At 41.3% G+C, this 72,089-nt stretch overlaps 1 protein-coding gene across 1 annotated transcript; it reads right to left on the bottom strand.

Annotated features, from left to right (window-relative positions):
* Nucleotides 1–28,683: 28,683 nt before the first annotated feature.
* On the bottom strand, nucleotides 28,684–61,073 carry SEMA6D (semaphorin 6D). The gene is made up of 19 exons (XM_057724524.1): nucleotides 61,029–61,073; nucleotides 41,534–41,696; nucleotides 41,028–41,139; nucleotides 40,411–40,471; nucleotides 40,237–40,299; nucleotides 40,027–40,128; nucleotides 39,702–39,792; nucleotides 39,141–39,260; nucleotides 38,368–38,456; nucleotides 37,432–37,649; nucleotides 37,201–37,332; nucleotides 36,732–36,887; nucleotides 36,469–36,642; nucleotides 35,529–35,669; nucleotides 35,356–35,433; nucleotides 34,841–34,941; nucleotides 34,427–34,483; nucleotides 32,797–32,952; nucleotides 28,684–31,056 (listed from the first exon to the last, which is right to left on the bottom strand). Exons 2-19 carry the CDS (start codon nucleotides 41,640–41,642, stop codon nucleotides 29,768–29,770), a joined length of 3,249 nt encoding a protein of 1,082 aa, XP_057580507.1. The 5' UTR covers nucleotides 41,643–41,696; nucleotides 61,029–61,073; the 3' UTR covers nucleotides 28,684–29,767.
* Nucleotides 61,074–72,089: the final 11,016 nt, after the last annotated feature.

Here is a 72,089-nt window from a genome sequence, read left to right as displayed (position 1 = left end):
TCCCCAACCAGGGATCGAACCTGCACCCCCTGCATTGGAAGGTGAAGTCTTAACCACTGGACTGCCAGGGAAGTCCCCAGATTGAGTTTTAATACCCAAATCTTAATGGCTCCAAGCCCCTTACATACCACATGCCACCCCATCCCCAGGGTAATTGGTCTTGTTATGACTCATCACTACTGCTTTCTAAACTTCTGCTCCGTTATTTCACGGACACTCTGCAATCCTGCCTTGATGTTTCTGGGGAAAGACCATTCTCATTCTAGAATACAGCTACTGTCTCTGTTGCTGTTGCCTGAATCCTGCAGGAATTGAAAATCAACTGTTCTCCATGTCAGGGAAAGTGGAACGCTACCTCCTGACTGGGTGCCAGAGATCCTTATCACCACTCCTGCAAAGTCAGAAGCTGAGGGTGGGGCTGGGAAAGTTGAGGGTGGAAGACAGAGTTTCCTGCAGAAATTCAGCTTGAGACTCAAAATAACCACAGCAATTAGTGATCCAGCTCTTTCCTCCTCCTGGGGTGGTTGGTATGAGCCTAGATCAATAGCCCCCAGGCTAGCAGTTCCTCAGAGACACAGCTCTGAAGGTGGAAATCTGCTGTCATCCCTACAGTAGTAAGTACTGCCTTCACCTGACTGAGGTTGAAGTGGGTGCCAGACATGCTCAGGGCAACACTTTTGAAGTCAAGCGTCAAAAATGACCTCATTTTCAGTTTGAGAGGGGGTAAGGTTCCCAGAGCAAGATTACATGAGCAACCCTCAAGTACTTAGAGGTAGATTCTTTCAGTGCATAAACACACTCACACACACACACACATACTTCTATGACAAAATTGAGATGGGGGCAAATTCTTTGACAGACTTCCCAAGGAAAGGTGGGACCTACTTGTCCTCCTTCCACCCCTCCCCATGACTCTGGCTGACCTGTGTTTGACTAGAAGAATGAGTAGCATGGAAGTGAATCTATGCTGATCTGGCCCTGGCTTTTAAGAGGCTGGCAGCCTCTGCCTTGACCTCTTGGAGCCTGGCTCCACCGCATAAGAAATCTGAGTACCTTGCCTGAGAAACTATGTGCAGAGGCCCTAAGACTCCATAGAAAAGGCAAGGGTCCTGCTGAGTCCAGCCTTTCAGCCATGACTGCCAGGGCCCTAGATGTGCAGCGGAAGCCTCTGGCCCCTCCAGGTGAAGCCAGTCACCAGCTGAATGCCATGAGGCCACCCCAGTCAACTAGACATGCGGCAGAGGAATCAACCAATTCCTGACCTGCATAAAACAGTCATTGTTTTTAAGGTGGGGAATATTCCGTTACACAGCAATTAGATTCCTGCATCCCTAGATAAGGACAAATTCTCAAGGATCCTCCTAGCCATGTTCAGAACTCCATTCCCTTTTAAGACCTCAGCCCTGTCCCTTGTCTGTGCCTCCTCACTAGACTCCTTTCCACTGGCCGCAGACCTCCTGGGGCCCTCAGATACAGAGTCATCATGGCACCAACCAAGGCCATTAGACGAGTTTCACCTTTTCTCCTACTAGTCACAACTGCTACATGCAAAGAGAGACCCTCAAAGTATTGGCGATCCATCCTCTGTCCAGCCAGGATACCCTCTTACACTTATTATACTAGTTGCCATGATTGCTATTTTAAATTTTATTTTGTTTTGTTTTTTTAATGGAGGTAAACATGAAACTGGAGAAAAAAAGTAAATATTTTCAAAATTTCTCTTCTTAGTAGTTGAGTGGAAAGAAAATACTCAAGGATGTACGAATAATTTGGGTGCTTGAATCTTTCCTTATTTTTACTTTGTAATCATTATGTTTTCTCTTCCCCAAACCTCAAGTCCTGAGGCCTGTGCTGCATTTCAGGATATAAATCCAAACGTTCCCAATTATTATTCTCTGTTAGAGCGATTTTCTCCTCATTTTCTCTTTCTCTTCCCCTGCTAAAATTAGCATTCGTAGCTGGAATCTGTAGCTCACTCAGTATGTTGCTCTGGCTCTGAGTCAGATGCCAAGAACACCTTTGCAATCTGGTTCCCAGGGTGTCGGCAATGATGTGCTGTGCCAGGGCATCAATGTGATGTTCAGCGATGCGTAGTTCTTTCTATTCTAAGGGGCTACATTTGACTGTTTATAAAGCAGCAAGACACAGCCTAATCTTTACCTGCTGACAAAATGAATGTGGGGGAGATGCTCCTAGATGCATGGCACCAATGCTCACGATCAGCGATGAGCTGAGTGTGGATGCGGCTGACAGCAGCGGTAACTGACTGCATCCTGGATCTCCACATGGCCTTTTCATTCAATTTGGGCACAAAGAGACCTTTCCTTAGCTGGCGAAAAGCAAGGAGGGTTCAGGAATTTGATGTGTCAAAGTTACCATGTCCCATTTAACAGGGGATCTTTATTTTCTGATCGTCTGACATCAAGTTGTGGAGTATTTGTGAAAAGTACAAAAAGAAATCAAGTCTGAGGAAGCACTGAATGGGTTAGTTAGGACTTGTTGTTTCAAGTTACAGAAAAGCTAGGGTGACCGTATGATTTATTATCCAAACTAGGACACTTTGAGAGTGAAAGGAGGCACTGATAATAATTAGTCCAGGACAACAGGTATAAATTTGGGCCACCTTTCCACCCTTAAAACACACCAACTTGAGTTGTCTTGAGCAATAAAAGGGATTCACTGGTCACATAAGAACTCCAGAGGTCGGGTGGGCTTTGAAGCAGACCAATCCATTTCTTCTAATGTCTCCACTCTGCCTTGTGGGTGGTAACTTTATCTTAAGGCTGGTTCTTCCATGGGCATAGGTGCTAGGAGCAATTGGAGCTCCATGCTACTGCTTTCACATCTGGCAACAAGGAGAGTACTCCTGTTCCAGGCTGACAAGCAAGGATTTCGAGGTTCAGACACTTAGGTCACGTGCCCACCACTTATAAATGACATGGCCCAGGAAATGGAATGCCTTGATTGGTTTCCACCAGCAGAGGCCCACCATTGGAGCTGTGAGTGGGTCAGTTTCTCACATGTACTAAGGCCTTTTGGGGATGAGTGGTTTTTTTGTTTTTCATTAAAATCTGGGTGGTATTAAGAAAGGAGAGGTGGATGCATACTGGGATATGGCAGTAAACGTCAGCTCTATTGGAAATAAACCTGACATTTAATAAAGTGACTTCTTTTAGGCTGTGGGTAGTTAAGAGGGAGACTTCATAGGTGTAAACCCAGATTTTATGACTTACTAGCCATATAAGTAACTTGGACAAGTTGTTTAACTTAAACCTCATTTCCCCAATTTGGAAAAAGACATTATAATAGTATCTGACTTTTATGGTTGTTATGGGATTAAATGAGATAATATAAACAAAGTGCTATGACATTGTCTGGCACATAGTAAGTGCTTAATAAAGATTAGCTTCCATTGTAATGGTCATTTAAGTGACTCTTAAGAGGGATGTTCATGGGAACTTGTAAAGAAATGCTAAGGTATCAACAAGAAAGAAGTCCATTTACTTGGCCCAGGAAGAAATAATGAAAGCAGAAATAGGAGCTGGAGGAAGTAGCAGAGTGAGGGCTGCAATGTGGGAGAGGGGAAGCATGACACCAAATAAGCAGAAGTATAAAGTCGGGTTTTAGAAAATTTTAACTGGTTCCCATCCTAGGTGAGTCCGTCATCCTTAGACATTACAACAGACTCTTATAAAAAGACTTTTCTAATGTTTCATGGTCAAGAAATTCTCCCTTATATTTAAGATAAATCCCTCCAGTTGTCACATAAGCCCGTTTTATGTCATCACACAGGATAAAACATGGGTAAAGATTTAACAGACATGGAGAGCTAGGATGGAGCATTAGAGATGTTGTAGAGAATAGTGACAAGGCTTAGTGACATCCATTTTTCAGTGACACGGAGAAAAGGGTAGTGTCAGATGCAGGCCTGTGATAGTGAGCATGAAAGACGAGGGAGACAAAGGCATCTGTGACAAAGAAGGAGCGGGGAGAGGTTGGTCTGCTAGGTAAGGGCTTGGATCTATAAATATAAGGTTGTGGTATTACCAGGGCTTTGATAGTAAAATCAAAATGGTGCCAGAATAGTAAAGAAGGCATTTTCTTTTCTTCTCTGTTCCTTGCTAGGTAAATAGGTAGTTAGAAAGAGAGGAGAGGGGAAAATATTGTCAACAATGAGAACTTTTAGCAATCTGTACTCATCCTGGCAAGGTTTATGAATTAGAAATCATCAAAAATGGATATTATCAAGTCCTACTTTTTGGTGTGGGAGGAGTGCGGTTGGGGGTTGATGGCTTTTCTTTGCTTCTCAGGGACTTTGATAACAAAAGTGGTACTTTTTTGTACCAGTTGACAATCAAGTGAGACTTCTGCCTTATAAATTCCATCTGAATTGTTGACCACAACGACATATGTGCAGTCATTTTAGATTTTGTTTCCCTGTGAGTTTCCTGGGATGTGAGTCTTTTGTATTTAAAAAAAGTTATATTTCTTTATGAATGGTCTCAATGAAAGACAAACTAGGTTATCCAAATTTTGGTTATTAAAGTAATTGCATTAAATGTAATTTCTCACAAAAATTAAATATATTTTCATTATAAAAAGTTACCTGAGGTTTTATAAGTACTTAGTTTAACTTGCTATGCACATAGCATTTGGTCATCATTTTGCCTGAAAAATAATAAAGAATAAGGACCTGCCCCTGAAGTTTGTACTTTAACTTGGAAGTAGAATTATAGTCATATAATTGGTAGAAAATTGGAATTCCGAGGATTATGTCCCATGAAAAGGAGGGAATATGAAAATAATTTGTTTTTTCTTCTGTCTTTGCTCTCCCAGCATGCTTTGCTTTTGTCATAAACTGTGGATTTTTCGTATATACCCATCTTATCTCCATTATCAAACTAATGGCAAACAATGTGCTTTTTTTACAAACTGTAGTTGCTCAAAAAAAAAATGATTGCAAATGAATGAATGAATGAATTTATCATACTTGAAAAAATCAATTCAGAATCCTTAAGTTTTTAATGAGAAGCACTGAAATATTATGTGTATTGATGCAAACTTATGGACACAGTGAAGTTGCATTTTATACTTTAAAATAGATCTGGTCCAAATTTATTAATAGCTTTAAGAATTTAATTCTTACTAAGCCACCTGACCTACTACTGTCCACTAGTCTCAATTATTTAACAACTTAAACTGACACTTAATAAGTATGTAAATGGAAAGCACCCTAATGTAATGCAGGTATCTTCCTAAGTGCCAATTATATGCCTCAACATTCCCTTCAATTTGAATGTGTTAGTAAGAATCTAATTACACTGGTTTATAGCTGATGGAATTACAGAAGAAGATTTCTCTCCTACATACTTATTAGACCTCAATACGTGTTCCTTTGCAATCTGTTGCTATTCAATTACCAAGTAATAACTGTCTTAATGAATCGAATTGAAAATGCTTATTTCAGACTCCTAACACACACAAAGAAGGAGGCCTCACTTGGAATGCTTCCCCTGGATGGGGTCTGACTTGTTTATCCAGAAAGAAGTGACTTCATTGGGAAGAGGTTCACAGGGCCAAAGCCTTTGCATAGTTTCAAGGGCATTCACTTCGCCATCATTCATATATCATGAAACTTGAGCCCCTCCTCAAAACCTCCCTACTTGGCAGTTGAAAAAAGATGGCAGAGGATTAAGACATGGAGATCACCTTCCTCCCCACAAATATATCAAGAATACATCTACGTGTGGAAAAGCTCCTAGGGGACACCTTCCGAATGCTGGCACGGGACCTCGGACTTCCAGAAAGGCAAGAAAATTCCCACATAACTGGGTAGCACAAAAGAAAAAAGGGAAAAAAAAGAGATAAAGGAATCCCGAGGAGATGTGCCCCTCTGGAAGGGAACTGTGAAGGGGGAAATCTTCCACACCCTGGGAAGTCCCCTCGCTGGTGGGGACAGACAGGGGGAGCTTCGGAGCCCCCAGAGGAGAGAGCAACAGCAGGTGCGCGGAGGGCAGAGCGGAAAGATTCCCACACCGAGGATTCAGGCGGCACTCCGGACACACTTGTCTGCTCACCTGCAGCGGTGGGAGGGGCTGGGCGCTGAGGCTTGGGCTTCAGAGAACAGATACCAGGGAGAGAACGGGGGCTGGCTACGAGTAAACAGCCTGGGGGAAAGTGCACCACAGCTAGCTGGGCGGGAGTTTGGGGGAAAGCCTGGGCCTGAGGGAGAGGCGGGAGACCTTTGTTTTGGGGTGCTCCAGATGAGCTTCCTACTCTGCGAACTCACAGGCTACAGAGCGGGGTCTATGCGAGCACCACCCGTGACCTGTGGCTGCTAGATTGAAACACAGAGACTGTCGCCACCACCAAGCCCGCCGCTGTGCCTGCCGACGTCGCTGCCAAGGGTCCGGTGTGTAGGACAGGTCATTGGCTGCATCCACCCAGTGGGCAGGTGCAGCCCACCAGAGCCGGGGGTCCTGCGTTCTGGACCAGCTTCGCTGGGAGAGTGCACAGCACACCTCAGGCTCATGCCGGCCTCTGCTGCTGCAAGCACTCCTGCAAATTTCAGTTAGACTGCCCTAGCCCTCCCACCCCCAGACCTGAATTTGCAAGTGAGCCCCAATCACCCTCTTTCACCCCCTCTTGCCTGCCTGGGGAACCGACTCCTGAGAGCAGCCCACTTGCAAAGAAGTGACCAAAACCAAAACTGATCCCTGAAGACTGTAGGACCAAAGAAGGGAAACGGAAACAGCCACAGGAGGAGCAGATTTAATACCCACAATAGACTTGATAGATTCTGCATCTGTGAATCACCTGAATAGGTGAGTGTTTCTACAATAGAGGCTGTAGACTTAGGGGGTAACTGTGGACTGTGGGGGCAAATACATGCAGGACTAATACCAGATTACAGTCTGAGCTCTCCACAGTCCTCCCCACAGCAGAGGCAGAGACCTACCTAAAAGTACTGGAGGACTTCCTGTGCAAGTGTGCACATCTCCTTGTGTGATTTTGACTGTTTAGAGTTGTTTTTACCGCTTGTCTTGGGGATTTGTCTGTCCTTTCCCTTTCTTCCTTTTTTTCTTCTTTTTTTTCTTTTCTCTCCTTCTACCTCCTTTTTCTCCATGCTGTGCAGCTTCAAGGGGCTTGGTGCCCCGACCAGGGATCAGACCTGGACCTCTGAGGCAGCAGAGCTGAGTCCAGGACATTGGACCACCAGAGAACTCTCAGCCCCATGGAATATTAATCAGCAAGTGCTCTCCCAAAGGTCACATCCTCAACTCTAAGATCCAAATCAAACCAAAGGCCACCAAGCTCCAGTGCTGGATACCTCAAGCAAAACAACTAGCAAGACAGGAACATAACCCCACACATTAGTAGACAGACAGCTTGCAGTCATACTAAGCCCACAGATACACCCAAACACACCAACAGACATGGCCCTGCACATCAGAAGGATAAGATCCAGCTCCACACACAAGCATACAGGTACTCGTCTGCCCGCCCCCCCCCCCCCCCCCCGCCCAAAGAAGCCTACACAACCCACTGGACCAACCTCCCCACTGGGGACAGACAACAGAGTTAAAAAGAATTACAACCCTGCAGCCTAAGGAAAGAGGACACCAACACAGTATGTTAAACAAAATGAGAAAACAGAAAAAGATGCAGCTGATGAGGGAATAAGGTGAAACCCAACAAGACCAGGCAAGTGAAGATGAGATAGCCAGTATACCTGAAAAAGAATTCAGAATAATGATGGTAAAGATGATACAAGATTTCAGAAATAGTATTGAGGCACAGATGGAGCAAATGAAAGAAATGTTTAACGAGGAGTTGGAAAACTAAAGACAAACAAACAGTGATGAACAACACAATAACTGAATTTAAAAATGCTCTAGAAGGAATGCAGAGCAAGAATAACTGAGACAGAAGAACGAATAAGTTACCTGGAACATAAAATGGTAGAAATAACTCACACGGAGCAAACTAAAGAAAAAAGAATGAAAAGAATTGAGAACAGTCTCAGAGACCTTTGGGACAATATTAAACATACCAACATTCGAATTATAGGGGTCCCAGCAGAAGAAGAGAAAAAGAAAGGTTCTGAGAAAATATTTGAGGAGATTATAGTGGAAAAATTCCCCAACATGAGAAAGGAAATAGTAAATCAAGCCCAAGAAGTGCAGAGAGTCCCATACAGGATAAACCTAAGGAGAAACACACCAAGTCACATATTAATCAAACTAACAAAAATTAAACACACAAAAAAGATATTAAAAGCAGCAAGAGAAAAGCAACAAATAACATACAAGGGAAAACCCATAATGATAACAGCTGATCTCTCTGCAGAAACTCTGCAGGCCAGAAGGGAATGGCAGGATATACTGAAAATCTTGAAAGAGAAAAACCTACAGCCAAGAATACTCTACCCAGCAAGAATCTCATTCAGATTTGACAGAGAAGTCAAAAGCTTTACAGACAAGCAAAAGTTAAGAGAATTCAGTACCACCAAACCAGCCTTACAACAATTGTTAAAGGAACTTCTCTAGGCAGGAAACACAAGAGAAGGAAAAGACCTACAAAAAACAAACCCAAAACAATTAACAAAATGGTAATAGGAACATACATGTCAATAATTACTTTAAATGTAAATGGATTAAATGCTCCAACCAAAAGACACAGACTGGCTGAATGGTTACAAAAACAAGACCCTTCTATATGCTGCCTACAAGAAACCCACTTCAGACCTAGGGACACATACAGACTGAAAGTAAAGGGATGGAAAAAGATATTCCATGCAAATGGAAATCAAAAGAAAGCTGGAGTAGCAATACTCATATCAGACAAATTAGACTTTAAAGTAAAGACTATTACAGGAGACAAGGAAGGACACTACATAATGATCAAGGGAACCTTCCAAGAAGAACATAAAACAATTGTAAATATCTATGCACCCAACATAGGAGCACCTCAATACATAAGGCAGAAGCTAAGAGTCATAAAAGGGGAAATTGACAATAACAAAATAATAAACTTTAACACTCCACTTACACCAATGGACAGATCATCCAAACAGAAAATAAATAAGGAAACACAAGCTTTAAATGACATATTAGACCATCTCGACTTAATTGATATTTATAGGATATTCCATCCAAAAACTATAGAATACTTTTTCTTCTCAAGTGCACATGGAACATTCTCCAGGATAGATCACATCTTGGGTCACAAATCAAGCCTTGGTAAATTCAAGAAAATTGAAATTGTATCAAGCATTTTCTCCCACCACAACGCCATGAGACTAGATATCAATTACATGAAAAAAACTGTAAAAAATTTACCTAGGAGTAAACCTGCCTAAAGAGGCAAAAGACCCATATGCATAAAATTATAAGACACTGATGAAAGAAATCAGAGACAATACAAACAGATGGAGGGACATACCATATTCTTGGATTGGAAGAATCAACATTGTGAAAATGACTATACTACCCAAAGCAATTTACAGATGCAACACAATCCCTATCAAATTACCAAAGGCATTTTTCACAGAACTAGAACAAGAAATTTTATGATTTTTATGGAAAGCCAAAAGATCCCAAATAGCCAAAGCAATCTTGAGAAGGAAAGATGGAGCTGGAGGAATCAGGCTCCCTGACTTCAAACTATACTACAAGGCCACAGTGATCAAGACATTATGGTACTGGCACAAAAACAGAAATATAGGTCAATGGAACAGAATAGAGAGCCCAGAGATAAATCCACACACAAATGGGCACCTTATCTTTGACAAAGGAGGCAAGAATATATAATGGAAAAAAGACAACCTCTTTAATAAGTGGTGCTGAGAAAATTGGACAGCTACATGTAAAAGAATGAAACTAGAACAATTTCTAACACCACACACAAAAATAAACTCAAAATGGATTAAAGAGCTCCAGGCCAGACACTATAAAACTCTTAGAGAAAAACATAGGCAGAACACTCTATGACATACATCAAAGCAAGATCATTTTTGACCCTCCTTCTAGAATAATGGAAATAAAATCAAGAATGAACAAATGGGACCTAATGAGACAAAAGCTTTTGCACAGCAAAAGAAACCATAAACAAGACAAGAAGACAACCCACAGAATGTGAGAAAATATTTGCCAATGAAGCAACTGACAAAAGATTAATCTCCAAAATATACAAGCAGCTCGTGCAGCTTAATACCAAAAAAGCAAATAACCCAATCCACAAATGGGCTGAAAACCTAAATAGACATTTCTCCAAAGAAGACATACAGATGGCCAACAAACACATGAAACGATGCTCAACATCACTAATCATTAGAGAAATGCAAGTCAAAGCCGCAATGAGGTTTCATCTCACACCATTCAGAATGGCCATCATCACAAAATCTAGAAACACTAAATGCTGGGGAGGGTGCAAAGAAGAGGGAACCCTCCTGCACTGTTGCTGGGAATGTAATTTGGTACGGCTACTATGGAAAACAGTATGGAATTTCCTTAAAAAACTAAAAATAGAACTACCATATGAGCCAGCAATCCCACTACTGGGCATATACCCTGAGAAAACCATAATCCAAAAAGAAATATGTACCACAATGTTCATTGCAGCACTATTTACAATAGCCAGGACATGGAAGCAACCTAAATGCCCATCAACAGATGAATGGATAAAGAAGTTGTGGCATATACAATGGAATATTACTCAGCTATAGAAAGGAGTGAAATTGAGTTATTTGTAGTGAGGTGAAGGGACCTAGAGTCTGTCATACAGAGCGAAGTAAGCCAGAAAGAGAAAAACAAATACAGTATACTAACTCATATATATGGAATTTAAAAAAATGGTACTGATGAACCCAGTGACAGGGCAGGAATAAAGATGCAGATGTAGAGAATGGACTTGAGGACATGGGGTGGGGGGTGAAGGGGAAGCTGGGACGAAGTGAGAGAGTAGCATTGACATATAAACACTATCAGATGTAAAATAGAAAGCTGGTGGGAAGCTGCTGCATAACACAGGGAGATCAACTCAAGGATAGGTGATGACTTATAGGGGTGGGATAGGGAGGGTGGGAGGGAGTCAAGGGATAGAGGGGATATGGGGATATATGTATAAATATAGCTGATTCACTTTGTTGTATAGCAAAAACTGGCACAACAGTGTGAAGCAATCAAAATCCAATAAAAAGCTAAAAAAAAACCTTGCTACTCAAGCCCATGCCTATATGAATCTTCACACAATCTTCAGCTTGCATTTTCTGCTTACAATGAGAAATGTTGGTTTAGCATTTCTCAGGGAAGACAGAATTATTTTATTATTTCATTATTATAAAAATGTAAATATCAATAGCTAATATGCATAGGGTACTTCCTAGTACCAGAGCTGCCTAAAGACTTTACATATAGAGACTCTAACCTCCACAAATTCCCTAAGAGGGACATATACTGTTATTGTACATACTTAACAAATGAGGAAACCAAGAGAAGGGCAAATTCGCACAGCTTATAGGCAGAGATTGCAGAGCAACCTTGGGTCAACGGGCTCCACTGCATAAACTCACAAAAGTAAGACTTGAATGTTAGAGCTTAGTTGATGCAACTTCTTGTTACCCAGGAAATTAAGGGTTCAGGCTTACACATTAGAGAAGGGTCTAGATCCTGACCTCCAGTCCTATGCACTCCAACCTAAACTATGCTGCATTGTTTGAAAACAACAAAATAGTTACAAAACCAGAACAACAACAAAACCTGAGTTAGATGTTCTTTGTAACACTCCCTCCAGCCTCCCTTCACCTTTTTGTAATTTTTGTTTAGATCAGCAACTGGGTGTTAAAACTCATTTATCTCAAGGCGATGATAGAATTTGTTTGGAAGAACGTATTAGAGCACAGCCCAAAACATACCATTGTGTTTATTTTTCTTAAAGAAGAAATTTAAATTGTATTAGCCCAAGCAGGAATGTAAGGTTGATTCAGGGAATTGCAGATCACTGATAATTCACAATTTCTATGCAGATTCTGTGAGACTGCCCCACTGAAAACCACCCTTGGAGAACTGGCTTGGTTACAGAGCTGCTGACACACATATGCTACATCCAGAGACTCACTGAAAGTCAAGTTAACCTCAGCAGGATGTGGTCTTTTTCAGGTTGTGTCCTCATAGTCATGGTGATGGGTAGTTATTACATCAGGGTCCAGCTCTGGGACATGGATTTTCTTCTCCAAAACTGATAGTGTTTTCAGGAGATACCACAGTGATTGTAAGGATTTCTACTGTGACAATGTTTCTATGGAATTTACAAGGATTTTAGATACACACACACACACACACACACACACACACACACACACAAGCACAAACTGTCTGACAAGAATAACAACAACACTTTATATAAATTATCTAGGTTTGCTGAAGCATCACTTTACACACAGGTGTGGTTTTTCTTCTTCACCTGCGGTCCACCTCAGTGGTGATTGATGTCATTGCTCTAGTTATCAACAGCCAGAAACCGGACTGCTCCGGCCTGTTCCTGACCCACTTGGTCATCCGTGCAGTTCTCTTCTCATTTAATCTGTGATGTTTTCCTCCAGACATCTATGCTTGTCCATGCTGATTCCAGGGGCTTGCTTTAAGGCTCCTTTTGCATTCACTCAGGAACTGTTTGTAAGGAGCAAGGGTCCTCATATCTACTCAGTGAACATAACACCAAAATTATGGAGACTTCTAACAGAGCAATAGCTTCTTTTCTATGGAGAGAAAACAACAGGAAAAGAATAAGATATTTACCCTCTCGAGGAAGCCCTGAGTTCCCCTAGTCAGCCAACGGAATCACTTTTGAGCTCCATCAATGTGCCAAACACTGTAATAGGCTCCCTGACTCAAGACCTTATAGCCTAGAGAACCACAGCCTATAGTGTTCGGGAAGCTCCTAGGAATGTCCTTACAAAGATGTCCATGGGAAATTAGTAGTGGGGAACAGGGAACACACAATGGAGAAATGAGGGTTTTATTTAATCCTGTCCTACCTGAACAGAAAAAATCTGGAACAAGTCTTCATATAGACCTCCAGCAGGCAAAGACCAGTTCCGTGTGTTTTATGAAACAAATTTAAAGAATTGCCAGGAATTTAAGTCCAAAATTGATTTTTTTAAGGTAAATAGCTACTTATAGGTATAGAAGGATCAAATGAATTTGAAATCTTTTCATTTGAAATTTTAAAATATTTTAAATGTGAAATTGTGTAGGTGCATACTATAGTTACAAGCAGTGAATTTAGTAGAGTATGTGGAATTTTTTTTTTTTACACAAGGGAATATGTTGTATAGTATTTATAGAACATACACTACAATCTGTATTCTTATACAATTTTTTCAAGATAGTGGGCTGTTTGGTTTTGAACCTTTACAAGAGTTGTTTATTAAATGTGACTATTTTTACTTTGTTGTTGCTTTAGAGTACACGGTGTCAACAATCTTTGAACTATTCACACTATTTTGAGAGTTGCCAGAGGACACCAATCTTAAATGCCATCTAGGGAGTGATTCACCAGGTTTGCATGTGCTGCTGGGCTGCTCCTTTATTAGTGGCTCCAAGCAGCTCTTAGTGAAGCTTCCTCTCTGAAGAATTTCACTGTGTCTCTTCCCATTCTCTCTCTCTCTCTCTGCCTTACTCTCTGTGTCTCTCTGTGTGTGTCTCTCTCTATCTCTGCCTTCCTCTCTGTGTCTCTCTGTGTCTCTCACTCTGTCTCTCCTTTTGCTTCTTCTTGGCTCTTTAATTTCTTCATAAAAACATCAAAATCAATTTTGAGACTCCCTACTTTTGGTCCAAAGAGTTGATATGGATAGCATTTAATGATCTAAACTCTAGATTTGAAGATCTTGATACAAATGGAAAGGAAATAATCCAAGGCTATTAGGAGAGACACACAGTGTAAAGGGAGCATGGACTGAAGAAGGAGAATTTCTCTCATTCATTCAGCACATATTTACTCAGTATCAAGCCTGTTCTGAGGGTAAAGCCGTGAATGAAACAAAGTCCTGTCTCTGTAGAGCACACATTCTGGCTGGATAAGACAATCACATAAAACACCAGCAAATAAGGAAATTCTGGTGGTGATGAGTGTTATGAAGGGGATAAAAAGTGCCAATAGGGCTTGGGAGGAAAGGGTTATTTCAAGTAGGTAAGGCTTCCTGTGAGAAGGTAACACTTGAACTGAGACCTTACAATTTGTGCAACTTTAGATAAATTACTTAACATCCTTGAATCTCTCAAGAATAAAATTATATTTAAAAAACTCAGCTCTTAGTTTACTATAAGGACAGAGGAGAGGAGAATATATATAAAGTGGTCCAACAAATAGTAGCTGTTATTGTTATTGACAAAATACTGTGTCAATTATGGTCCGAGCAAGAAACTGACAACACACTCAAATTAAGATTACTCGAGTAGAGTTTAACAGAAAAAGAATTCATAAATTCTTTTGTAGAGAAATGAGTGCAATATCAGGGGTCTAGTAAAAGCAGACAGCATTTCTTCTCTCTCATCCCAAAGAGAGAACAGAGTGAGGTTACTGGCACTTGGAGGCAGGGAGAGCCTTGTGGAGCAGGCAACCAGGCTGAGCTCAAACCTTTGGTTTCGTGGTTTTGAGACATTTGAGAATCTATTATGTGCAGAGTTGGGTAGGCACTGTCGGGGATTACAAAGATGTGCTAGATATGGAGCCTGCCACCAACAGGTTTACCATCAAGAGTGGGAAATGACCTGTATACCTGGGAAATGACCTGTATACCTGCACTTTGTTTGCAACATAGAAAACAATGAGGGCCATAAAGGGAGTTCAGAAAAAGACTAAGGAGTCCTCAGGGTGAGGTTACTTCCAGCCAACAGATCAGGGGAAATACCATGGCGGAGGTGGCTGTGTTAGCCCTGGACCTTAAAGGAGGCACAGCATTCACACGTGCACTAGTGAATGGTGGTGGGAAAACCCTGCACGTGCAGAAACTAGGACGTTTAGTTCGACTGGAGCCTCTGGTACACAAAAGGGATTTAGATTTTGTCATGTTTGTGAATCTGTCCTCTTGCTGTTCTTTCTTCTTTCAAGCTATACTCCCCTTCCCTCTTTCATTGACTTTCTCATGTTGCTTTCCCCATTATCCTCTTTTACGAGAGGAGGATTTGGATGGAAGGGCAAATGGGAGTGAAGGGGGGCTCTGCGAGGTATCAGAAAAGGGTGCTCAGCCTAGGTTTCCCAGCCTCTAACTCAGCCTATTCCAGAGATCACGTGACAGGATGGGAAATGACGGGGAAACAGAAACAAAATGGCCCCAGAGCAAAGGCTATTTACTTTATCCCTTACACCCAATTTTTCTGCTCTCTCCTCATCTTCCAAGAACCAAAAGCAGAAAACATGGGAAACAGAAGGGAGATAGATTTTTAGAGAGCGTTAGCGTGGCCTTTGTCCTTCAGTCTGCCACTACCAGTTTCCACGAAAACCTGATTCATTTCACACCCCTGCCAATGTGTACCCTCTGCCCTGTACTTGACTCAGGTACTTCTCATTGTCTGCAGGGCAGCAGTACTTTCCAACGTGCTGTATAATTTCCCAGACGAGAGGCTCTTCTTCTGCACAGGACAGCACTGCTTAGGCAACGATGGATAAACTGTCCTGCACCTTTTTGTGTGTTTGTTTATTGTTTCTTCATGCACTATGGAAGCCCACTTAAAGCAGAAAATTTGAAGCTCAGTGCCTTCCTACCAGTTTCTCTAGATGTTTTCATATTGCTCAGCAGTAGAGGCTCACTTAAATTAAATGTCCATTGAACGAATGAATGTTTGCAAATGGGCACCTGGGTTGGAGAACTATCATAATGATCACACCGTTTGCTCTCTAATTGCCATTTAAAATTTTATTCCTGGCCCCAAGTAAGCCTAGAATCCATTGGCAAGGAGCGGGGGAGGGAGGGACAATACTTTGTTCGTATTCGAATCTCCAGCAACTGGAAGACTATATATGGTCCATAACAGGCCCTCAATGAATTCTTGTTTGAATGAATGAATAACTAAAGTACTGAAAGAACAGCACTGGCTTCTAAGTATGACTTAGGGGAATGATAGGCGATGATGAGGACCCAGCATTGAAGCCATGTTGGGGAAAGGCCTGTGTACAAGAATAAGAAGTTGGGATTCATTACTTGTTCTTTTTGTTGTAGGAAATGACTGAAACTTTTTCAGCAATCAGGGAGTAATTTAGCAACCAGAAGCTGTTTTAGAACGATCATGCTGGTGGTCGTGCAGAAGATCTGCTGGGGGTTGCAAAGTCTGATGTGCACCTAAGCGTTTGTGGCTTTCAAAAAGTGATGATGAACATGTTGATGACCAAAGGGCTTTTTAGTCCACACACAGATGTGACTGCCTTAAATCTGTTTCCTGTTAACAGAAATAAATATACTTTACTGACCTTACACAGTCTAAGAGTGTTTTATAGTTTTAGAAGACGAGTCCTCATGAAATTAGTGTAAACACATTTAATGTGTTCAATTATCTCTCATTTCAGTAAATATAAAGCCATAAGGAATTTCCAGATCCTTAATGGCCGCCAAGACTATCCTCAAACTAAGAACAAGAAATGTTCCCCTTCGGACACTTAAACATCACTTTGGGAGAGAGGGTTCTTTGATTCCTATGGCCATTTATACTGCTGGACATCGAGTTGCATGATTTTGTAGCCACTCTAAGATTTGAAAGGTTGGACTCGTAGAAGCAGATTGTTTTGTTTCTTTCTGCCATCTGAGTAGTGGGCCTCTGATGGTCACAACTTAACATAGAGTTTTGGTCAACCATTTGGGATTTTCTCTGGCAGAGGTAACTGATATGGGTTGGCCTATAGCTGAGGATACCTCAGGTCCATCTGCTTGTGCTTTTTGCACCTCTAAAACATCCAAACACCTCTTTGTTAACATATCATCATAAATATTGCTTGCTTGCTATGGCATATTATATATGTGGCTATAAATTTTTTACAGCTCCTTCCATCAAGCAGTGGAGTCTTTTCTCCCCTCCTCCTGGATCTGGGCTGGCCCTGTGACTTGCTCTCACCAAAGGAAGCCGCAGACGTGATTCTGTGTGATTTCCAAGCCTCTGCTTAAAGCGGCCTTGGAGTTTCCACTCTCACGCTCTTGAGATTCTACACCTTGAAGCACACCTACCATAGCCTCTTTGAGGGAGAGACAGGGAGAAAGACAGAGAGGGATCCTGTTACAATAGAGGTCCAGTCATCCCAGACATCCCAGCTGAGGCTCAAGGTATGTGAGGCCATCAAAGACCAGCTAGCTTCACAGCCAGCTCTACCAGCTGATGGCCTGCAGATGCATGAGAAAGCCCAGCCAAGACTATGTGGAGCAGAGGTGAGCTGTCCCAATTGAGCGCTCCCCGAATTGCTAACCTACAGAACTGTGGAAAATAATCACTGTCGTCAACCATTAAATTTGGGATGTTGTGGTAGAGAGAATTTTAAAGATGCCCCCCACCCCCAATTCTCATTCCCTTCTTATTCAAATCCTAATAAAGGTACCGCTGTGAAGGGATTTTGCAAATATAATTAAAACCCCAAGTCAGTTGACCTTGTGATAGGGGCCCAATGCAATCATTTAAAGTGCTGAAGTGAGCACTTTAAAAGCAGTGCATTTTCTCCATTTTTTCTTAAAGGTAGAGGGGGCCACATGACAAGGAATACGGACAGCCTCTGGAAGTTAACAGCAGTTCCAGCTGACAGCCAGCAAGAGAGCTGGGACCTCACTGTACAACCAAGACTGAATTCTGCCAATAGCCTGAAGGAGTTGGAAGCAAGTTCTTTCCTAGAGCCTCCAGGTAAGAGCCCAACTCAGCCAAGACCTTCTTACAGCCTTGTGAGACCCTGAGGAGAGAAACCAGTCCAGCCTCCCCACAACACTAACCATGTGCTAATAAATGCCTAGTTTGTGCTAATTTGTTATGCAGCAATAGAAAATTAATACAAGTAATTTATTTCAGATGAAGAGTACACATACTAACAATTTTATGACACACAGGAAAGATACAACATAGAGCAGGCAATTTTAATTCTGTCTAAACATCGGAATCTTGTGGAGAGCACTTTGAAAATAACCAATGCCTGGGCCCACCCCAGAGATGCTGACTTAATTGATTTAATTGTTCTGGGATGTGGCCCAAACATTGGTATTTTGGAAAAGCTCCCCAGGTGATTCTAATATGCAGCCAGAATTGAAAACCACTAATATAAAACAAATTATGTATGGGCAAGTAGATGAGAGACATTTCCACCCCATCGCCCCTCCACTGTGAGATAGCTACTTTAAGCATACTGGTGACTATCAGTTAGGGTGCTTTCAACTGGAAGAAACAATAATCCATCAGCAATGTGGCAACAAGAACATTAATTTCTCCCTCAATACAGACCAAGATATGAGGGGCTTCAATGTTGGTGAGTTCAGTAGCTCTACACAATCACGTGCCACCTTCAGCACGTGTGCTTTTCTCCCAGTTTACTTCATGGTACCAAGATAGTAGCTGCTGAGTCATACACCATATATCACTTGCCACCATCCAAAGGAAAGGAGCTTCTCCTCATGTATTCCCTTCTATTAGGGAAGGACAATTTCCCCAAAGTCTTTCCAGACTTTTGCTAAGGTTCTGCTGGCCAGAATTGGGTTACATTTCCATGTCCTCACTGTCAGAGAGACTGGAAAAGAAGAACTTGGCATGTTCAGCCTCTGTAGTGGGAGGTGGGCTCTCCTAGCAAGTTCACAGCAAGAGAAGATGGGTGGAAGCTTACTGGGTAGACTACCAACCACATCGGTTCTTGCATGCACCTCCTTATGCTCATATAAAGATACATATTTATGTATCTCTATATACATGTACACACATGAATAGAATTACATCATAGATGGTAGTCTTTACTGTGGTTATTCTCCCTCTCATATTCTATTATTTTTATTATGATAGTTTTAACTTATTGCATTTTAGTCCAATATCAAATGTTCACACCTCGTGTTTATCCTTTAGTAATTTTCTCAGTGCTTACATAAATCATCAAAAATGCATGTACTGAGCCACTATGGAAAACAATTTGGAGGTTCCTTAAAAAACTACAAATAGAACTACCATATGATCCAGTCATCCCACTCCTGGGCATATACCCAAAGAAAACCATAATCCCAAAAGAAACTTGTACCATAATGTTTATTGCAGCACTCTTTACAATAGCCAGGACATGGAAGCAACCTAAATGCCCATCAACAAATGAATGGATACAGAAGGTGTGGCATATATATACAATGGAATATTACTCAGCTATAAAAAGGGATGAGATGGAGCTATATGTAATGAGGTGGATAGAACTACAATCTGTCATACAGAGTGAAGTAAGTCAGAAAGAGAAAGACAAATATTGTATGCTAACTCACATATACGGAATCTAAAAATGGTACTGATGAACTCAGTGACAAGAACAGGGAAGCAGATACAGGGAATGGACTGGAGAACTCGAGGTATGGGAGGGGGCGGGGGATGAAGGGGAAACTGAGAAGAAGCGGGAGAGTAGTACAGACATATATATACTACCAACTGTAAAATAGTCAGTGGGAAGTTGTTGTATAACAAAGGGAGTCCAACTCGAGGATGGAAGATGCCTTAGAGGACTGGGGCAGGGAGGGTGGGGGGGAATCGGGGGGGGGCGTCAAGGAAGGGAGGGAATATGGGGATATGTGTATAAAAACAGTTGATTGAACCTGGTGTACCCCCCAAAAATAAAAATAAAATAAAATAATAATAAAAATGCATGTACTGGACTTACCTGGTGGTGCAGTAGTTAAGAATCTTCCTGCCAATGCAAGGGACATGTGTTCGATTCCTGGTCTGGGAAGATTCCCACATGCCATGGAGCAACTAAGCCTGTGTGCCACAACTACTGAGCCCATGCCACAACTACTAAAGCCCATGCACCTAGAGCCCATGCTCTGCAATAAGAGAAGCCACCACAATGAGAAGCCTGCACACTGCAATGAACAGTAGCCCCCACTCGCTGCAACTAGAGAAAGCTCATGTGCAGCAAGAAAGACTCAACACAGTCAATAAATAAAGAAATTTATTTATTTATTTAAAAAAATGCATATACTTATGTGTTGGGGAGGGGGGGTTGTCACGATTTATTTACCAAAAGAGGATGATGTTGTATATTACAACAATTCTCTCATGTCAAATGCATACAAACACAAATATTTCTCTTACTAATCTTTAAACATTATCCATTACTGCCCAACTTTTCTCAGTTTTCCCTCTCATTCAACCCTCTTTCCACTCCTTCAACTTTTATCTAGGAGGCCAATTAAAACTGAGTACAGAGTAGCCTGCCTCATACTTTGTTGTTTGGGATGTCAGGGCAGCATAATTTTGAAGCAAAATATTTTCTAACTACTCCTCTATCTTTCAATTAGTTGCCTGCACTTAGGAAAGTTTTCTGGGTCTCCCGATATTCCCATGTAGCTTTTAAGATCCTTTATTCTCTTTCCACTGTCCCAATGAAAACCTGTAATTACTGTTGTCCCTCCTAAGTTTCTGGAAGATGCATTCTCTCCTAGAGGAACGTAAGACCTTGGGATGATGTTTTGCATTTCCAAAGATGCCATATAGCCCCATGATTTTGCTACCCAAGTGGTAGAAATTCCCTATTGCAGGATAGAGAGGAATTCATTCTTTCCAGACTCCCTTCTTTTCCCATGTCTATTCCAACATGGAAGGAGTTTCTTCACAAAGCTCTAAAATACAACCAGTCTGCCAAAGAGCTTTGTTTTGTTATGTCGTTGTTTGTTTTTAGGAGCTATGACCTTTTCTGTTATCTCTTAATCAGATGTGAATAAAACCATAAAACCGTTGTTAAACAAATTTATATACATAGTAAACCTGAATCCTTTCTGTACTTCTTCTAAACAGCTCCCTAAATATACTGATGTTTGAGTAAAGAAGAGAAGAAAAGAAGCAAGAGATCTGATCATTGGAAAAGACATAAAACCATTTTAAAAAGATTACAACAGAACTGTGACTGCTTCAATTCAGGCACAGGGCAACAACTTTGTCAGACCGGGGCCTGATCAGATTCTAATAAAATGTGAATAATGCCTAGAGCAGCCAGGGTCTCAAAAAGTTGTAGACAATGTGTTTTCAGTATGCCCAGGCCTCCCATTTTAGGTACTAGAGACTTAGAAATTGAAATTATTCAATTGAGGTGACTTCATATGTAAAGATGAGAAAAGCACTCTTCCTCTACAGATAGCTCTTCATTCCTTGGCAGTAGGTGACCAACCTAAAACCCAAAGACACTAAGTCCAGTTATGTGATTAATTTAAATTTTTCAACAATGGGGGTAATTTTCTCTTTGATGGTTCCATTCTCCCTTTTGCATCCTAAGCTTATTTTCAGAGAACAAGAACTTCCCATTGAATTGTTTTGTCTATTGACACTGTATAGGTTAGAACAGCAGAAACACCAATGAAAAAATATGATGACATACAGTTAAGCACTTAAATGCCAATTTAGAGATTGAACTCGTTTTTAGCTGGCTACGCTGGTTGAGCTTACCCCCAAACCTTTTTTAATCCCTTTAAGATGGTCCACATTACAATGGCGGTGGGGGGGGGGGGGCAAAGTCACTTCTTCAAAGGGAGAACTTGTTAAATTCAGAAAATTCACTTTAAGAAAGGGAGGGGATCGGTGCGAGGGGAGAGGGGAGGAACCATAGGGAATTTTGGAAAGGGGTGTGGCTTTCCTGACAGCCTTAACTGGCATGCTGTCACAGAGGAGAGGATTTTGCTCTACTGATTATTTTGTATTTTCACAAGTTGTCATGACAGTAACAATCTCATTGTCTCAGAGCTCCCTGTTCTCTGTTCATGTGCTTCCTAGCTTTCTGATATTCTGGAATTCAGGGAAGAGAAGACAAAGGAGAAAATAGGTCTTTCCAGGCTTCTGTGTCCGTGCCATTTGAGAAGGAGAAGACCAAGGCTGACGCAGCATCTCCATTCTGAGGTCCTGCTCTGGACTCTCAGCATCTACTCACACCCCTCTCAGCTGCTGCCCGGGCTGCTCTGCCTGGGTCCTAGCTCTTCCACTGGAAGCTTCTTTTCTGCCTTTCGGGATTTTCACAATTTTCATATTTCATCACACCAGTCCTAGGATCTCCAGCTAAAAACGAAATACACTCTTCAGGCCCTTTAGAAACCAAAGGACACCAAGGTCGATAACCATCGGGACATCTCCCTCTCAGCTAAATCAAACCTTCCCGGAGTGTGTTTCCAGCAGTAGACACACATCACCTTTTCTTGAGACCAGATAACTAATCAAAGTCAGGGGTTGTCTCTGGATTTTTTTTTTTTTTCCTTTTTTAAAACAAACTTAGAAGAATCTAAATTAAAGATACTTCTCCAAAATATATGTTTGAATGAAGCACATTTCAAAATATATTAGTTTTAATGATTACAAACAGTTGTTAGTATTTTGTGTGTTTCTTTCTAGACTCCCTTCTATATGCATATTTGCATTTAAAATAATTTGAATTCCATTGCTTTCTTCAGTTAAATATTTTACTATTTTCATTACATAAATTTATAATAAATGCTTATGTAAATTAAGTCAACATCGAGAGTTCAACTGTTTCTACCTCTCTGAAGATGGGTTGCATAGGTAATTGGAAATAATAGCTTTAGTAAGTACCGGAATTCAGATGGGCTTATTCAGGGGGCAGCCTTCACCTGGGCAGTCTCAAGAGGCTGTCATCAAGTCAGATTGAATTTTAAGGTTTGATTTCAATTTTATGATTTGCTGCAGGTTCGAAACTAACCAACAAACATTCAGATTACCTAGTCCAGCCAATGGTTCTGTCTCTCAACCTGAGATGTCCTTGAATTGTAGAGCCTAACTCAAATTCCAAATGCCCAGAAACACCTGAGGTTTTCAAGTTTCCAAAGTACCCAAGGGTTCTGTTTCTTTTTTACACTTTCTAAAGCTCTCCCAAACCTAACATTCTCCATTCAGAATGTTAAAGCATTCTCTAATCCTCTTATTTGGATACCTGATTTGCAGATGCTAAGTGGGATATGTTTCTGCTATACTTATTAGCATTAATGTTTGCAAATGTCTGGCCAGGCCCTGCCACATGGCTTAGAATAAAACCCTGAGGCAGTCATCAAATTTGCTCCTTCAACAGACATCTTCTACATGCTTATTCCAGGACTCACAGAAATTTAGGCAGCTCAGATCATCAGAAAACATTCTCCTTTAAGATAAAGTCTCACTCCTATAGCTCTCCCAACCATAGGGAAAAGTGGAAAAATTATAACCGTGTTTAACTCCCAAGATACAACTCCAGCTCAATATGAAGAAATTCCAAAATAAGAAATAAAGTGAATTCTCCCCAAAGACTCTCTGACAGTCCACAGATGTAGCTCTGGCAGGATGCCTAGAAACTTAGATGGGTACAATTTGGACACATCAGGGTAGTTTCTTTCAACATCTCTAAGTTCATCCTCTTTGTTTGCCGTCAACCTACAGAACTGCATCAACTCAACCCAGGGATTTTTTCCCAAATAATTGATTTGGCATGTTCATTATGATGGCCAAGCATGTGACCGATTCACTAAATGTTTCATTTTTCAGTCTATGTTTGGCACATACCCCTGGATACTGTAATTATTCTACCCTTTTTGTCTCTCCTCATTATACATGAAATGCTGGAAAGAGGCCATCCTTTCTGATTGAACACTGATAGTCTCTTTCAGCCCTTTCATGGAGTGTGTTGGTTCGTGCACAGGGCCTGAGTGTGAGAATATGTGAATTAGCTCTGATTTGTGAATTGGCTGTCATCTATATTTCCATAGTTGTCACGGCCCCGCTGATCTCAATTTCTGTACCTTGAAAATGGGAATGACAAATGTTATTCCTTTCCAACAAAAATCATGTTGAGAATTAACTCACAGAGCTGAAAAGCACTAGGAAAATGTAAGAGGAAACTGTTCACCCAAGCCAAGTGCTGACCCTCTCTCAGGTACCAATGGATGTGCTCATCATAGTTTCTAATCAAGAAAACAAACAACCCAAAGACCCTCAAACTAGAACTGTGTTTGATTGGGTGATCAATTGTAAGCCCAGCTGTCTACGAGGCACAAGGGTAGATATAAAAAATGTACAAGGCAGGTCTCATCCTCTAATGAGTCAAGTGTCCCTTGGAATTGTTACATTCAGAGCAGCAGTCTGACCGCTGACAGTTGCAGCAGCAGCAATAATGGCTTACCATCAGTGCTGTCCATGTAGTACTTCGGTGGCACTGGCTACATATTGACTGCTCAGAATCCATATATGTTAGTGGCTACCATGTTGGACAGCACAGATACACAGTGTCTCCACCAGCATAGAAACTTCCACTGGACAGGGCTGTCTGACACTGACAAATCTTCCCTCTTACAATTTCTCTAACTGGCCCTAAGTCAATCTTTATAGGAGCATCAGGTGAGTCCATCTCACACAAATGAGCAACAGTCTGAAGGAACAGTGCCTGTGTAACAAGTGCCATGTTTTCATACTTTCCTTCACCCAAACCCAGCACAAGGGGCTAAGATAAGCCAAAATGCATGCTACAAAGAGATTTATCAACCAATAATCAACACGCAATTCTAAAAACGATTATATCATGGGACAGGGTCTAGAAATATTCTATTTTCCTTAATATGTGAGTCCCAATTGATTCATGGTCTAAATATCCAGGATTTGACTGCCTTTCCTCATCCTCTCACCCCCTGATTCCTCTGTGAATTAAAGATTGATTTTATTATCTGTCCATTTCCTCCTTGTTTATGGTATCACATCTATTTGATAAAGAATGCAACGTTAGCAGAAATTTAAGTGTTTTGTATGCTATATATGCAAAAAAGGGTAAACATCAAATATAGACACAAGCTAAATGGCTTAAAATGCATTGTTTTCATGCCTTATTGTATTGCCGATCTCAAATATATCTCACATCTAACAGGGCTCACACATCCATAAAAAGCCTACAAACCAAGCTATTGAAAGAGTAATATTTAAGCACAGCATTCATAAAATAGCTAATGGTATTATAGAGTTGACAGATACCATAGGACTGTCAGAGAAATGAATGTTGAACCATCTCCTTTCAAAAATGAGAAAACAAATCAAGACCGGGAATCCTCCTACACTGTTGGTGGGAATGTAAATTCGTAGAGCCACTGTAGAAAAGAGTATGGAGGGTCCCTGAAAAACTAAAAATAGAACTACCATATAATCCTTCAATCCCTCTCCTGGGCATATATCCAGAGAAAAACATGGTCCAAAGGGATACATGCACCCCAATGTTCATTGCAGCACTGTTTACAACAGCTGAGACATGGAAGCAACTTAAATGTCTATTGACAGAGGAATGGATAAAGATGTGGTACATATATACAATGGAATATTACTCAGCAATAGAAAAGAAATAGTACCATTTGCAGCAACATGGATGGACCTGAAGGTTATCATACTAAGTGAAGTCAGACAAAAAACAAACATCATATCACTCATATGTGTAATCTAAAAATTGACACAAATGAGCTTATTTACAAAACAGAAACAGACTCACAGACTTAGAGAATGAACTTATGGTTATAGAAGGCGGGAAGGGTGGAGGGATAGTTAGGGAGTTTGGGATTGATACGTACACACTGCTATATTTTAAATGGATAACCAACAAGGACCGACTATATAGCACAGGGAACTCTACTCAATATTATGTAACAACCTAAATGGGAAAAGAATTTGGAAAAGAATAGATACATGTATATGTGTAACTGAATCACTTTGCTGTACACCTAAAATTAACACAACACATTGTTAACTATACTCTGATGTAAAATAAAAAGTTTAAAAAAGAAGGAGAGAGGTATATAGTTCTGCAGTTACTTGATGCATAGTGGAATCGGGATTTGAACCCAGCTCCCAGACCTGGACCCACCCAGGGTTATTTTGGACACCTTGTTCTTTGCCCTCCTCTGACAAGGAGGATAAAGGAGATGAGCTGGGAGGAGAGGAGAAGGGAGAAAGTTGGCTTCTCTCCATGGCAAGAAGACGAGTCCTCCTGGCACCTGGACAGCATGTAGGCCATGCAAGGCCCACTACCTTACATTTGAGACACCCTTTCTTCTTAGCCTGAACCAGCATCTCATGTGTTGCCATTCCCAGAGTAACCTAAATGCCAACCAACGGGATTTCTGGAACCAGAGTACAGGTGGTATGTCTTGGTTAACTCATTTTCTTTGCTTCTTTACAATGCTTTCCTCATGAAAAGCTCCAAGTTCGCTAACCCATTTCTCTCAAATGGCATCTAAGCATTTATCTTGAGGCTACGTAGATGTGGTTTTAGGGGTCTGTAAATCCCCTGGAAAGGAAAATGAAATTCAGCTATCAGTCCATACCATTCATTAAATTATCAATGATGTCCACAATTGAAAAAGGCTAAAATTTTTATAAAGGGAGAAGAGATTTACTTTTTAGAAGAAAATCACTGAAGCCAGGAAAACTTGTATAATGGCAAGAAGGTATAATAAACACCAACTTAATAGAAATAGACAATAGAAATGAAAGAGAATTCAATGCTCCAGAAGCCCAGGCAGAAATAAGGCCAAAGATACGTTTCCCTTGTCTCTTCCTTCATTCATTTGTCTCAACCTAATGACATGCCACTAACTCATGCCATGCTAAGGGAAAAACCAAGTGGAATCATAACCTTACCTTTCATTTCTATATTTGAGGAACATATCTCTTAATACATTCTTATTCAGTTGAAACAATGGAATTGAGAAATGCCCTATACCAAATAGCAAGAAATGTTCACAGGAATCTGATTTACCAGCTATAGTTTTAGATTAAAATGATATTAAAAATTTCATGTGAGAATACAAATCATGAATTTTAAAAATGCCTGTAGAACTAGTGATACATGAACAAGGTGAGCCACTTGGATGTTGGCCTGAAGCATTTGACTGTTGTCACAGGAGTTCATCTGGTTTTCTCAATTGTATGTTTTTCAGGGGCTCTGCCCATCTGTATCAGCCTTCCAAGAAGAGAACGGTGGTGTAACCACCTGGTGGCAAGTATTCCAAGTAAGACTATTTTAGTATATTTTAAAAGAAGCTCTCACTGATGCTGATTGACTTAAAAACATCTTAAAAACATGACATCTTATAAACCTCTTCAAATCAAGAGGCGGGATATAATGATTTGTATATTTTATTTTGACTTTACATGCGGTGTTAAAAACCCAAATTACATATTATTTACACATCCACAATACAAGTTTACAAGGTATCTATACATGTTAAAGTACTCTATAAAACAGTATAGAGCCACTTCACTTTAGGGTTACTTTTTATGCCGTACCATTAAAAAAGATACAATCTGTGTTTACCTTTGCACAAATGGATAAAGCATTTAAAAATTAAATTAACAGGATAGACACTAGATTTTATGTTAGAAATTTCAACATAAATACTGATAGAACTCACATTACAAACTACAAGGCAGCACAATGTTACAAAATGTTATCCGGGTTCACACAGAGTTACTGTTCCATTTTCCGCACGCCGGGATTAATATTGGTAAGGTGAATTCAAACAGGTTTGTCGGCGGTGGACTGAGTAGTGTTTATCGTTGGTTGGTTTAATTTATTATTAATCGGTAATATTTTAGTTTCAAAGCTGAAGTGTTTCAAGAACAAGAAGTTTTAGCTTTTGAGCTTCCAGAGATCTCAGGGAATCATGTTCTTTATAAAACAGTATTCTCAAAGGAAAAGAGTAACTGCATCCGTATTCTACATTCTGTATAAAAACGCTCTGGTCTTCTGCAACCCATCCTCCCCCAAGTAATAGATATCATCACATGAAATCAGTTGAACTTATTTGTCTGACTAAGTCAGGAGCATTCCTCTGCCTTGATACTTTCTAGATGAGATTCAATAAACCATGGTGTGCAGCATATTAACTGAAACAGTCATCAGGGTTGCACATCATCAACTGTAAGTGGCTTCTGCAAAGCTACGAATAAATGACTCTATATGGTTTCTGCAGGTGTCACATTACCTGGGAAACCTCATTTGACTTCACATTATCACTGTTTCATCCTTAGGAAAGCAGGAGTGGAATGTTTATCATGGCAAAGGATGTAATGCGGCTATTTGGAGGATTGTTTTACAATTAATTGTTCTAGGTTGTTGTTATGAATTTTTAAAAGTCTTTTCAGGTGCTGGTTGAAAAACATTTACAACTGGCACTCAGTAAATGATGTGCTATACTGGAAACACTTGACATATTTGAGTACTATCATTCTCATGAATAAGGCACAAAATGCACAGATTCAGGTAAACTCACATGTAATATTTACAGTATACTGTCATTACCTGCATGACTTAGGAGAAAATTCTCACATCACACAACACAGACAACATGATTGCACCACTGTTAGGTTTTCATAGACTGTTTCTGTTAAGCCAGTTACAATCCTCTCACATCCCCTTCTTTTGTCTTCTGTTTTGTATGTGTGTATGGTGTTTTTTGTGTTTTTTTTGTTTGTTTTTATCTTGGGGTTAGGGGGAGTTAAAAGAAGAGGAATTTCACTACATGGGAGAAACCAAACACAATCAAGATAAAACCTTGTTAGTGTGCCCAAGGTTAAATAGAGTGACTCGGGCTTGGATTCACAGTGGACAGGTAAAGTTTACTACCAAATACTGGTGGATAAATCAAGGATACCTTCTCACATCTCTATCTCCTTAAGCTGGCAAGACTGTAATAGAAGTTTTAGTGAATAGCAGCACAAAATTACTTAGAACTTTTACATTCTGACATTGGGTAACACGTAAATCAAGTTAATCATTTTGACGGTCAAAATCGGCCTCAGTTTTCTTTCTTTTTCAAAGCTGAACCCAATGCACTGCTGTGGGAAGAAGTTATTGTCTCTTGTTGAGTCATGCGCGATGTAAACAACTCCATAGCACGAAAAGATGCAATGGGCACCTAAACAAATCTTAGTGGGGACAGAACACACACACACACACACACTCACTCACACGCACACACACGTACACGCAACACAGTTCCTTGGTGGCATGAAAAAAAATGCCACACATGAAAAAAAATGCTACAGTTTGGGTCAAAGAATTTTTTAGCAAATTTTTAGCAAATTGGTAATCTACAAGTTCATTTCTTTGAGACATTACCATTGTTTTTTGACATTTGTGCAAGAGGCAAGGTGAATGCATACATATTAAAATGTTCACATTTAATGGGAAGACCACACAGAAGGGCAGTCTAAATTGAACCCATTTTCAAGTATTTGCTCACGGACAGATTCTTCTGAGCACTGTATCAGCTCTTTATATTGATTACAGGTAGCCCCTTAGAGCCACATATCTCTTTAGCTTCAAACAAAAGAAATGGAATGACCAGCACCTTCCTTTGTTTTCAGGCAAGTACACAGAAGCCTTGCTGCAGTAGCTACATATGGCAAGTTCTGATGTTGCCAAAGTTAGGAAGAGTTTCTTTGGCCACTTGGTTCTCTTAAAATACAAGCTAGTCTCTTGTCTTAAGGTACCCTTACAACATCATCCTCTCAACAATGCGGACAGGATAAAGCCACACAGGGAAGAGCACACATGAGGCTTAATAAGTGTATTTGTTCAGTGGTCTGACAGGTGTGGTCTGGGGAACAAATGAAGGCTTTGGTGGCACGTCAGGTTTTAAGGACGGTGTCCTCTTTAGTCCCGTCCTGGGAAGGGTGCCATTACTGGTGTAGCTGCTCTGTCTGGAGAGGGAAGGCTGCAGATGAACACTCACCGGTGTTCCCTGAATATAGTCCACCTTTGCTCCGGCGGGGGTGGGCATGTACCCTCCACGGTTCATACTAGGCTGTCTAGATAACAAAACACCATTTGGTGAGCTTAAGTTTTTAGGCATAGCAGATATAGAGTGCCTCTGGGAGGAATTTTTATGATAACCCCTTTGTCTTTCCAGAGAAGTCATCGGGACTCCAGGAGTGGTGGGGACGTCCACTCGCTTGGTTGGGCTATTTCTGGGGAGAGTTGAGGGAGGAGAATAGAGTGATGCCTCTCGATTAGGGACCTTGGGCGGGACCTCAGACATAGGTCCCACGGGATCCAGCATTAGAGCCTGGTGGGCCATTTGAATGTCTCCCATGATGGCTTTGGGGTTACTATTTGGGTCATTTAGATGCTTCAGGAGATCGTTGAGGGTGTTTCTGGAATCCACAGAACGCCGGTGATCTCTTTTGCTGGATGACTTTGTAAGAGGGTGGTCAATGTTTTGAAGCTTCTTTTCAGCTTTGTGAGCATTGGAGTTGGAGAAAGATGTGTTGTAGTCATGGGTAGCATTAGGAAGAACAATGGCACTGGGGATATGCCCATGACTTAGTGGGGAATGGGGTGGAGGACTAGAAGGAAAAAACTGGGGGGTTTCTTTCCTTGAAGTCCCATGGCCGTGGGCCTTGTCTGAGTGGCTCTTCATGGCCTGCAGGGTCTTCTGGTGAAGCACAGGTGTAGACTCAGGTGTGGGCAGAGCAGCCAGCTCGGGAGGTTGGCCTCGATGGTCCATGACCATGGACTTCGTATCTCCATTGGGTGGCAGCTCTTTCCGACTGGTCAACAGGTTACTATACAATTTGGGAGAATCAATATTTTGTTGATATTCCTTGACTGGGCTGTCAAAGAGACCATTCAGCTTGGCAAAACTTCCACTGGAGTCTGTGCATGACTGGGCAGATTCTGCATCTTTATGCATCTTTCTGTTTTTCCGAACAAACATGTCACGATAGCAGTATACTGCCACGCCTGCAATGAATGCACCCAAAACAAAAGCTGCAAAGACACAGGTGATGAGGACATTCATGTGGACCATCTGGTTGGACTCTCCAGATTGGACTTCCCATCGTACACCTGCAACAGACACACAGGAAAAGAGTCTGAGTGAGGAGCTTCTTTAAAACATTAGCCAGCAAATGGCTCCCATTGAACCAACACTACCTTCACATGGTCCATATGCTTAGCTTGGAGGGTGAGGTGGACTCCAAAACTCCATATTTTTTTCTTTAATCACAATAAGCTCCCCAGAGACATTCATGATGGCTACAAATACTAGGAGAACTCTAATCGTCCATAGATCTGTATTTCTTTTCTCCTCCAATCCCTCTTAAATAGTTGTTAAATAACATTCAAAATTTTAAGAGTTTCTATCTAAAAATTAGAGCTAGAATGTATGTATTTTCTAAATGGCCCATTTTAAACTCACAAAATGTTTTTTCCCGTAATTTTCCCTTAATTCATAAATCAGGATTAAAGGGCAGCTACTGGGATTAGGGAAATGTATGAATTGGCAAAAATATATGTTTTGCTAAAATAATTATGCTAATACAAATACGCTATCTTAATTAGCATTGTATGTAAGTACATAATTTGTTCACAAACTAAAAGCATCCGCTGGTCACTGTTAGCTACAAATATAGCCTTTCATGTTTGCTTTGATTTTTTTTTTTTTCTTTCCATCTTGGATTGAAGCACTCTTGAATTGCCTGCTATGAAAGAAATCCAGACAGTCTAAGAAAATATACTATGTATTAGAGTTAAGTAATATTATCCAATTGTCTTGAGATATTTAAGAAATATTTAAATTAGGCTAGAAGAAGAAGAGTGAATTAGTTTGTAATTATTGGGATTTTTAATGCAACCACAGACATCTAGATATGTTAGTTTAAGAGGTATCCAAGTCTGTTACATGCTATAAACACAGCTATCCCAGAATAAGGTAAGTTAGAGTGATTTGAAGATTCTGTTGCTCTAGGTTAGTACTAAGGCCTTCAAACATTAGTTGTTTTTAATCAATGTTGAGGGCTATGGAATTCAGTGGCATTGTGAAAGACAAAGAAAGAAATGCAGAGAGAAATGAAATTACTAAAGAAAATAAAAGAGAAAGAATGAGTATAAAATTGTTTACAATGAAAACATATAAAACCAAAATCAACAGATGTAAATCATAAATGACAATGCACTGCTATAAAAACTGATTGGAAACCTGATACCACAGTTTAGTAAGCACTAAACAGATTTTTTTCCCCCAGAGTAATACATCTGATAAGGTGACTCAACAGGCAGCTATCTGATAACTGCTTCTATTATGGGCCAAAAATGATAGTTACAGACAAGCACTCTATTACGTATTATCGCTTGTGGTATTCAAACAACTTAGCACCTCACATACACTTTTCTGATTGCATTGTGAATTGCAGCTAAACAAAAGGCTGGGAAAGGCTCTTAAAACACCCAATATCAGGATATTTGCAATTAACGAGTTTTGTTTTTGGATGTTGCTGGGGCGACCCTTGGAATTCTCTGATATCCAGTGGAGTCCAGCTTCTTCAGACAGAAGCCAACACAGACTAGATTGTCTGAGAAGCTGTTTCACCAACCCCTTCTTTAACAGCTTTCCACCTTTTCGTCTGTTAAGGAACATAGCCCGTGTAATCACAGAACACCAGAGTGACTACAGCCAGTGGAGGCAGTGGTAACAACGGAGGCAGCTCCGTGCGGGTTCACCTCCACGCGCTTCTCAGAGATATTAGGAATCAGGTTTCCACTCAGTGAGAGATGAGTTTCCTGGTGAGGCCTTACCCTTTGGGATACCTGATAAAGAATCAGTAAAATCAGAAGTGTTTGGGTCATCTTGAACTACAAATTTCCGGGAGCTGGTCAGTTTAGGTCTCCAGGTATCAATCACTTTAGGTGTAATTTCTGGGATACTTGCCATTGTGGTAACAGAAGATGAAGATACCTCCATGTCTGTGGTGGCAAACAGATTTTTATTAACGTGGGAAGTGTCAGCAGATTGTTTCTGATGGGTCTGTTATATTTTCAAGTAAAGTCTAAGCAAATTTTATGAGAAAGCCTGTTCTAGGATTTCATAAAAACCCAGCCTAGGAGATTACACCAAATCCCTTTCTTGCAAGGGAAAAATAAAAACTAAAAATTAACAATAAGACATAGTAAGCAGATTTCGAAATTGAAGACACTCAAAATACTCCTCTACAAAGCCTCTGTGGTGATTGACACCCATGGAAAAGGTTCTGTGAATCCCAAAGACTAATTGCTATTTTCTGATCCTTTTGTGAGACAACATCATTTCATTTCTTTTTGTGTATACTTTTAAAAGAATTTTCATAGATGGTTAGAAACTGTATTTCCTTCACTGGGGAACTGACAGGGTAGCTTCATCAGAAAACACCTGGTTGGGTCTGTATAAACATTGGATTACAAAGAGGCTGTCCTGCTTTACCACAGACCTCCCGGCCATCTGTAGATTACTGACTGCACTGAGGGCTCACCGTCCGTGGTAAAGCACTGAAGCAGGGATGAACCTTGTCCGTGCCTTCCAAAATGCCCGGGGAGTTTCTTCCAAAGAGTTAGCAGCAACTCATGCAAAAGAAATGGCATTTACAAGCTGAATAAGGATGTTTTGATACATAAGATCTGCCATCCTTTTCTCCCCTCTGAGCAATGAAACTGCAGGTGAGTTTTAGTACCAGCAACAGGACTGGGAGTAACTGAACCTCTTAGCATGTCTATTACTGATTTCTGCCAAGTAGATTTTCCCTCAAAATGTAAGCATATGATTTTAGGCTAAAACTCTAGAGACCCCAATTCAGACTGGTGCAACGGTCACAGATGAAGACTCCAAAACAGATGCAGACAACAGGGGCACAGAGAGCCCAGGGAACATCTTAATACATCAGAAACCAGCTTCATTCGACGGGAACCTTTTTCACACCGAGACCACAACATTCAAAGGTTCCCGGGATTACTGCAAACCATTCGAAAAAGATCTCTCAAAGTTATAAATACACATTTTGGGGAAATGTGTATTTGTCTACTAGGTCTTGGGAAAGATGAGGAGAGAAGGGGAAGATAATGAAAGTCTGCCATCCATTAAGTATAGATGGCCGGAGGGAACATTCACGATGCACAGGGGTGAGAGAGAAGAAAGCTTGGTGGACGGGCGTGCAGCTGGGATGCAGCCTATGTTAATCCGCTGGATTTTTCTTAAAGGATGTGCCTTGGTCAATGATGGACTGTTAACATGCTACACAGGGTGAAGTGCCGAGTAAGAAAAAGTCTTTTGGACCATATCGGGGGTTATGAGTCAAAGCACAAAAATGAAGGGCTGCCAAACTGCGCAAAAGGAGGGGGAGAAGGGGCTGAAAATGCTGAACTGAAGGAAAGAAAAGGTCGTTAATTCAAAAAAATGAAAAAAACTAACCAGATGTTGGACCGCCAAATATTTTGTAATCTGGTGTAGTTGAAGTAGGCAAAATTTCTAAAAGAATTAAAGGAACAAGTAATCAGTAAAAAGTAACCAAAAGAAAGCAAAAATTTACGAATTCCAATTAACTCAAAAAGTCAAAAGAAAGGACTATAAATTAAAAGACTAACCTACTGGTTAGATTACCTTTCTCTAGATTTCCTACAAAATTGTAAATGGTGAAGGAAAAAAAAAGTAAGATTCTTCTCTAATGTATCCCCATGACCAAACAGCTCAGCTTTTGCGAAGTTTAAGTTAAATGCTAGGTGGCATGTGTCCTGAGTCATTATAAAAGGCTGATTGTAAAATAATGTTCATGTGCAAATGTGGTCAAAAAGAAGCACGAGGAGGGAAAGGAAGATTCGGTCTTACCATCGCAGTCCCCTAGGTGGGCCGTGTTGCCATATTCCGTGTCCTGTTCAAATCCTCCAGCACTGTGGTTATGGAAAGCAAAGAAGTCTTCAGTTAACAGCCTTCATAGGAACACAAGTGACAACCAGAGCAGAACCAAGAACACAGACAGATTAGTAAGAATGAGCAGACAGAAAAAAATGGACATTTCAACATAGCTCGCTAAAATGAGTATTTCTGTTAAACATTTGGTAACTAGAATGTTTAAGAGAGAAGAAGGGAATTGTTTCTTTCTCTCCATCCATCTCCCTTAGGTATTATACTGTCTACAATCTCCTTTCCCTCTCTTAGTTTCAGATTTTCTTTTCTTTTCCCTTCCCCCATACCAAACAAACAAACAGAAAAGAGGAAAGAAAGCAAGCAAAAAAGAAAAGCAGTGTTATTGGAAGTTTTCTAAACTTTCTAGCTTTAGAGTCCCTGCAAAGATAGAAGCACATCTGGAGAAGATCTCAGCTAATGTGATAAAGTATACTTACAGCATCCCTGGGGTCACTCGTCCACAGGTCCCTTGGCTTAACCAGCCACAGTACGGGTCTCGAGATGCAATACAAGACCTGAATAAAACCAAACAGAACGTAACTTGAATTTTCTCATCATCACAGGTCATGATGCTGTAAGACCCAGGATAAGGAAAGAAACATCAGCCTACTTTTTACATGATCCATAGCGCTCACAGCGACTGAGGGGGATGCGGACCACACAGCTAGAGAATGCCACGTACAAAGCATGATGATCTTTATCCAGCTGTAACGAGATGACCCTTCTGTCCTCCTCATTCTCAGCATTGCACCTATATTGTGGGAGACATTTTAAAGATATATGTTTAGTAAGTCAAAAGCTACAGGAACTATATGAGGCAAGTGAGGTTTGCTTTTTGCAATTACTGAGAGCTGGGGAGGTGTTAAGGAATATTCTTGGTAGCAAACCAGGCAAATACGTAGTTTAGGAAGTAATACTTATGTGATTCATCTTCTACTGCTCTGCATGGCTGGTTAAATTTCAGGCTGGACAAAGAGTTTTTTAAAGATTTGCTTCCTGTTCCGATGATCAAAGGGAATTGCATTTGTGAAGAGCATGTTAGACTATAGGGAAGTAACAGGATAATGTTTTAATGCACTTAAATCTTTCTGTGCTAGGTATTTCTGAATCTCTCCTTAGCCTTCCTGGCCCCTTTTCTCTCACCTATTTCTTATTTGTTTTAATGGTTCACGTAATTTTTTATATCAGTGGTTGGAAGAATTATGGTGTGTGTGTGTGTGTGTATGTATGTGTGTTTGCAACCAACTGTCTGCTCCCTGTAGCATCTTGAAATATATCTGCAAGGTAAGAGGGGTGGTGGTAAAATATTCTCATTTTCCGTCGGTGACAAACAAGGGTTGAATTATTTTTAGCTCATCACTGTCCACTCTTCAAGCTCTAGTGGACTCAGGAAAACAACAAACCGCGGTTTTATTTCAGTGATTAAAAAACAACAACAACACTGAAACATTCATATGCCAAACTACTGCTAATTAAGAGAGCTGAAAGGAAATGACTAGGTGAAACACACATTGGAAGTACTGAAAAGTGTTCTCGTAAAATACACCTACTTTGCATGGTTGTATGCTTCGATCTCTTCCAATAACACGCTGTCATTCAATGAGAAAAGACTGGTCTTTGCCAAAACTTTAAGTACCACGCCAGCTTCCGAGCCAACAAAGATGACTGTGTAGTTCTGGTGGGGTCCGGCAGAATGGTCGACGGCAATGGCTGTCAGTCTGTACCTGTGCCAGCAGAGGTGAGCCATTTCAGAGGGGGGCCAACAGGAGGGGAAGCTGGATGGGAGAGAGTCCCTTCTTCTGCACAGCCTTACCTGATCCGCGTCTTTGTGAACCAGGGCTCGTCGGCAATGGGCGGGACTGCAGAGTCCATCAGGGGGTGGGACTTGATGAACGACAGGGTTTCATCCGGGAAATCGATGGAGGTTTTATAAGCTTCGGCAAGCCCATGCTTTGCACAACAGCCAGGCCTGAAAGGAAAATAGTGTGTTTTCTCCTCCCGCTCACAATTTGTATCTAGGGACTAAGTGTCCATTCTGGAAGCAGAGGTCAAGAGAGAAAGGAGAGTGAGCCGAGCCAGAGGAGCAATGCCATTTCCCTGGGCTCTGCGGGCGCTCCACATTCAGGCTCTGAGAGTCATATCCGCTGACTCTCGGTTGGCAATGCTGCACAGGGACCCCTTCCTGGAGTGGGAGGTTGGCCCTGCTGCTCTCTGAGGATGGATGCTTCCAGTGACCAGAGGGTTTTGGTAAAGACAAAAATCCTTTCGGTTTTTTTTCCTACCTCGGCTTTGGTACTTTGTCTTCAGGGACTGGTGTCCAAACAGAATCCGGAGTTTTCTGTTCTTTAAACCGTCCTTTGAATACTTTTTCAATGTCATCCATGCTAAATGCACAGACTGCAGATCCGGGAATGCTGGAAAAGAGGAACAGCATCAGGTGACACCCGGCCTGTTCTCGGTTCCCACAGGCGAGACACAGAACGCCTTGTGAAGTGCCAGGGACCTGTTCTCACCTGTTGAGCTGTGTGGTAAACACCCCGACCACAGTGGGGATGCCATTGATTTGTATTATGTCCGTAATAGACTGTAGAACATCAAAGTAGAAAAATGAATCTCCGGGGACAGAACAGTTAAGCCGAGCCTTCAGAAATGAAGTCCAGTGTTTCTCCAGGACCCGCTGGGAGCCACCCATGTCGTTTTTACATATGCGGGCCACACGGGAATATACAGCCTGCCCATGGGACAAAAGCAAAGCAACGGGGTTATGAGCATGGAGGAAGAACAGGAACAAAAAGCTGCCTTATCTGGGAGATGAAACATGCTAAAGATATATGTAGTTCAAAAGACTCCGGCAGCCTTCTCTCTAGGGATCTGTATAGTAAGAATGTAAACTAGATTTATCTGTGAGAAAAAAGGGCTATTTCCCTGCTCTGCCAAGCAAGCTCCCTAAGAAGTGAGCTATCGAACTGCCTGGCTGAATGAAAACCATTCCTGTACTTTGTCCCCCACTTAGCTCCTCATACGGTTAACGAAACACATCATCCTTAAACCTGGCATAGAAGGGGCTGCAATATTTTACAATCATATGGGCTTGTACTGAAGTACTCGACATTGAACAGGGACCCTTACTTTCCATCCCGCCTTCTGATGCTGAGAAAGAATAGCTATCAATAGATTTCTAAAGAGTTAAAGAAGCATCCATAGCTCAAGGGTGCCTGCAGAACATTCTCTGTAGTAACAGGGGAAAAAAAAAAAGAAATCTTCTCAAGGCCCAAGGCTGCTGTTCCCACTCTGGCCGTTGTTCAGGTATTTCACAACAATTACTCCCCTAATAAGCAACTCACCTCTCTGCACTTGGCCCCAAATGCACTGAGTGCTGGAAAACATGCAAAGACTCTACCAAAGTGGGCTCAATTCCATGCAGCATGGGTGCACAATCATATACTTGCCTTGCCTAAGTTATTATGTTCTACAGCAATTTCTCGAAAGAAGAAATAGACATAGTTTCCATATTCTATGGCATGAAGAAAGTGTGGCTCTGAAAGAGAAATTGAAAACAAACTGGTTCCTAAAGGATAATTCAATTAGTATCAGACCCTGACTGCTAGGCATGACTGACACATGTTGCACTGCTACATTCAAGCCAAGGAGAACTCCGATGCGCCCGCGAGTTTGTGGAGTCCCAGCATGGATGTGTCGAAGCTTCAGGGAACCCAGAGTCTTTAATGTTAGCTAATGGGCTAGAAAAAGCCTACAGGGAGCTGCACTACAGCAAAGGTCTTTGTTTCAACAGATTTATTCATTAACCTATTTAACTAGGGAAGGAAACTTCTTACATTGAAAGTAAAAAATCTTGATTTCCAGACTCCGAAGAACAAAATAACTCTGAAGGTATGAACCAATGATTCCCATGGTTAACTTTCCAGAACAGGTAGATGGACATTGGCGAGGAGTATTACGTGCACTTAGAGCTAGGCAAATGGCACACAGAATTGAGATTTTTTTTTTTTGAGGTCACCTAGAATAAAAATCTACCGGTCTCTTCGTTCCCCATTAATGCTCCCTTTCAAGCTGCCAAGTACAACCAAGGCAGCTTGTACTTGGCTCTAAATAAAGGATATGAAGTCAGGCACTGAACTTCCTGATACCCAGGGCTCCTGTTCCCACTCAGCCGTCCTACTACTACCCTTGGTGATCTCACAACCCTGTTCTTCAAAGATACCTTTGATCCACTTGGAATCATATTTTATAGTACGAAGGGCAGATCCATCGCCCATGCTTCGATAAATAACAGCATCACTGGCCAAGAAGTCAGCCACTGTGGCAGAATACAGCTTCCCATCTGCAACCAAAGTTATAATTTAGGTAAAATAGCCATAATTATAATAATAAGTCTGTTATCCTATGTAGTGTGTTTTATATCCTTTGCAGTGACTTCACCTACATTATTGCCCTATATACAAATAAATCTAAATCAGATGCTCATAATCAACCTGTGACAGGCTGACCCACGGTATTATCTAAGTTTACAGATGAGGGGTTGAAGCATGAAAAGTTCAGCAACTTATTCAGGGTCACTGGCCTAGTTCACAACAGAGAGTGTCAGAAGTCCTATGTTCATTTTTAATTCCTGTTTTTTGGAAATTTGTTCATAGCTTTTCATCTTTGAAACCCCCATGTCAAGGTAGCTATCCTAGTTATGAGCTGTTTTCTTCCTTTAAATTCCTTTTGCACCTTCAATGTCCTTAATCATTTATATTCATTACACTATAAAGAATCTTACCAGCAAAAAGGGCAACATTGGTTTGTCTGGCATCAAATGGGCATCTTGCCAAGCCACTAATTTCTTCCCCATCATACTCTAAGGTATTCAACTACAAAAGAAAAATAAATAGCTAGTGTCACATCTGTTCAATGTACATGTTTGAAGGCAATACTGCTTTATTTGTACTGGAATTCTATGGGAAGAATTCTGTCTTTATTCTTCCATAGCATTAGAGATAAAACAAATTACTGGGTTATAGGAGAAAGGATTCGAAGCTAACGGCATACCAATAAAAGAAGAAAAGTTGATTTTAAAAAAAGCACATTGCTTAAAATATACTTACCCTATAGTATCTACACATGGGATTAAACGCATTGGTGCCACAAACGAAAACCATCTCATCGTTTCTTGGAACAAATACTTTAATAAAGTTGTGGCATTCATCCTAAAGGAAGTAACAATCACATCAGCGTTAGACATTCCATATACTTACACTGTGGGCTCAAGGCCCCATAAAGACACAAGCTAGCAGGCACCTGTTCATTTCACTTACTTTATGCTTGCCTTTCATAGCACAGTTTTCTCGATCCTGTTGTCTTGACCGCCATGTCAGTTTCTGTATCAATCAAGCAAAACCAAAGTTCAATATTTTAAATACTGAGGGGAGAGGGTACATTACCCAAGTTCTGAGGGAATGCAAATAAATTTGCCAACTCCACTTGCTCACCTTGTTTGGTATTACTTCTGTTTTGGGGATTTCATTTAAGTTTACTGTATAAACTTGATCCCTGTTGGAAACAAGGCAGTAAGTCATATCATGTGAATACATAAAAATGTTAAGCTGATTCTTATTTTATTGTTACAGATCTGCTTTCATTGTGTTTTAGAGATCATTTGGCTTTTCTCTGTCTCCAACAAAGTCAACAAAGACTACTTTTTCATTAGTGAGATGCTTTTATATATCACTGTGGTTAGGGAGCAAAGAAAGCTCCTCTCTTCAGGCTTGGGTCAAAATGCTACTTGGTATTAGCATAAACATACTTCTAATATTTGCTTGAATAATTCCAAGTTAAAAAAGAATAAGGAAAGATTTTTTTCTCTTGCTGCTTTAGGAATAAAGAATGGTGTATGATTTCTTGATGGCAGTAATAAAATAGGACCGCTGAAGGCTTTTGAGGTATTTTGTTCCTGGTACACAACACTGACGCGTCTTGGTGAATATTTTTGGCTACTTGCAATTTTTGATCACAATCACATATTAGTTTTTCATGAACTAGACACATTAATGCAAGCGCCACAAGAGAAAAGAATTTTAATCTAATAAACCAATGAGAGGAAAATTACCTGCCAGCAATATAAAGTGTGTCTCGAATTTTCAACATCAGCTGAAAGTCCAGCCTGTGCTGTGATTCATTGCCTGAAGGGCGTCCTCTAAAAACCGGATATTGCCTTGAATCTGCAAGTAAAAATGGTCTAAACCATCAGTCAGGATTATGGAGCTGAAGAATCGATATACAGCATTGATTAGCTGTATACACTAGTTGTAGAAGGGTTTTAACTAAATTCCTCTCTTAAGGTCTTGAATATGAATGAATAAAAGACAGTGAATGTCAGCAAATGGTCTTTTTTCTTTTAACTAAAAACATATAACCTATATATGGGTCTTTAGAAAAGCACCTACCTGAACTGTCCCATTTTTTCCAGACACTAGGAAATGATTATGGATAAACTAGTATGTAAAACATTTTATAGACATAAAATTCTCTCTTTCTAAAAACGAATATGCTTAGAAAATCAAAAGCAAAAAAGCTTCCTTCTTAGAAAAGGAGAACGTTCTTTAGATTACTTACAGTGATAGTCAACAGTATTAAGGGGTTCATCATCTTCAGGAAAGCTGACTGCCCTCAGCTGGGAAATCATCAAAAGCAGCATATAGGCACAGAGCAGGAAGAACCTCATGATGGGCTGAGATGAAATCAGAGCAGCCCCTCCTCAGAAATCCCACTTCACTACCTGGAAAACAGACATAGTTTGGAAAGATCTCTAGGCTGTGATGAAACTGTTCTGTCATTTGTAATCAGCTCAGTTTTCACTATCCGCTCTCTCCAAGGCCCCCCTCCCATCAGAAAGATGGCAGTGGTGGAGGAGGTATCTGAACACACAGGCCAAAGACGGCATCGTGCCACGTCTGATGAAAGCATCTGGTGAGCACACGGAAGTTTGAAGCCAATTTGCAAGAGTTTTTGAGGTAACTAACGTATGTCATCACAGCAAAATCACCAGAACCACAAACAGAAATGCTGGCTGCTGACTTGGCAAGAAGATGGGCAAAGGTGGGATTAGAATTTTAATTAAACTCCAATCTGCTTCCCTTCCCCCATCCCTGAAATAAATCCAGTACAGCCTGTCTCTGCCCCCTCCCCGCTAAAATGCCCAAGCTGCCTCCAGAGTATCCAAGGAGCTGATGGTCCTGCTGCCCCTCACAGCCCCTTAAGGCATTGCCAAATTCCCAGCGTTATTTAAGCCCCACCCCTAAATTCTTAAATAGAACAGTTCCCTAAGCTTAGAAAGAACAACATGAAAGTAATGACATGAATGACCTTGAATCAGGGTGAAAGAGAATTAAAAGAAATGAAATGATTTCATGATCAATCAATCAAGCAAAGCGGGGCAGGGATGAAGCAGCACAGCTGACACCAGACCACTGGGGAAGCCTATATTTTTACATAAAACCATTTGGACACAAACCAATACCCTAAGTATGCCTGTCCTCTTAGCTTTATTAAGCTTTAGAGTCATACAGGGCCTTAGGGACCATCTAGTTCAACCCCCTCATTTTTCAGATAAGAAAACCAAGACCTGGAGAAATTAAGGGACTCGCTGAATTTCATGGAGCTATTTAGAGCAAGATCAGAGTCCAGACCCACTTCACCTGAGTCCCTAACCAGGCCTTTTTCATCAAATTAGATAATGAAATTAAATGGCTGGGGTTTTTTCCTTAGAAAATATAGCACTCCAAAAAAACTTTGGAGTGTAATGAATATACTCATTATGCTTACTGAAGTGATGTTTCATAGGTGTAGGCATATGTTAAATTTTAACAAGTTGCACAATTACACATGTGCAGTATATTGCATGTCAGTATCTCAATAAAGCTGATAGCATTAATTATACAATATTAGCTGTAAAAATCTTTGTGTTATTAATTTATTAGAAAAATAAATTAAGGCCCTCCTGGGCCAATGGATATTTTTGTGAAACTGTAAAAGCTCTGCTTCGCCACACTGTCACTCCTTCTTCAACCCAAACTGTCACTTATAGCTACTATACTGAACAGTAAAACATTTAGCTTTAGCATGAGTCTCATACATCTAAGAACTTTAGGAGAGATCATGAGAATCACTTCAAATTCTGGGCAAGTCCAACCACTCAGCTGAGTACTTACTATACCTCTTCTATCTTCTTAACGTCAAAACCACAGATGCACACATGGGCAGTCTATGCAACACTCTCAGTATTCGTCTTTCTAACCAGAGTAGAAGCCAAGGATGTACATGTGGAATTTAGAATCCTAGTTTTTCAAACACAGAGAAAAATATCGCAATATGATTTTTCTCTATGGACAGCTAATCCAGCAGTCAGTTAACATATTTAAAATATGATATTGCTTATATGTGGACTCTGAAAAAATGGTGCAAATGAACCTATTTACAAAACAGACATAGAGTCACAGATGTAGAAAACAAACATGGTTACCAAGGGGGAAGGGGGGGTGAAAAATTGAGAGACTGGGATTGACATGTACACACTACTATATAGAAAATAGATCACTAATAAGGACCTACCGTATAGCACAGGGAAGTCTACTCAATACTCCATAATGACCTATATGGGAAAAGAATCTAAAAAAGAGTGGATACATGTATACGTATAACTGACTCACTTTGCTGTACAGCAGAAACTAACACAACACTGAAAATCAACTAAACTCCAATAAAAATTAATTAAAAAATAAAATAAAATGTGCTGCAAAAAAAGCCTGGAGGACTGGGCCCTGCGGCAGCATCGTTCCATACTCTAATTGAAGGAGTGTGGACTTTGGCAGCAATGGGACTTGGGCTTGAATGGAACTCCACCACTTACTGGGTAATTGACCTTGGAAAGGTCCTTCAACCCCTCTTAGCATTTGTTTCTCAAAGAACTAAATGCCTGGCACCTGCAGCTTCTGAGCAAAGTTAATTCATTTTGCGCACTTCCTATAGGACACCATGTATATGACCAAGTTGACCTTAAAAATATGAGCAAAGTCTGGGAAAAAGATATCCTGAAATATTAAAGCTATTTGGCCAGTTTTTCCCCACAAGTGGATAGTTAATTTAAAATACTAAACGGTTGTTTTTAGAATAAACTTTACAACTTGAGCATATTTATCAAACCTAGAAAAAAATAAAAAGGAATCACCAACAATCCTACCATCTCAACCCAACAACCGTGATGATTTCATTCTCATCTTCTTGCCACACACACATATTTTCAATCATGACAAGATGACCTCTTTCAATCTACCACTTTTCCTGAAGCAGAATCTTCCTGTCTTGCTTTTCCACAGTATTTTGCCATTTATAAAGACCCTAAAGAAAATGTGGTACATATATACATATACCACATATATATGTGGACAATGGAATATTACTCAGCCATAGAAAAGAATGAAATAATGCCATTTGCAGCAACATGGATGGACCTAGAGATTATCATACTAAGTGAAGTAAATCAGAGAGAGAAAAACAAATATCATATGACATCGCTTATATGTGAAATCTATTAAAAAAAGATACAAAGGAACTTATTTACAAAATAGAAATAGACTTATAGTTATAGAAAACAAACTATGGTTACCAGAGGGGAAAGGAGGATAGGGATAAATTAGGAGTTTGGGATTAACATACACACACTACTATATACAAAACAGACAAACAATGAGGACCTACTATATAGCACAGGAAACTACACTCAATATTTTGTAATAACCTATAAGGGAAAAGAATCTGAAAAGTAATGTATAGATAGATAGATAGATATATCTGAATTACTTTGCTATAGACCTGAAACTAACACAACAGTATAAATCAACTATACTTCAGTAATAATAAAAAAGGACCTAGATGCTGAAGCAGTATAAAAATATGAAATGTTGCCCTAGGAATTAAATTCTCCTCTGACATCAATCCCAAGCTGGATGTTTCTGCTGGGTATCAGAGGAAAAAAATCAGAAACACCAATGAATCCTAAAGAAACATAGAAATATCTGCATGAATCCAAGAAAGTAGTTCTGTGAATCTTTCTACACTGGGACAGGTAACTGAATGGCTCAGATTATGCGGGCAGAGCCTCCATGCCCCAGACAGCAAGACAGGGAGGGGCCCTCCCCAGGAAGTGTCTTTCACAGCTGTGATTCCAGCATTGAGACTGAGGATGGAATCACTGCTGACTCACTGGCAAGCACCAAGCTGCTGGCTGAGCCATCATTTCCTATAACTCATTCATCTGATACTGCAGAAAGCAATTTCTCCCTATGCCCCGCCCCCCACCAATCTCATCCTCCAGAAATAAAACCCCACCACTAATCACTTCCTGTCCCTGCAAAAAGCTTTATTTAAAGAATTACTTTCAGATTTGCCATAGAAATTATAAATGGAAGTATTTAATGTAAAATATATATCAAAGCAAAGCTGAGTAGGGGAGGTAAGACTCTGGATACCCAAGAAAAATGTACCAGGAAGGAGATTTATTTGCATGTAAACTCCTCAGACTACTTCATTCTCACCTTATTTACGGAAGTCTCTCAGGATTCTAGGCTCAGTGAAATCATCAAACCGGTTACATGGAATGAAGTCAAGACCAACGGAAAAGGTGTTGGAAAAGAATCTAGACCTTGAGGTCAGAAAGATCTGAGTACAAACTTGCTTGGCCATTTTCCTTCCTGGCTCTGGGACCTTGTTTAAGGTGACTTAACCCTTTAAGCCTTAGTTTCCTCATGTGTAAAACAGGAATAATTACCTTTACTACCTTGTAGTTTCTTCTGGGAATTAAATGAGATAATCTATACGAAATGCCTAACACAGAATCTGGTCCACAGTAAGTTGCTAGCAAATCTCATTGAATATTATCATGACTATTATTGTTAGATCTTATTGGGCAAAAGAGCAAAAAAAAGGGGGGGATATGTTTACTTTTTCATTTTGTACAACTATTTATGTAGAACTGTTTATGTACATCATCATAACAATAACAGAGGTATTCTTAGAGGATAAGGTAGAGCTTCACAGTCATAGATGCCTCCAAGAAGGAGGAGGGCACCACCTTCCTTACGTGTAAGCTCATAGTAAAGAGCATACCTATATGAGATTATTCCTTTCAATGAGAGAGCAGGGGTACCTGAGTAGTATATTTTTTTTTTTTGTATGGATTTTTTTTTGTATGGGCTTCCCTTGTCCTTCCTCATTTTAAACCTAAATATAACGAGGATAGCTCTTTAAAGGAGTTCAGAGTGGCCAAGACAGCCAGGGCTTGAGTGACAGAGACTATAATTTTTTTACAAAGAAAGGTTAACATTCAAGCAGCAGTTACTAGACATTCTAAGAACTAAGGCTGAGAGAAAAAAAGACAACAGAAAATAGGACCACCGGTAATCCAGGTATTAGAATTCTCAGATACAGTTTTAAAAAGTAACTATTTTGTCCAAGAAAAAAGATGACAAGATGGAGAATTTCACCAGATACCTAGAATCTATTAAAAAAGAATTAAATGTAAATTCTACATCTAAAAAGCACAGAAGTAAAGCTTCTTAACAGATGTGTTTAGCAACGTATTTCTTATAGCTGAAGAAAAGATTAGTGAACTAAAAGAAAATATCAGACAGAAACATGGACAGCAAAAAGGCTGGAAAAAACAGACTAGAGAGTAAAAGACACATAGCATCTTGTGAAAAGATGTCACACATGGGAGTCCCTTAGAGTGATGAGAGAGAGAAATATGGACAGAAGCAATATTTAACAAGATAATGGTTGCAAAACTGATGAAGACCATAAGGCACTCATTAAAAGAACTGTAAGAACTTCTAAATACAAAGAAAAAACACACTTAAATATATCACAGTCAAGATGCTAAAAATAAAAATTTTTTAATTGTTAAAAGCTAAGATATTTTACCTTCAAAGGAGCAAGAATACTGACAGCTGACTTATCAATAGAAATGACGGAATCCAGTAGACCACACAATGACATTTTTAAAGTGCTGAAAGAAAATATATTTCAAGCCTAGAATTCTATAATCAGTGAAAATATTCTTAAAAAATTAAGCAAGATAAGATGTTTAAGATAAGTAAAAACTGACAGACTTACTGTTAGACCCAAACTAAAAGAAATACTGAAAGGAAGTTCTGTAAGCAAGAGAATTTACAGGGTTGGCTAATACAAGTTCTTTTTGTGGTTACAGCATAGTGGCCAAATTTGAAATTAATGAATCCAAGATAGAGAAATTGATCTATAGTCTGTCTCCCTTAAAGCTATATTAGTTCAAAGGAAATGAGAATTCAGAAATGGAGTAGGCTTACTTAATTTTCTCCCCAGTCCAAAGAACCCAGAAAGAACCAAACTGATTTTAAATCCCTGGCTCTCTTCTGGAAATGCTACTTCTCAAAGGGGAGCTGTTTAGACTCCCATACTCACACCACCTCAGGGAGATCTGAAAGTGCAGTTGCTTCTTCTCAGTTTCCCAGTACCTCCTCTAGACCTTGGGCCTCCTGTCCTCTCACAAAAAATTCTTGTGCCCTTCTTCCTTACTTTTATCTGGTAACTTCCCAGTCACTTTCTCTAAGAAAAACATTTCAAAGACTTTAGCAGTCCTGGTCCATGGTTCCACTCTCAGACTTTTTATTAGCTATAGCTTCTTCACCTCAAAAATCATGAAATCCAGCACTGCATGTTTTGATCCCAAACTTCTGTCCTCCCACCTAGTCTGTGTGACTGCTTTCATCATGACTCCTCTTCTCATCAGGGCCTTCAGTCTACTCACTGCTCTCCTTTCTTCTAATTCTTCATTCATCCCCAATCTTGACATACCATTTTATCCATCTTATATGTAATATTCAGCAGTCAATCACTTAAGTCATACTTTGGCCTGTACTCTGGACTCCCTCATCCTTTGTTTCTGTGTTAGACTTTCTCTCAAAGTTTCTACCTTGGATGCACTCAGCCTTCTGCACCTGCCCCAGAGCAGCTGAGCACCAGTGAAGCCAACCACAGTCTGAGGCAATTTGGTACCAATGTCACAGAATTCTTGACCACCAACTATAGTTCACACTATAAAGCTGTGGGGATCCTATGTTTCTCTACTAGATCAAATCAGTAAGATTAAACTTTCCCCATTCTCCCCAAAGCCCTCATCCCTTCTCCCTCCTCACTCTATTAAATTCTTCCCTCCTACCTCACAGCTACTTCACACAGAAAACAAAGCTAGGAACTTCCTCAAGCCCTCTCCCTTGCCATTACCAAGAACATCAACCTATATGCTTCTTCATCAAGTTTTTCCTCCCTCTCTCCTGTTTTAAGAGGATTTCACTCCCCAACTCCTCTCCATGTGCTTTAAATCCAACCCCTTCTGTTTTTCCTGGAATAGAAAAAAACATGAATTATATTTTCTCATCTGGCATATTCTATAAATTTTTGTTGCTTAAATACTATCCATAGCATTTAAACTTGCCCAAACCCTCTCATCTCAAAAAAAAGGTGAAAAAGCTGCTGTCACCCCAGATCCTCCTCCACACAGCACCTATCTCTTCCCTTCCATTCAGACACTGACAAAAAGTTTTTCGTTCTCACTGTTGTCATCTCCTCACCTCCCACTCAGTCTCCTACTTCCTCTGTTTTAGCTCCTCTCTCAATAGCACCTTTCAGTAAAAACACTGATGACCTCCAGGTAGCTCAATGCGATGGATACTTTCCAGTCCTGTTTCATGTGATCCCTCTGCAGCTTTAGACACAGTTGACTGTTCGGAGCTTTTTAAAGCACAGTGGTTCCTTGCCTTCTCTTCTACCATATTCTTCTGACCTTTTACTTACCATTCTGTCTGCCCCTTGTTTGTCTCCCATTCATTCTGTAGATGAAGCAAGAATGAGCTTTTTTAGAATAGAAACCCCAGCATAGAATCTCATAATCCTCCAGGAACTTCCTATTACTCTTAGGAGAATGCCCAGATCTTTGCAATGAGGCTTTAAGGCTTTTCCTGTTCTGAGTCCCAGCTCCCAGTCAGTCTTATCTTGAGCCTCTCTCCCTCTTTACTTGTGCTTCCACCACCCTTGGCTCTGGTTCCAGCCCTGGAATGTGTCATATGCTACCTACTTCCACCAAGCCTTTGCTCCTCCTTCCCTCCGATGGCCCTTCTTGCCTCCCATCCTTGGCCTAGTTAAGTCCTCCTGATTTTTCAGAGCCTGAAGAAGAGTCTCCTCAGTCCCTTGGCACAAGCATGTCTCACAGTTGTCAATACTTGACACAACTGTGAATAAACCGTAAATGAAGGAAGGAAATGAAAGAACTAATCATGTGCCCTGAATACCACAAGCTCTGCTAAATCTCTCAGGGCAAGATTAGCATTTTGGATTCCTGTCTGATTTAGATTTATTTAATACTGTTAAACAAAACAACAACGACAACAGAGAGTAGCAGACCCAGGGAGGATGGGCACCCTAGGTTCCGCTTCCAAATAGCATTTATTCTTTGATGGGAGTGTGCTATGAACAGCGTGTGGAGGGGGAGGGGCCTGCAGCTGCAGCAAAGGGCACCCACCATTCACTCCACAGTCTATGAAATTCCAGAGGGCACTGTCCACATTGAAGTCGATGAGAAAGACAGCCCGTGGAGTTACAGGAATTCCAGGTCTACGGCCTGACAGCCCCACATGACAAAACGGAAAAGGAGCAACGGGTTTAAGTAGATTGAAACAAAGAGAAGGAAGTTAATTGCTATTCCTTGGAGCCTACCAACACACAGAGGGTTGTAATTGAAGGTCAATTACAAAAAAGAAGTTTATGTGTATAGAGCACTCACATTTCTAGATTCTACGCAGAGTGTTCTGTGTAGGGCAATGGATTTTAATCCGTGCTCAACATCAGTATTTAACAAGAATGGTATGATAACCAGGCTGACAGCATAACCTCTGGAGTATAAGAAGATGAGAAGAAGGGGATGATGATACAGATTCCAGAAGACCTCTAAGCAGAACTGGACAAGTACTCTGGGCCCTTCTCAGCAGTGTGGGTAGCTACTTACATCCAGGCTCACCAAGTGATTCTTGACTGATGGAATCTCTCGGGAGAGCATCAGCTCTCTCACTTAAGGAAGCTCTACTGCCACCCCTACCACCACCTCCCCCACCATCCAATCCTCTTCTGCAGAGGGCTTGAGGACCAGGTCCATGTATGAGCAAATATATCCTCCCTGATCCTGGGCCAGGAAAAGGTGTCTGAAAGGCCCTTGACTTCGAGACCCTTCCTCCCTCTGGAAACTTGGGTGCCTAGGTGAGAGGAAGAAGCTTCCCACACTGTTCTGTTAATGACAGTGTATAATTAACAACTTAAAGCATTGCCCTCTGGCATGTTGAGGAAATGACAAAGCAGCTCTCTGACTCGCCCCCCACACAGCTGAAGCCCTGTGACGCACCAGGACCTGGAAGGATGTGCATTCTGATGGAGCAGGGAATAGTCAGTCTGGAGGATTGGGAGCTTGAAACCATAAGGAACCATAAGGTCTTCTTCTTCTTCCACTGACACTGGCAGCAGGAGAGGAGAGGGACCAGGCACCAGGAGATCTGGGGTCATGGACTTGCTGTATGACCACCGACAGACCACCTCACTTTTTGGGCTTGAGCTTCTCCATGTAATAAAAGGGAGGTAAATTGACAGCGTAGGGGCAGTTTTTCTCAGAGCCCATGAGCTCCTTTCGAGGGTTGGAGGGCAGATTCTGACTTCCCTGCCTGCTCAGATAAACGTCCTGGTGTAATACCCACTGCTCCACACATTCATTGCCCTCCACATACCAGCATCTCAAGTGGCTCCCGCCACAAACAGCATCCCCCGATCCCAAGGCTGCCTCCGTTATCTCCGTCTTTCACCCCCTTCTCCAGCCAAACTGTTTTGAAGAGGTCTGAACCCACTGTCTCCATTTTCTCCCTTTCTATTAAATTTTTAACCCACTTCAGTCTAATGTTAACTCTTGCCCATCAACTGCCTTACAGTCAAATTCAACTCAATCCCATTTCTTTTTTTTCGGCCGAGCCGCGTGGCAGGCCGTATCTTCATTTCCTGACCAGGGCTCCCCTGTGGTGCCCCCTGTGGTGGAAGCGCAGAGTCCTAACCACTGGACCGCTAGGGAAGTCCCTCGCTCCTCATTTTAAATCTTCTTTCCTCTCCCTGCAGCATTCAGTCATGTGGATCCGATCCCTGCGTCTGACCTTGATGCAGGGATCTACCTTTGGCTTTCATGGTTATCTCCTCACCGCTCCAGCTAACTCCTTTTCAGCAACCTTCCCAAACTTGTCCGAACATGCCCACTCTCAGATGTGGTACTTCATGGTTCCATCCAGGCTCCTTGGAGATTCACCCACATTACACCCACCTTCTTTACTACCACCACTAAATTGATGAATCCCCTCTCCACGTGCCCAGAACAGACCACACTCCTCTGCTCCAGATCCAGCTGTGCAGCTCTCCTGCTACATATTCTGGCTCATAAAATATAGGCAACTTAAATTTGGAAGGTGCAAATCTGCACTTCAGACACTCTGCCTTGACTTGTACTCCTGCTAAATTCCCTATAGAGGGCAGGTTCTGAGCTCGAAATGCTCGGGTTCAAATTCATGCACTATCATTCACCAGCCATGTGACCCTGGGTGTGCTACTTCCCCTCTCAAAGCCTCAACTTTTCATGCCTCAAATGAAGATAATTTAGCACTAATATTACGAGTCCATGAAATAATCTATGTGATGCACGTGGCCAAACCCTTTGTATCTGGTAAGAATCCAACAATTACAACTATTATTATTGTTGTTGTTATATATTTTTTATATCCTACTCAGTCACTGAAGCCTAAAGCAATTTTATGGCTCCCGGTGTCCTATATGATAACGTCCAAATTCATTTCCGAGATCTACAAGGTCCTCAACCATCTGATTCTTGCCAGCTTCTCTGCTTCAGCTACGGATGCTTTCCAAACTTGATCCCAAAGCAGAGTCTTCTGCACACACTATGCTCTCTCAGAAACCCTTACAGGAATTTGTCTACTTACCAGCTCAAGATGTCCCTGGCCTTTGCCCCTTTCCCATTCTTCCCACTACTCCAAATCTTTCTCCCGTGGCCCCTCTGCTCCCCCCAGGATGACTCATCATGCTATGATACCCTGTAAATACTTCCGTTACAGAACTCACCACCTCATCATAATGTTAGTTATTTTCACATTTTCCCTACTAAACTGGGCTGCTCGAGAAAGAGAGTACATCGCATGCGTCCTCTTTATCCTTCGCATCAGGCACAGGGCCTGGCATGAAGGAGGTCCTCAGTCAGTACGTAATGGATAGAGGAAAAAATAAATAGATGGAGGTCGTAGATGACTGACTCAGCCGTGGTGGCATAGGTGCCACGACTTGAGCACCTACCCCCACCCTCGCCCCAAACACCTAGAGTCTTGGGTCTACCATTTTCCTCTGACACCATTAGCACGCAGCCCTCATCGGCCCAGGCATGTCCAGGTGCTCCAAAACCAAGAGGTTCTTATGAATGGCAACAGATGCCTCCTTTCACACCTTCCCACCCTTAACAAACAGCTCTTTGATCCAGGAGGGATGGGCAGCACAGCCCACAAGAGTGATTTCTATCACCCCCATTGAAACGCCTCCTCATTTTGCAGCTCTCCCAGAACAAGGAAAGGAAAGCAGAGCGGTTCCTGAGATAAAAGAGCGGGGTATATGGAACTGGCAGAGAAGGAAGTCTACTCGACTCCCCACTACCCAACAAACGAGAAAAAATAAAAATTAGCCTGCTTCATGGCTGGCTGTTGCTGGAGATTCTGCAATGGGAAATTCTGTTCTTTGGCTGACGGCCTTTTTTCCAGTTATGAAGTATGTAGTGCTGGAGCGTAACATAAGCCAGAAACCAGTATGAATACATTTATAAGATCTTTCCTTGGGGCTAGATTCTGATAGAAGAGAAAAGAAAAAAAAGGTGGCAGTAGACACCATGGAAGGCAGAAAAGGGCACACTGCAGGGTATGGAAGCCTGTTGTGTTCTTTATTAATGCCTTGCTTTTATAATCAATGTCTTCCTAAAAGTTGGGTCAGTTTTGTTTACTTTAATTATATTTTACATGCATGAGGAAAGCTGGCTATTTAAAGAAGTTTTCTGAAAATTAAAGCAGCTCTTATGTAAGGTTTTCATTTTAAGTCTAGATTTTCTTAAAGCAAAGCATACCAATATCTCCATCAGTAATGCTTCTGGTCAAATATTAATAATTCAAAAAGGAATTGCACTTAAAAGGAATTGAGCAGGAAGGGACAGAAAACAGGATCTAACCTGTCTCTGCCAAATTCTAAGCAAATCTGAACAGGAATCCCAGAATTTGACCTCTGATCAGAACCATGGCTCTGAGGAGCTTATTTCTAGTGACAACTTGCCTACAAGACCTTGCCTGTCTGTCCTAACTCAAATCGAGTAACATTTTAAAGCTGAACTGTCCTAGAAACAATCTTCATTTAAAGTGAAAAGAAAAGAAAAGAAACTAATGAGAGGATGAGCCCCATGTCTAAGCAGAGAGAATCTGCTATCCAGGCAGGTGACAAAACACATCAACTTCATAAGAGATCAAGATGAGGACGAGCTTTGTGAAAATATAAAACATAGGAACTGTCTACAATTGAAAGAGAGAGACAGAGGGAGAAAGCAGAAGGTTGCTGTGGTAGAAATGAACACAATGGTGTGTCCTTTTTTCAGGGAGGCTTTCATGGCTAACTAGTGACAAGAGACATTCAAAGCTTTCCCTTTGTTATCTCCTCCACCCACGTGGTCCCAGCCAGGCTCAGCTGTTCCCCTTTGGCCCCCAGGAAAGGAACCATTCTAGACAAAGAAGGGCTCGGGGTTCCAAGGGATGACTGAGATGCCAAAGGACTCAGCCGGCCTTTGGAACATTGGCGTATTCTACCAGATGACCTGCTGGGGCTGCCATATGGCCTGTGCATGACATTCTGTTCAGGATAATAGGGCCTGAGTGCGTGCCTGGTTCTGCCCTCCAGGCTGGGATAACAAAAGTAGAGCATATTTGTTCTGATTCTACTGACTTATCTGATGCTGCCACTACGGAGTCATAGCTTTCAATATCCTCCACGGTGCCTTTTTTAGGTTTTCAAACAACATGAACAAGACCCAGGCAAGGAAGGACTGAGGATGGGCTGCTGCTGCTGTCCCTAGCAGAGAATGAGGAGATAAATTAAGGGACTTAAGTCCAGGGGTGATGTGGCTCGTGCAGAACCCAGGTGTCACGAGAGTCTATTGATCTATGTTTCTCATACCTGCCCACGACAGGAATTCACTCGACATGAAGAAGCTCATGTCTTGTTTCATCTTCCACAAACCACCTCACCAGAGGTTCCCAGGTGATGTCATGATTTAAAATAGTTGTTGGAGGATTTACAGAAGGGTTAAACTTAACAACCCAGAGAAAGAAAAGTGGACTTTAAAAAAATTTGTAGAGCCAAAATTCCTGGTCTTAGCACTATGGTTTCCAGTTGCCAAATCTAGGGCCTTCGTATTTGCCCTCTGTACTTGAAAACAGAGTCACAGTTACTTGTCTATGGCAAATGTGGTGAACGATTACAGAGTGTTCAGAAGGATCTAAAATAAAGTACCACCATTATCTGCATTCCATTAGAGAAGTCAGTTCTGACTTGTTTTTAAAAGTCCACTTCCGGGGTGAAGAGTACACGAGACTCTACTATTGTTGCAACTTCCTGTTAGTTTATAATCATTTCAAAATAACTTCTAAGAAATGTTACTTTGTTCTACTGATGGTGAGGGTTCAGCCAACAGTCCTGGATTAATAAATGGCCCACGTGAAATTTTATGGCCAGGAAAAGCTCTGTGAGGGCCCAGCCTGGGCCTGAGTCAGTTCACCTGTGACTCACCTGGAGCCCTTTGTCTGGGCTCCGAATCTATCACATCTATGAGCTTTTGAAACCTCTGCATCCACAAAGCCAACATGGGAGTCTAAGCAAATTGATACCAATTGCTGATTTTTACCAAATCGACTCAACACCCAGAGGGTATGATAAAAGTTGGGCCCTGGGCTTCCTAGGTGGCGCAGTGGTTAAGAATCCGCCTGCCAATGCAGAGGTCACGGGTTCGATCCCAGCTCCAGGAAGATCCCACATGCCGTGGAGCAACTAAGCCCGTGTGCCACAAAAAAAAAAAAAAAAAAAAAAAAAAAAAAAAGATTAAATTCCACCCTTAAAAAAAAAAAAAAAAAAAAGTTGGGCCCTTCTTCCTCTGGGGTGTAGTGAGTGAGTGCTGAGCAGTGCAGTGCTGGAACTGCAAACATGAACTCTGGAGCCAGAATGCCTAAGGAGGAGACCAAGCTTTGTCACTTAACCAGCCTCGGGCAAGCTGCTTAACTTCTCTGTACTTCAGTTTCCCTGTGAAGCGGGGATAACTAGCAGCTCCTCTCAGAAAGATGCTGTGAGGACTGAGTGAGTTACCTAAAGAGCAGTCCCTGAGCTTCTGAGATCATGTTCTGTGATCAGGTGAGTACCAGGAAGCCAGTGCAAGGCTCAACCTTGAGGAAGGGCTGTGTGGTTCACGCTATTGCTGGAGAGTATTATGCCTCAAATGTTATCTTACCCTTATCTACATTTATTCTTGCCTCTCCTCCTGAGTCACCTCAGGGGACATTAATTTCACCTCAGACATCAGACATATCAAACCCACCTAGAGATAACAGGAGATTGAGAAATCTAGATTCTACTCTAGGAGCCCAGAGGCTGTACCTTCTCTAGCTTCAGTTTCCTCATCTATAAATGAAGGGTTGGGCTAGAACATCAACAATCTCTAAGGAGGCCGTCTAAGCCATTAGATCATATTGATTCTGAGTTTGGTGCCTGGGTTGAAAGAGGCTCTTCACCAAAAGTAACAGAATTCCCGATTCACACTTCTAAATTTTTCCTATAGCACTGGTGTTGCCTAGGATACAAAATGCATGTGGTCCCTCTGAACCCTGAGACAGGAGAGCTGTGATCACTGCCTCTGATCTGTAACACCAAACCACAAAACGGGCTTTGCAGTACAAACCAACCGATGCACTGAACGTGGAATGTGTCCCCACTGGCACTCATGAGTGTGGGTTTGGGATTCTGACTCTGTGCCAGATGGAATGGCAAAGGGTGCATTCTTCCTCCTCCCCACAGTCACGTGGCCTTGGAAATACGGCCTTTAGGCGCTGCCCTCTAGCTTCCCTGGACCCAGGGGTTAGGTGGCAGCAGGCCCTCCCACTGGTCAACAAATCATTTCCAATTTCTTCTTTAAACTGAGTGATATGCTTGTGGGAAGCTCAGGTCACATACACCAGGAACCACGAGGTTTCTCAGCCCCTCTCCGCATTCCCAAATGTACTTTGTAGCTGATCTGATTGAGGTATTCCACTTTCGTGTGTGAGGGTGAGATCAGGAACTCCCAGCTCTTAGCAATAGTCATCCCAGACCAGAGATTGGGCCATGAGCTGTTCACTTTTACAGCGTCTTGCACTTTTTAAAGCAAATATACCTTATCTATTTTGGTCCTTAAAGGTTTAGGACAGAAATTACTATCTCCACTGAACTCCATGTCAGCTTCACGAGGACAGAAGTTAGGTCTGTTCTGTTCTCTGCTTTATCTTTATAACCCACCATGGAGTCTGGTACACGCTATCTACTTACAGAATGTTTGTTGAGTTAGTGAGTGAATCTCCACTGTATAGACGAGGAGTTAAAGAACTGCTCGAGGTCAGGCTGTTAATAAAAGGCTTCTGGATCATCTGTTTCCAGGTCCACTGCTCTTTCTATCACCTCAGTGGCTAATCTCAGAGAGGCTCAAAGTGGCTTTGCATAGAGAAAGAAAAACCAGGTTCCACAGTGGCATTCAGTGGTGAGCTTACAAATATGAGGCCCAAGAGGGACCAGAGGTCAGCATTAGGATGTCACTTCTCTTAGATGACACCTCTTTTAGCACCCCAGATTCTGGCTGTATAAATTCACTGAGTTCTAACAGCAAACCTGCTTCTCTTGCCTCTTGGCCTTTGCATGTGCTGTGCCCACCCCCTTGAGTGCCCTTCTTGTCCTTTCCTCTTCCTTTATGTGGCCAATTCCTAATCAGAAACCACTTCCCACCAGGATTTCCCTCTTTTCCTCCTCCTGTCACCAAAACCTGGGCTTAGCTTTAGCAGAGCACATAGCACACAGTATTGTATTTCCTTGGTTTCTCAACATCCTCTCCCCTCCCCAGCCCCACACTGTGAGTTTCTTGAGTGTAAAGACTGTGTCCTTTACGTCCATAAATACATTCCTTAAAAAGTGGTTTGTACATAGGTTTTTAACAGTTGTTGGTTAAATGAACTGATACACATGACTGTATCTTCTGAAGAAAAAAAACTTAAAAAAATCTCCAAAGAGCACCTCTTCCACTCTTGGTGAACGGCTAGCAGCAGGTCACCCCGGGTTACCAGTAACAAACACAGACTCACATTAGCATGGAATGATGCTGCAGTATGTAGGGAAGGTGTTCTCTCTTACAGCTGCTGATCTGACCACAGTAAGACTTGGGCTTCCACTGATTTTGCTATCGCTGGGCCGGATATATAGGACTTACAATAATGCTCCAATGATATTTTCTGTCCCGTTTCCTACAATGACCAGTGCCTTGGACCTGGGGTCCCAAATTCTATCCCTGTTACAGGCAGCATCCTGGGGAGGTATAGAAAAAAGCGTTGCTTTACACATGCAAACAGGCTGAACATTGTTCAAAGTAGCCTGATTACCTTTGGAGGGAAAAGTGTGGCTGGCTTTCCTTTTCACCACCTACCCTTATTACAGACTCACAGCTTCTTGATAAAAAAGAAAGATTATAAAGCCAGGGGAGATGGAGGGTTTGAGGTCTCTTGTATAAAGGATACAGGGACAAAAGTGGGGTTACAACCAGATTCAGTAGAGAACCCTACCAGGACTTGGAGAAAAAAGATAGGAGGGACATCCGGGTTTCCTCCGAAATGGTCGTGTCTATACCAAGCTAGGGAGAGACGGAGAGCTGCCTCTTTCACATTGTATTGCACATGCTAAGGTCCCAGAGAGCCCTCAGGGCGGTGGGAACTCAAGTAGAGGCAGCCACTAACAGGCATGACCCTCAACCCATTGGAGGTGGGGGTACTCCTTTCAGAGGTGCTCTAATCAAAAGTTCCCAGGCCCTAAGCTCTGTCTCAAGTGATCGTTTACACCTGCTCTGCTTACTGTGTCTTTGGCAGCATCCAACCTGCCCAAGAGAGAAGAGATGGAGGCCACTGTGAAGGAGCAGAGGGCTCCCGCAGCAAGGGTACCACCCGCATGTGTGGGATTCTGTGGCCTCCCACGCTCCCAGGCCGGCCCTGTGCCTCTTTGCAGGTGAGATAAGGGAGCATCGCTGCTGACTAACGCACCATGGTTTTTTAAAGGGACAAGTGAGAAAATGTGAGTAAAAATACTTTGTAAATTGTAAAGGTGCTATACAAGTGTGAAGAAGTAGTATTATTATCAGTGCTTTATTTAGTCGCAGTTTGCAACAGCACGGTACACTGACATGGCTTCTGCTTCTGCTTCGATAAATATTAACATTCCTAGTTCCCTGGTTGCAGCTACTCTGTAAGTCGAGGGCCCTGCTGGGCCTCCTGCTCTGGGCTCCTGCTGTTCTCTGGACCAAGAACACCTGCTATGGTGTCTCCAACTGACAAGTTCCTACTCTTCCCTTAGGACCCTTCACCAGTGTGAGCCCTTTTCCGTTCCTCTCCTTTCACAGCACTCCATGCATTCTGACTATGGGATGACCATGGGGAGTAGCACTGGCCATCTACATGCTTGTAGTTCTGATTAGACTGAGTTCCTGGAAGGCGGGATCTATGACTTCTTAGTGGAAATAAGTTCACGGGCCACTACATGAAATATTTCCCACGTCGGCTCCACGAAGAGAGCAAGGTTTGCCAGGTTAACAGACTCCTTTGGCTTTCATGGAGTTATGTGTAATACGAACATGCTGGAAAGCGGAAAAGTAGAGATGATGCCGATCAGAACAAGCTGTGGCTGAATGCTAAGGAAGCCCTAGGCACTGTGCTAAGCCCTCCCTAGGAGGCTGGTGCTATCCTTCTACATGTGCAGATAAGGAAATAAGGAGGTAACCTATCTCCAGTCACAAAACACAGTAGCGGGGCTTTAGCCAGTTTGACTCCGATGTCTGTGGTCTCGTCACATCACCACACCACAGAAAAATAATGCATAAGAGGTGAAAAGGAGAGGAGAAAGAGGTCTTTGTAATTTATTAAGAAAAGCATACTGTCATATTTTAGCTTAATTTATTACTGTCATGTTAAGATATGACCAGCACTCATCTCTTCTTCTAGTCTAATGACCTAGCGGGTAACTGCAGCAGACAAATAAATAAAAGAGTCTATGAGACAAAACAAAAAAACTCATGAGAGAGGAGTTTCATGCAGGAAGTAAGCGAAGATCCTGTCTCCCTAAGTCTTGGGAGTTGGCTTCCACCTCTTCTTCCTACCTCCACCTTTGAAGCGGTCAGGGGCCTCTTCCTTACCATCCTTGGCCCAACATTAAAGCCTTCAAGTTGTTTCTGGGGGCGACAGGGCAGGGTTGCAATGGGGACCCACCCCCAAAGTCAGGAAACCTCCTCGTTCAGGTGCTTCTGTGTGGGCGGAAAGCCCACCAGGCTCCTCTGGCTCCTCAATCCCTCAGAGTTAAAGAAAGGCTCCCTTGGGAATCTCGTCCTTTAAATGTCTGGCAGGCCAGGCAGAGTGGATGTGGGGGGGAGCAGGTAAGAAGGAAAGTCTCCACCTCTGAACTTGTCTACTTTTTACTTTCTGTCTCCAATGACCAATAAGAAAACAGGAAAGAGGAAACATCCACACGCCACCTCAACCCTCAGAAACGGCTGAAAAGGGGGGTCAACGTGGAAACCCGCGGACGGGGCCACGAGATGCTGGCCCATCTTCTCACCACACCTGAGAATAAACACCCTCATGCAAAATCCCATGAGGCAACAGGCTTTAAGAATATTCTAGTTCCACGACCCATTAGCTGGGTGATCTTGGAAAAACTACTTCACCTTGCCTCTGTAAAAAATAGAAAATAATTGGACTATCTTAAAGGATTGTTTTAAAGGCTATAGGCTTAATATTCAGAAAACCTTGAAAGCTGTGCCAGGCAAATAAGTGCAGTAAGGAGCAGCTATTACTATGGTTATTGCTGTTAGTATCCTTATTAGCTTAACTCTGTTTCTGTGTCCCCTGCCCTGTGATAATCTAATCTTTCCCGAAGACCACCTCTGGTGATTTCAGTGTCTTCTTCCATGTTTCCAATTCTCTCTTGGAATATTCTTTGGAAGACTGGACAAAGAAACTGCTTTCCCCTTTGCCTGGCACTAGTGATAGAAACCCCTAGATAAACCACTCAGCAATCAGGTGAGATTCTCATACATACAACTGTCAGCACACTAGATGATAAACGTTCTGCTGGTATAAACGCACCAAATATACTTAATGTCATTATTCTTTTTGAGATGCATCACATATGCAGGCCCACCTCTAATATCTATCTTAAAAGAAAAGAGCCATGACACAGATGATTAAAAGCCCTGATACCTGACTTCCTGGGGAAGGCTGGGGTGTAGAAGGAACACTGCTAGATTTCCACAGTGGAAAAGTCAGTCAAGAGACACCAAACTGAATGACTGAATTCCTTGTTGTGGGAAGGGTGAGTTAGGTAAATGGACAACTCATTCTGGAGTATTCTAGAAAGCAAGTGTAGAGGTCAGTGCTATAATACTCCCCAGTCCACAGTGTTTCAAGTATCTAGATTCTTAGCCTCTCAAAGGGCTAGAATATGGTATGGCAGTTTAAAAACATGGTCCCCAGATATTTTCATACTGCTCCCATTTAGAAGTGGGTGTATAGGTTCTTCCTTTGAATCTGGGATATGATTGCATGAATAACAGAATATGGTGGAAGTGATGTTATGTCACCTTCTGGGCCCAGAAAGGGCAGCTTCCACTTTCTGTTTCTTCAGATACTTTTTGAATCCAGTCACCATATTATGAAGAAGCCCAAGCTGCTTGTGAAGCCATCATGAGGAGGCCCACGTAGAACGGGACTAGGGCTGTGTCTCCCGCCCTAGGTGATCTCCAGCTGAGGCAACACTCATGTGCTTCCCACACGAGTGGGCCAGCTTAGAAATGGATCCTCCAGCCCCTAGTGGAGCCACCTGAGTTGAAACAAAGTGGAACAGAAATGAGTCTCTCTGCTGAACTCTGCCCAAATCATAGATTCATGAATCAAATGAATGATTGCTGTTATTTTAAATACTCAATTTGGGGACGGTTTCCAATGAAGCTAGATAATTGATATACTCCATGTTTTGGGGAGAATCCTTTCCTGGATCCTTTAAGGTACTCGCTGTGGCCTGAAATATTGCTTTTTTTTGCTTTTTCTTCTTAGTCCAGCTGAAGACTGAAATTAGCTGTCAGAGCTGGATATATTGCAGAGACACAGGAAGCCGCTGGTCAGAATGTAGATGCTGTGACAACTCCCGGTCTTCAGATTGTCTTTCTATGTGTCAAGCAGAACGAAACTTGTCCCTAAAATGTCTTGCCTCGGTTTCTTAAAAAATCAGGCTTCTTGTTATTAATCAGAAATCCAAATTACATCAACAAGGTACAATTTTACAACAGGCAAATACCTTTTGTTGTTTTCTTAAGGATAACATTTAATACTACTAAATTGGGATGAAATCAATATATTGCACATGGCAGGGTAAATCAGTACAACCATTTAGAAAACAATCTGACAGTGTGTACACTCATGCTGCCATCCATGCATGCTAACAATACTGACCCTGACTCAGTAATTTTTACTTCTAATACTTTACCCTAAGCAAATGATCTAAAGTAAGAAGAACAAAGAAGATGCTTATTTATGATGGTGAAAAGATTGGAAACAAGTTAATTTTCTAAACTTGGAGAAGTAGTTAAAATAAAAGTATATGACACCAGTCTCACGGAATATCATGTAACCATTAAGGTGATAAAAATGAAGACCAGAAATCCTCAGTTTATGATGTAACACCAAGTGGGAACAATCAGAATATAAAATTGTATGTCCACTGATTACAACTCTATAAAAACAGATACATATAGACAAATATTAAAAGGCAATAAAGACTAAGTTATTTTAGGATGCTTCTCCTATAGAAACATCTTTTGTATTTTTTAACATTATAAAAGGAGAGCTGGAGAGATGATCCATTAAAAATATAAAATCACCCTCCAACCCAAATAAGCTGAGCATTTTCTTGATGAAGACAGCTATTGTGTCCCTTGAAATATAACTTTATGTGGTAACTTCCTAGAGAATAAGTCCTCTATAATATTCTATATCCTATTTATACTGTGGATGTTCAGTAAAAGAAAATGGAGGTAATTCAGAGATTTCAGTTAAATTAGCATATCATAATTTTGGCTTCACTCTTCTCCCCTTCTAACCTCCTACTTTTTCCTTCCTAGGCTTCCAAAATATAAAGTGCTAAAACAAAACCAGCAACAACAATTTCTATTTTTAAAGTGAACTTTAAACTGATTTTCACAAAGATCCATGCTAATTCAAAATCACTGCTGTACTCTTGGTGCTGGTAATATGGTGATTGTCTTTTGCATTAAAAATTAGGAATTCTAGTCACACAGGAGAAAGAAAACCTGGCATAGACTGCTCAGTGGTCAAGTGCACGCCAGCAAAAGCAAAAGGAGAACTGATTGCAATTGTGTCCTTGGATATTGAAAGCCAAAACCATTTTTACCCTGGTTGTTTAAATATTGGCATTAAGGTCTCCTTCCTCTGTTTCAAAAACACGTACAGGAAAATGGAGAAGAAAGACCTGGCTCACTCCTCTTAAAGCCGGGTGAGCAGAGTGGCAAGAAGAAAGGATGCTTTCTTTACCAGCCTCCTTGCTGGTATCATCACCTTACTTCCCCACAAGCCACCTAAGTGACATTCTAGGCATTAAGTATACTTTTATTTCTATGTGTAGCAAAACATTAAATACACATGTTCCTAAGCTAATTTCCAAGCAGGACCATTTACATTTTACCTTAAAGATAAATGGCTGCTGAAACACTGAATCCATTTCAGAATTTCGGTCACATTGAGCCATTTTTCTTAGTCATAAAATAAATACCATAGCAGATAAAGATAATTCTGCAATTCTGCCTCTAGGTGTTAGGGCAACAGCAAGTCAGACTTCAGCTCCTTCTGTGGCGCTTTTCGAATCAGCCCACTCAGCGCTAATACAATACAAATGTAAACACATCAGTCAGCCAACCATTAGGGGCTGGAGCAATATCCTGGGAGCTAAAATATAAACTCCCATTTGGTTCCAAGGCTCTAAGCTAAGCATCTTACTACACACTGTAAAATAGGCAGAAGGCAAGATGTTCTCGACCAAGATACACTAAAATTAAATGAGGTTAAATTAAATTAAAATAAGTGAATAAACAACCCCTAAACTGAGTAACTTTTAGGAGACCCAAAGAGATACTTCCAGCTCTTAAAAGTAGAAAAAAATTACCATTCTCTCTCTCTCTCTCACATACACACACCCTAAATTGAGTTGTTTAAAAGAATCTACATTAACATCTCTTGATCAGTGTCAAAGTAAAAACTGCTTAATATTTAAGTGATGAAATCTGTAGCACTAAGCATCAAGGCTTTGATTTTAATTGGTTCCTGCTACTGTGACTTACATTGGAGTTGTTTGTGGGCTTTTAACATTACAGAACTGCTTCCTATCTCTTTGCTCAAACAGGCCAATGACATGCTTGTAAAGTGGAAAAGGTCCACTTAATGATGCAAATGTTTAGGTGGGTGATTAGAGTCACTCTGAGCATCAAATTCTCTTGTGATCTAAAATTTGCTCAAGTGGAAGGTGGCTGCAGGTAGAATTGAAGGCCTGTCTAAAAATGATGATTGCTACATCTCAATTAAAGTTGGTTTTCTTTGATATGTCTTTACTTATTTCAGTTTGCTGGTGACCTCAACTTGATAAAAAGCATGAGTATACCTGAAGTCTGTGCTTGCCATTAAACAGCTACAAGTTTTAACGCAGAATTTGCAACAGTGCTCATAATGGCTGAATCAGAAAAGATCTTGGTTCTCACACAGGGTAAGTGCAGATTCATTGGTGCTACCTCTTTCTTGCACCTTGGAGAGACTGGGTCTACAGTGGCACCTTTTCTAAAAGTTAAAGTTGAAGTTTAAGACTACACAGAATATGCCCAGAGCCAGCATTCACTCTGCACCACACTGTGGGGTCTGTTTGAATTGGTCAGTTGCCCACACCAGTGGACTGGCTAAATAGTTTGATTATCACCTTGTAATGTACAAAACTAAGATTGTAAATTAGAGAACTCTCAAGGATGCCAATATTTGTATGTTAGAGTTTCAAAGTCTCAGATATAGATTTTTTTCTAAGTGTAGCAAAAGTGCTGGAGTGAGTTACGTCTCCTCTGGGATATTAGCATAAAATCTATAGAGAGGAAAGGACAGATCCAAATGAAATGAGCAGAAAAATTCCACTGCTCAATCAATTTGATTTTATGTTGTAAAATCACCAAACAGCATGGAGGCCTAGTCTAGCGGTCAAAAGTTTCAGCTATACGGCTCAACTTCTCAAGAAGAGTCCTGACTTCAACTTTTTTTTTCTTTTAGTCCCATAATCCCCATATCCTAATTTTGAATTTTGAGAGTGTGGTCACCCCAGTTACAATCCAAACCCAGGCCGGACATCATTTGACACTCATGTCATACTCTCCTGAAGTGTGCAGATTACCAACAGTGACCCTGGAGACCAGGTCTATCCTGCCTCAGTTTACAACTGAGAGAACCAATGCCCAGGGAAATTAGGCAGTTGGCCTGAGCGTGTAATGCAGTGAGAACTCAGACCCTGTCTACTCAGATGCTACAGAACAAAAGGCATTGGGGAAAAGGCGCATCTGGCCAGGGGCCAGTTCAAAATGAAACTGTGGGGCTCCTCATTCAAAAATAATTGAGAATTTCAAGATGGCTAAATCAGCACATTCTAGGCATGGGGCACAGTGTAACCGCACAGGTAACACATCCATGAAACTGATCCTGGCTGCAGTTATTTCATTATTTACTAAACTTTGACTCTTTGAAGGCCAAGGGGGAAGAAAAGCTCGTTGAACACTGAATATGCTCAATAAATTATCTATTGTGTGAATGAATGTATACGTGAATGGGTGAAGGACTGTACCTAGAAAATTACAGCTCAGACCAAGGGTCAGGTTGAGTTAATACAGTGAAGTCACCGTGAATACCTGATCCATTATTTAAGGGACACATTTCATAACCTGAAAATACTTCACAACATAATAAATTTTCCCAGCCCCAACATAAATAAGTTGCCAGAACCATGTTCAAAATGTGAGCAGCAATGTGTATCTGTGATAGCTTTCATGTGCTCAAGAAATGCCAACTTCTCAGCAGAACTGGTCTTGCGGTTTTTTTTTTTTTTTTCTGTCTCTTTGTGTATTTAGAAGTAGCCATCCAGATATATTTTATGGAACCTATCCATGTGCAAAATCTACAAAATACTTCAGATATGAATATTTCATACATTGCCAAGCATCCTTGATTTGCAAACAACAGTAATAATAACAAAACTATAATGTATTGAGTTTTTATGTCAGATACCATGCTCAGTGCTTTGCATATATTTCCTCCTGAAAAAAGACCTCATAACATCTCTGTGAAGTAGGTATATTATCCTGATTTTCCAGTGAGGAAAACAAGGCTCCAAGAGGTTGAGTGGCAGCATTAGAATTGACCTTAGGACCATTTGGACTCCTGGAGACTAACAGTTCTTCCGAAGGTTGGATGTACACACAAGGGCTACTGTCTGCCTTTGAGGAACGAGACTTTTATCTGATAAGGCCTGAGTGAAGTTTCACTTTGGTGAACAAAAATACAGCCATAAAACAGTGAAAGTAGAAGTTTCCAATATTGCAAATCTAGGTGGTTAATTTTATAGCTTATTGCAAAGTTGTACAAAGACAGGTAAAGGAGGACCTTCTCATCCATATTTTATGGGGCCTTAGGTCTGATTTACTGCTTTACCATACCAGGAAAAGAGGGTGAACAGCACAGAGTAAAGGAAGACTTAGCCAGGCTAAGATTTCCATGCAAGCAGTCTGCAATGTATATCACTAGGGACTAGAGAGACAAACATGTGGGTAACTTTCATGATTATAAATTCACGTTTGTCTCAGAGTTGAAGAGAGTTAGTGTTTCTGTCTCTACCTCTCAAGAGATAAAAGTGGCTTCATAATTACGGCTTGTACTTATGATGTTTCAAAGTGTTCATCTGGCAGGGGTATCTTACTTCTCATTTAAAACAAGTCATGGGGGAAAAAAAGAAAAAAATATGGGAGCAAATTCATTTTATATATTCTGTCCACTTTTTTGCAGCATTGTCCTCCAATGTCATATCTTTTATATTTTTTAACTGCCTAATTAAATGAAAATGCTGCTCTAAGGATATAAACTTTTCGAATAATGGCAGAAAAATATTTCTGGCCAAACACCAAAGTTTTATATAGCTTGAAAGCACTCATGAACGTGTTTATGTAATGCACACTGTGTGTACATAATATGCATATAGATCAAAGTATAAATACAAATAGTTTGTAACAAAATGCTGATTTTGTTCATGTATCTACTGGTAAGCCAGTCCTCCTTCATATAAATTGACTGTGGTGGTCCCATTCTCCTGCCCAAGACTGCTTTAGGCTACAGGTGTGAGCAGGTGTCATGATTCTATCCATGGAGACCAGAAGAGGTGTCTGTTCTTAGGGAGACTTGGTCTCTTGATCTGCTGGACTCTCACCTGGAATGTGCCAGTTTTATTGGGAACATGAAAAGAGCTAGCCAAGGAGAGGCTGACAGGCTGAGAATGGCACAGAATACAAACAGCACCTGAGTCTTTGATGACATTGTTGAACCAAAGAATTAGTCAACCCTAGAGCACAGGACTTACTATTATTGACTTAATGTTACATTTCCTTATTGTTCAAGCAATTTTGAGTTGGATTTTCTGTTACCTGTAGCCAAACCCAACATGACTGAACACCTATTGTGTTCTAGGACCTAGCTGGTCAATTTCCACGCATTACCTCTAATTGATTTCATATCTCTTAAGGGACATTTTCTCCACTTAACAGAAAAGTAAACTAAGACTTGGAGAAGCTAGTGATATGCCCAATGTCTCACATCTAGTTAGCAGATAGGCAAGGATTCCAAGCTAAATCTGTCTGACTGAAAGTTACTTAAAACCTCTGTATGTGTTTGTGTATAAATGTGATGTTCTATTTTTATGTATGTCCACACTTATATACCTATGGTGAAGGTGTTATCTGTACTAGCACAACCATTCACTGAATTTTTGAGTCTTTGATAAAATAGTTAAAAATGTTAAAGATATTCCCTCATACTTGAGGGAATAGCAGCAAAATAAAGCAAATGACAAGAACTGGCAAACGTAAATCATTACCAAGTTTCATTATCCATTAGGAGTTACTTATTTTCCTTCTCATGGGTCAGATAATTCAAGCTCAGTTCTGAGACATCATGCCAGCTGACATCTGCATTAAATACTCATCAGTCTGTACAGAGATCATTAATGAGTATGAGTGTTTTAAGGGAGACAGGTGTCTCCAAAGAAAATACTGAATCAAAGATGGCAAATTTGCTGTAGAGGGGCTACCATGCACTCTCCCTTTTTCATAGAAGACCCTGCAAATCAATCAAAGTATCCTTTTTCTCCCTGACCTCAGATGTAGCCCCATAAATTTCTACAACACAAGATGCAACAGCTACTACCAATCAGGTTTGGCTCTCTACTTCGAAACTCATTTGCCCTGTCTGTCCTACGCATTGCATGGGGAATGGCTCTTTAGGGATGTGACTGAAAATTACAGGGAAATTGTGCAGTGGAAGCGTATCAACCCTTGAGAGCTGAATGAGGTGCAATTACTGCTAACTGAAAATATTATCTATGTATTTCTGAAAATTGAGTCTAAAAACTATATTAGCAGCGATGAAGTTTAAGTGACATCTAAAGAAAAGAGCAAAGTGTTGTAAAATGTACGTGGCAATAATAAATTTGAGAAGTTGGACTATTTGTGTGTCTGTCTCTTTGCACAGACAGCTATATGCACATTCATGAAGTGGATTCGTCTTTTTTTAAATCACCATTAGATTTGATCCTACAAGGCAATTAAAATATGAAGATAAATATAACATTAAGGAATCCTACTACTAGAAAGAAACTTGGAAATCATTTGGACTCTCTCTGATGCCCATCCTGACCTCACTTTGTTCTAATGAGAGCACTAGGGCCTGTGAGGCCAGAGCCTTGTCCAGAGATATCTGGTTGGCTAACAGTGGAGCCAGGCCAGGTTTTCAGACTCCCAGCTCTGTCCTCTTATTCCTTTCTCAAAGTACTCTCATAGTCTGTTCAGTGATGGGTATACATTTTGAACTTTAACATATTAAGCCTCGTTAATTAGCTATGTGTGTGGCAAAGAGAAGAAATAGAGAAGAAAAGTAAGAGAGTGGGGAAGAGATCTCTGATAACTTTCTACAGTTCTTTATTTAATAGTTTTTTTTGATGTGGACCATTTTAAAAATCTTTATTGAATTTATTATTATAATAAATAATGAATTTATTATAATAAATAATAAATTCATTATTTATTATTGCTTCTGTTTTATGTTTTGGTTTTTTGGATGCAAGTCATATGGGATCTTAGCTCCTTGACCAGGGATCAAACCTGCACCCACTGAACTGGAAGGTGAAGTCCCAACCACTGGACCGCCAGGGAAGGCCCTACAGTTCTTAGGAAAACACAGGCTCTCGATTTTCTGATTGACCTCTGAGGACATCAAGCCTCATAAGTTGGAGATGGTCTTGGCTATCAGTGGATGGGGTAAGTGTTGCCTGAGGAACCACATCGCACCGGCCACGGGACAGTGCCAGAGCCAGCCAACGATGGTCTGGTTATACCCATCACCTTTTGTCAACCATCCTTTGCTGAACCAGCAGCTCCATTAAAACACCTTTGTATAGTCCTCCAAAATGGTCCCCTGGCCCCCCAAATGATCCTTCTTTATTTAGTCACCCCATGAAAGACAACTTGATTCAGGGACCTGTCAGTTATTAGGTAAATAATATTCAACCTCACAAGAAAGAACTGAATGACTATATATAGAATGCTTAGTACAAAGTAGGACATGAAGATCAATAAGGTTAACTTTTGAGCTGTTGCTACTATAATGATTATATTTAAAAGCCCCCGATTGATTATTCTAAAAGTAACATGGCCCTCCTCACTACTTATGTTCTATGAGTTTCTTTCACTGACTGAATCAAGGAGATTTTATAGTGAGTGGTTGAGATCATGGGCTTTGAAGCCAGACAGGCTTGGGTATGAATTGTGACTCTGCCACTGGGTGCTCCTAGCAGGTACTTAACTGTGGTAGACAGAATAATGTCCCCACCCATCCCCAAAGATGTCTATGCCCTATCCCTAGAACCTGTGAATATGCTCTTATATACAGAAAGAGGGCCTCTGCATATGAGAATAAATAAGGGATCTTAAAATAGGGGGATTTTCCTGGATTAGCTGGGTGGACCGAATGTAATCACAAGGGTCCTTAAAAAGTGGAAGAGGGAGGCAGAAGAATCCAAGAAGGAGATGTGACTATGGAAGTAGAAGACGGAGTTATAGGATGGCTGACTTTGAATCTGGAGAAAGGAGCCACAAGCAAAGAAATGCAGGTGGCCTCTAGAAGCTGGAAAAGGGAAGAAAATGGATTCTCCCCTTGAGCCTCCAGAAGGAACACAGCCCTGCTGACATCTCAGCTTTAGCTCAGTGAAACCCATTTGGGACTTCAAACCTCTAGAGCTGTCTAGTAATAAATCTGTGTTGTTTAGACATCTAAGTTTGTAATTTGTTACAACAGCAACAGGAAACTAACCAATGCTCCTTGAGCATCTGTGCCTTCATCTATAAAATGGGAATAAAAAAAGTATGTGCCCCAAAGGAATAACATGAGGATTAAATAAGAGACTGTAAATAAAACTCTTTAGTGCTTGGCTGAGATGAACAACTCAATAAATGTTCACTGTCATTATGCATGATATCACTCTATAGAGAAGGGATTTATATATTGTGATTATAATAAATGGTGATTCCATAAAGTATAATTCATTGTATCATAATAATCCCTTACATTCGAATGGCACTTATCTGGTTCTTACAGAGCCCTTTTATCAACACTATCTTCTTTGATGCTCATTATAATTGTGAGTCCACAAATGAGGAGACAGAGCCTCTGAGGGGACAGTGCTTTCCTTAGGTCACTCAGAGAGCCCACTGTTGGACAAAGCTGGAGTCTAGGTCATCTGATTCCAGACAGAGTAGGCTGCCAATTTCATCGTGTGGTTTATAGAAATATACTCACAGGGTATGTAGAATCTTAGTATGAAACAGAAATGATACAGCTGAATGATGATGGGGCTGTTCACCCCACCCAGGACCATTTCCCTTGTGATCTCACCCGGCGGTGTCTTTCGCCAGGGCCTCCTGCCCCTGCTCCCGCAAGCGCAGCCCGCGGGCCCTCTCTAATGCATCCAGTCAATTGTGCAAAGCACAGGGGAAAAGATTCCATCCTGACCACAGCAGGCAATCACCTGATGCCCTGAAGCATGAAGTTTGATTACCCTTATCTCAGTTTATCATTAAATCAAAAACTGTTGCTATGAATACTGGCCCAGGACTCCATTTACGAAATGATATAGGCCAGTCAGCAGAAATAAGTGAGTTCTCTTTTTCTTTCTTAATTTCTGCTTACTGTGAAGATCTTTTACAAACTAGGAGGAAAAGAGTCTCTTTAGCTTCGAGCAGATTTTATTACTTTCTTCGCTCTTTCATATGCTGGCCAGGATGCCTTCGGCTCATAACCATTCTCCCTGTGCTGTAGGCAAGAGGTTTGAGATCTACTACCTAGTGGCCTGCGAACACGAGCCTTGAAGTCTAGCACCTTGCTTGGATAGGAATCTGAATTTTAGCTAGATGCCGGGCAATTTGCAGGCACGCTGATGTCTGGCTATACCAGAGCATTGTTTCTCAAATCACGGTCAAGGGACCATGGGATGTGAATCACTTGAGGAGTTTGTTGAAAATGCTGACTCCGGGGCCCCATTCGAGAGCAGCAACACAGACCCACTGGTGCTGGAGCCCTGGGAATGTGCATTTTAGCCCTATGTGATTCCAGTACATTTTAAAGTCTGAGGACCACTGGCTGAGATCAAAGATGTGGGCGATGACAGGAATGGTTAGGAGCGGGCCTAATTTCCATGGTGTTATTCAGGCTTGAATCAGCAGGGAGCACATACCCATCACCTATAGTTTGCCCTTCAGCCCAACCGGCAGTGGAGCCAGATTTCTGACATCATGAATCTGAAATGGCTGATATCTGGGTCAGGGCTAGGCAACTGGCCGTCAAGGTCTGGGGTAACTCTCTAGGCCCCTGGAGCGCTCCTGCCAAATTCCCCTTTCCAGTCTGACTGAACCTGTGGCAAGTGTAGGGGGTGGCGGTGGAGGAGAGCTGGCTGTAACACTGGCTTCAAGGTCTATGTATCAGTCAAAGCTATGTGATAAAATCACATGTGAAAAGACTGCATAGTAGAAGGGCTAAAAGCATGGGCCTTGGAGTCAGACTGCATTTACTTTTACTTAACAGACACTGAGATAAACATAGCACTCACTGCAGGCCAAGCAGTATTCTAAGCGCTGTTCAAATATTAATTCATTTATGTCTTACAACACCCTGCCAGATGGGTACTACCATCATCATCCACCTTTTATGTCATGAAACTGAGGCTCAGAGAGGCTAAGTAATTTGCTCAAGATCACACAGCGTATCGATCACACAGCCAGGACTTATACCCCAAC

This window comes from Hippopotamus amphibius, chromosome 2 (assembly GCF_030028045.1).
Source record: "Hippopotamus amphibius kiboko isolate mHipAmp2 chromosome 2, mHipAmp2.hap2, whole genome shotgun sequence".
Lineage (NCBI taxonomy): Eukaryota > Metazoa > Chordata > Mammalia > Artiodactyla > Hippopotamidae > Hippopotamus > Hippopotamus amphibius.
The sequence above is the reverse complement of the archived record's forward strand: the minus strand, read 5'-3'. Positions and strand labels throughout refer to the sequence as shown.

What these genes read in the sequence shown, in the direction of transcription:
- SEMA6D (XM_057724524.1), bottom strand. Translation starts at nt 41,642, where the DNA reads ATGAGGTTCTTCCTGCTCTGTGCCTATATGCTGCTTTTGATGATTTCC. An exon ending in GAAGCATACAACCATGCAAA is followed by an intron (nt 35,670 to 36,468) that starts GTAGGTGTATTT and finishes CCCACAATATAG; the next exon opens with GTGCAATGCTGAGAATGAGG. An exon ending in TTTTACTGATTCTTTATCAG is followed by an intron (nt 31,057 to 32,796) that starts GTATCCCAAAGG and finishes TGTCTGTTGCAG; the next exon opens with GTGTACGATGGGAAGTCCAA.